At 43.0% G+C, this 72,089-nt stretch overlaps 1 protein-coding gene across 1 annotated transcript; it reads right to left on the reverse strand.

Moving 5' to 3' along the window:
* Positions 1–19,436: 19,436 nt before the first annotated feature.
* On the reverse strand, positions 19,437–27,898 carry LOC141257237 (actin, alpha cardiac muscle 2). Its single transcript, XM_073671534.1, has 7 exons — positions 27,738–27,898; positions 25,223–25,363; positions 22,266–22,590; positions 21,155–21,316; positions 20,435–20,626; positions 20,157–20,338; positions 19,437–19,835 (listed from the first exon to the last, which is right to left on the reverse strand). The coding sequence occupies exons 2-7, from the start codon at positions 25,349–25,351 to the stop codon at positions 19,692–19,694; spliced, it is 1,134 nt and encodes a 377-aa protein (XP_073527635.1). The 5' UTR covers positions 25,352–25,363; positions 27,738–27,898; the 3' UTR covers positions 19,437–19,691.
* Positions 27,899–72,089: the final 44,191 nt, after the last annotated feature.

The raw sequence follows: 72,089 nt of genomic DNA on the forward strand, positions 1-72,089 counted from the left end.
GCTGGAGTTTGCCAAAACTTACCTGAGAAAGCCTAAAACGTTTTGGAAGAATGTTCTCTGGTCAGATGAGAAAAAGTAGAGCTTTTTTAGGAAAAGAGTGTACAGGAAAAAAAAAGAGGCATTCAAAGAAAAGAACACGGTCCCTACAGTCAAACATGGCAGAGGTTCCCTGATGTTTTGGGGTTGCTTTGCTGCCTCTGGCACTGGGCTGCTTGACCGTGTGCATGGCATTATGAAGTCTGAAGACTACCAACAAATTTTGCAGCATAATGTAGGGCCCAGTGTGAGAAAGCTGGGTCTCCCTCAGAGGTCATGGGTCTTCCAGCAGGACAATGACCCAAAACACACTTCCAAAAGCACTATAAAATGGTTTGAGAGAAAGCACTGGAGACTTCTAAGGTGGCCAGCAATGAGTCCAGACCTGAATCCCATAGAACACTTGTGGAGAGATCTCAAAATGGCAGTTTGGAGAAGGCACTCTTCAAATATCAGGGATCTGGAGCAGTTTGCCAAAGAAGAATGGTCTACAATTCCAGCAGAGCATTGTAAGAAACTCATTGATGGTTACCGGAAGCGGTTGTTCGCAGTTATTTTGGCTAAAGGTTGTGCAACCAAGTATTAGGCTGAGGGTGCCAATACTTTTGTCTGGCCCATTTTTGGAGTTTTGTGTGAAATGATCAATGATTTGATTTTTGCTTCATTCTCTTTTGTGTTTTTTCCTTGCAAGCAAATTAAATGAAGATAATAATACTAAATAATTTGTGATTGCAATCATTTTCAGGAAGAAACTGAGTATTATCTGACAGAATTGCAGGGGTGCCAATACTTTTGGCCACCACGGTAGGTGCGTCTTATGGTCCGAAAAAATATGGTATTTTCTGCAGAAGTAGAAATATAAAAAAAAATATTGCTTAGAGCAAAATAAAATCTAATGTAGTACAAAGATCACTTTCCTTTGTTTCATCTTCAACATCTCTAATCAAGAGATCCTATCGCTATGGCACTAATAAATGTCTCTGTTGTAAAATGATCATTCATGGATGTAAGTTTCCCTCTGCTGTCACAGGAGAATTATTTTCCATCAACCAAATAGTTAACTGCAATACCGATTATACAATCTATTTATTAAAATGTGATTGTAATTTACAATATGTAGGTCGCTCGACCCAAATGATCCAAAAGAGGATGAATAGCCACAGACACAACATTAAGAAAGGCTTGATCTGCCATAGCCTGTCCAGACTTTTTCTTTTAGAACATAAACGTGATCCCACTAGTTTAAGACTTATTATATTAGAACAAATATCAGAAAATATATCTAATAGGTTCCAAAGACTAATGCATAGGGAATCCTAGTGGATCTTTAAAGGGAATCTGTCACCCCATGGGAGATATCATACCTGTACGGCCCATAGTAGAGGTCTGAATGCAGAGAAATGTAGTTTTATCCTCTTGGTTTTTCACAGGCTTGGCGTCTCCTGGACGCCAAGCTATCCCCACCGATCAGCTTAATATTCCACCAATTCCCCGCCTATGTACACGTTTACCATATTCCCCTCTCCCCGCATGTCACAGGGCCCTGGAAGTGCCTTCATTTCATCTCGCCATCCTGAATGTTATGAGCCATACTATGTATATATATATATATATATATATATATATATATATATATATATATATATAGAAAGGTGCATTTGTGTATATATACAGTACAGACCAAAAGTTTGGACACATCTTCTCATTTAAAGATTTTTCTGTATTTTCATGACTATTAAAATTGTACATTCACACTGAAGGCATCAAAACTATGAATTAACACATGTGGAATTATATACTTAACAAAAAAGTGTGAAACAACTGAAAATATGTCTTATATTCTAGGTTCTTCAAAGTAGCCACCTTTTGCTTTGATGACTGCTTTGCACACTCTTGGCATTCTCTTGATGACCTTCAAGAGGTAGTCACCGGAAATGGTTTTCACTTCACAGATGTGCCCTGTCAGGTTTAATAAGTGGAATTTCTTGCCTTATAAATGGGGTTGGGACCATCAGTTGTGTTGTGCAGAAGTCTGATGGATACACAGTGGATAGTCCTACTGAATAGACTGTTAGAATTTGTATTATGGCAAGAAAAAAGCAGCTAAGTAAAGAAAAACGAGTGGCCATCATATTGTATTGTAGAGAATGACGTTGGAGACGAGAATCTACAATCCTCGAAATCTGGAACACCAGATTGCCATCAACCATTACTGGGGGCGGTGGCAGAGGTGAGGGCTAAAGAGGTTCTACATACCTTTTGAGTAAGGACCTGTGGAACACATTGTGGACCTTAAGGGCCGGAGGAAGTTCAAGACGAAACACTGCTGGGTTAATGACGGTGGTTATTTTATATGGACAAATAAACCTAGGTCCCAGCTTCCAAGAAGGAACTTTTATTCTTATATTCCTGGTAGACAACCACACAAAGTCATTGACATTCAGGTCCAGACTTGGCAAGCGTTTTCTGTCAGCCATACGTATATACCTGTCTCCCTGCCATACCAAGGAGAGCGACGAAGCAAACCGTTCCTCCTCAGGAACTCCTGAAGCTCCACCCTCACTGAAGGTACCAAACTGTGGATGATAACTGTATGCACCAAAGAACGGTGACCTGCCAGTGGATTCATGACGATGATTATTGATGGCAAATTCTGACAGCATTAAGTAGGATGTCCAATCTTCCTGATTTTTGGAGACAAAACACCTGAGGTATGTCTCCAAGTTCTGATGAATATAGCCGGTGACTCCCTCTCAGACACACCAGGTATATATACACCCAGGCCAGAGAGCTAATTAGCAAGAGAGAGGTAGCCGCTCGGTCCTAAAGACAACCTCTTATCTAAGAAGCTCAACAAATCCTATAACGAGAAGGAAATACCACAAATTTTAATAAATAAATCCAAGATACCTCAAATACAGAATACCAACCACAAAAGAAAGGTATAAAGGAACAACACAATACCAATTGTAATTCATATATTTAATTTTATTCAGTTTAAACACCAAAAAAACAGACAACAAGAAGGATTAAAAATGTATTAAAACATAATTAAAATACAGCTCGGGAGGGGTGGAAGAAAGAGGATGCTCACAATAAATGTAACATATAAATCTCCTCTATAGATCTGTGTATAATCATACAATGACCCAATTGATTCCCAATAATTATTAACAGTAATTAAATGTACATAATTAATTCTAATAGCAGCAATAAATGATAAATAAATATATATTTTATATAAAAAACAAAAAACAAAAAAAAACACCACAATTTAATAAAGAAGATCAATATATATAAATTCAAATAAAGTGCCTGTGCAATAAATCTATATATATATAAAAATAAATTATCAGGTGTATTGTGCTGCTAAAAGGAATAGGAATCCTTGAAAGTATTTAGGCTGTCAGCATAGAAATCATGATCATATCCCAAAGTGGGTGGTCACAGCTATAATTAAATACCCCAGGGCGATCATAATAATAATTAGAGACATACCCCAGCCCCCTCACACCACTCCAACGCCGTTTCGCTCCTTGCTTCATCAGGGAGTGTGGTGTGAGGGGGAATGATGCCATATATATACACAGGGCATACAGCTGTTGGCCATACATGATTACAGGCGTCTTGCTATCGGGCGCCGCCAGTCTCGATGAGCCTCCGCAGACACTTCCGGGGCGGCGGGTCCGGAGCGCATCACTGAAGGGCGTGTTGCCATTCATGATGCACTCACGTCCACAGCCACCCGGGAGGTCCGCCGGGCGCATGCTCACTGCGGCGCACAACGCCTGTAGCGGCCATGTTAGAAAATGGCAAAAAGCCATATCTGCGCCCACAAGCACCATCACTTCTAAGGTAAATGGGGAAAATGAATAGGCTCATGTACACATGTATCAAAGTAATTATTTCAGAAAACAAGTGAATCAAAGGTTCAGTGAAAACCTAAAATAAAAAAACAAAACCAAAACAAAACAAGTGTATGATACATGTTTGGAAAAAAAATTTAGATGTCAAAAGGATATATCTATACCGTGTGTAAGAAGAAAATAAATAAATAAATAAATATGTAAAATAGGAAAAAATGAAAATAAAAGTGATAATTAATTAAAAAAAATAAAACAATGGAATGTATGTGAATGAAGTGCATAATACAATTATACAATAAAGTATTTAAAAATATGAGATGAAATAACTGAAAATATGTCTTATATTCTAGGTTCTTCAAAGTAACCACCTTTTGCTTTGATGACTGCTTTGCACACTCTTGGCATTCTCTTGATGAGCTTCAAGAGGTAGTCACCAGAAATGGTTTTCACTTCACAGGTGTGCCCTGTCAGGTTTAATAAGTGGGATTTCTTGCCTTATAAATGGGGTTGGGACCATCAGTTGTGTTGTGCAGAAGTCTGGTGGATACACAGCTGATAGTCCTACTGAATAGACTGTTAGAATTTGTACTATGGCATGAAAAAAGCAACTAAGTAAAGAAAAACGAGTGGCCATCATTATTTTAAAAAATGAAGGTCAGTCAGTCCGAAAAATTGGAAAAACTTTGAAAGTGTCCCCAAGTGCAGTTGCAAAAACCATCAAGCGCTACAAAGAAACTGGCTCACATGAGGACCGCCCCAGGAAAAGAAGATCAAGAGTCACCTCTGCTTCTGAGGATAAGTTTATCTGAGTCACCAGCCTCAGAAATCGCAGGTTAACAGCAGCTCAGATTAGAGACCAGGTCAATGCCACACAGAGTTCTAGCAGCAGACACATCTCTACAACTGTTAAGAGGAGACTTTGTGCAGCAGGCCTTCATGGTAAAATAGCTGCTAGGAAACCACTGCTAAGGACAGGCAACAAGCAGAAGAGACTTGTTTGGGTTAAAGAACACAAGGAATGGACATTAGACCAGTGGAAACCTGTGCTTTGGTCTGATGAGTCCAAATTTGAGATCTTTGGTTCCAACCACCGTGTCTTTGTGCGACGCAGAAAAGGTGAACGGATGGACTCTACATGCCTGGTTCCCACCGTGAATCATGGAGGAGGAGGTGTGATGGTGTGGGGTGCTTTGCTGGTGACACTGTTGGGGATTTATTCAAAATTTAAGGCATACTGAACCAGCATGGCTACCACAGCATCTTGCAGCGGCATGCTATTCCATCCGGTTTGCGTTTAGTTGGACCATCATTTATTTTTCAACAGGATAATGACCCCAAACACACCTCAAGGCTCTGTAAGGGCTATTTGACCAAGACGGAGCGTGATGGGGTGCTACGTCAGATGACCTGGCCTCCACAGTCACCAGACCTGAACCCAATCGAGATGGTTTGGGGTGAGCTGAACCGCAGAGTGAAGGCAAATGGGCCAACAAGTGCTAAGCATCTCTGGGAACTCCTTCAAGATTGTTGGAAGACCATTTCTGGTGACTACCTCTTGAAGCTCATCAAGAGAATGCCAAGAGTGTGCAAAGCAGTCATGAAAGCAAAAGGTGGCTACTTTGAAGAACCTAGAATATAAGACATATTTTCAGTTGTTTCACACTTTTTTGTTAAGTATATAATTCCACATGTGTTAATTCATAGTTTTGATGCCTTCAGTGTGAATGTACAATTTTCATAGTCAGGAAAATACAGAAAAATCTTTAAATGAGAAGGTGCGTCCAAACTTTTGGTCTGTGCTATATATGGGGTGTTAGTGTTCCATTATTGCAGTTACTAGGCAGTCGAAGAGGAAATTCTGCACATCCATCCACAGGTAATATAAAAAAGTTGTTTTATTTTAGATCTATTAAAAAATAACAAAAACCCATACGGGGAGGGGGGGGGTGACGCGTTTCGAGCAGTGAACCACTCTTAATCATAGCTGAATTTAAAAAAAAATCACATTGACACACATTAAATAGATTGAAAGAAATGTTAGACAGCAATCATCAAGATATTGGAAATACATGAAGAGAAAAAAAAAAGTTTATTTTCTTCTTTTCCACCTCCCTTCCCCTTTTCCCCTCTCTTTTCCCTGCTGGGGAATAAAGCTCCAAGAGCAGATACGCGAGTGGACAAGAAAAATTATGTTACTTGAAATGTACAAATATACATATATTCTGCATGTACATGTAAATATAATATCCTTAAACGTCCAGCAGAAATAATTAAAGATAGCATCGTAACTCAGAACTAATAAATATAAAAAAGGTAATTCATCCCATTTGGAAATTTTGTGTCCAGGGTGAGTATCCAAAAGGCTTCACGTTTAGTCATTTCTATTTGCCAGTTACCACTCCTACTGGGGCAGACAACTATATCAAGCTCATAAAAATTAAGACTGAAGATATTACCGTTATGAATATTCACAAAATGTTTGACTGCCCCTGAGTACGAACGTATTTTGTTTCTTGTGTTAGTTAGATGTTCTGATATCTGTATTTTTAATTTTCTTGCGGTACTGTCAAGCAAGGTGTGGGAAAGACTAAATGCAACAAGGAGGGAAGAGGGGGAGGAAGCAGAAACACTAGGGAAAGGGGGAGTGGAGACCCCTAGGCAGATGTTACGGACTATGAGAATCAGAAGATCTTTCGGTGGCAATACCATGACTCCACCAACAAATGAAAAAGATCATTATCACGGAGCAGCTCTATGATCTCGCTACCATCTACGTCAGATATCTCTAATGCGGAATCTAACAGTTCAGTTAAAGACAGCCCTCGTACAAGATATGCCGAAAAAACAAACAAAAATAAGGAACAGAGAAGAGATCGCAATAAGGTAATTAATCTTTCCACACATATCTTGACTAATATTCAATTACAGATTTTGGAGAAAGGCTTATCATTCTTACCCTCTCGGTCTTTGGATCCCTTTATAGCCATAAAAGATGTCCATCTTTTTGTTCGCAAGATGATATTAAGGAAATTACACTCAAAACCAACAAATGAGGAGGTGTTTACCACCAAGGAAGAACAGGAGGCATTGGCAATTTTAGAATCTCTAAGTGAAGATAATTCTACCCCAAATGAGGTGAGTAACTTCCCCACACATCTGTATTGTAAATGCAAGAAATTTCCACCCATTAGCCTATGTCCTGCGGTAGATATTTTCACTAAACTTGTCTCCGCTGACATTGAAAATCTGGCTCTTGAGCCAGATAAATTGAATAAGAATCTTAACATGAGCGAACAGTTGGCTTTAAAGGAATTGCAGAGCTGGCAGGATGTTGTATATAAGCTAGCCGATAAAGGCGGCAATGTTGTCATCTGGCCAAAGGAGGCCTATGAGAAACAAGCTCACAAACTACTCAATGACACAAGTTGTTACCGTAAGCTATCCAGTAACCCCACCATTTCCTTCCAGTTGGAATTGGTTGAAATCCTAGAAAAAGGATTTGAGCAGGGAATAATACCAAAGAGAATTGTGGATAGAATTAAAGAATTGCACCCTCGTACATCAACCTTCTACATTATCCCTAAGGTTCATAAAAGCTTACTTGATCCCCCTGGTAGACCCATAGTATCGAGTATCGGGAGCTTGTGTGAACTCATATGTGTCACTATTGAATTCTTCCTCAAGCCACTTGTATCAACTTTACCATCCTACATCAAGGACACAACTGCAGCTCTACACCGTCTTGATAATGTACATTTGGCACCAAACATGACTATGGTAGTTGCCGATGTAGAATCATTGTACACTTCGATAAAGCATGAGGATGGCTTGAGAGCAGTCTCCTTTGTCCTGAAGTCCAGTAACATAGAACCTGAACTAACTGAATTGCTATTAATTTTGTTAGAGTTCATCCTCACGCACAAATATTTCACATTCGATAAACAAATTTTTCTCCAAACCCAGGGAACCGCGATGGGTGCAGCATGTGCACCCAGTTACGCAAATTTGTATTCCTGGAAAGTGGGAAAGAGACATCTTTATGGTGGACACAATACCTGGCATTGAGAAGATCCAACAATGGATGAGGTTTATAGATGACGTTTGGTTCATCTGGGAGGGCACGAATTCAGAACTTGAGTGCCTGATGAACAAACTAAACCTAAATAACATCAATGTCAGACTTTCTTATAGAGTAGGAAGAACTCTGGACTTTTTGGACATCAATATTACCACATTGCCCAATGGTGACTTGCACACGGATGTTTTTAGGAAACCCACGTCAACGAATTCCTTATTGCATGCGAGCTCTTCACATCCAGCATCAACTATCAAAGGTATTCCAGTAGGGCAATTTTTGAGATTGAGGCGCATTTGTTCAGACGATCTATCCTTTGAGAGGCAAGCGGAGGATTTAAAAGGGTGCTTCAAAGAGAGGGGATATAATCGCCATCAGATTCAGGGAGGATATTTCAGGGCAAAATGGACATCTCGTAATGATGTCCTGTATAATACTAAACCAAGCCACTCCACTGATATCACAAATTCAATTCGGTTGATAACAACTTTTAATGATCAGTGGACGGGTCTAAGGAAAATTATACAAAAACACTGGAGTGTTCTCCGGGTTGACCCTGTTCTCAGAAAATGTTTGCCAGAACACCCCTCCATTACAGCACGTAGATCCAAAAACTTGAAAGATTTCCTTGTCCACAGCCAGTATGAAGGGAAACATCAGAATACGAACACCTGGCTTAGCACAACTGGATTCTACCCCTGTAATCACTGCAAAGCATGAACCAACATGGTAGAGGCTAAGGACTTCAGAAATTCGGCCAATACAAGGACCTATGTGATAAGACATCACCTTACATGCTCCTCTAAAGGGGTAATTTATTTTGCTGAGTGCCCTTGCAAAAAAATATACATCGGACTAACCACTAGGGAATTAAGAATAAGAACTCGAGAGCTTGTAAGGAATATTGAAAAAAGCAAAACTATCGAAGATGTAACAACTTAAGACCTTACCTAAACATTTTTATTTATATCATCAAAGTGATGCCAATTTACTTAAAGTCAAAGCCATAGACCAAGTTTCTATGGGCCCAAGGGGTGGGAATCTTGGGAGGATGGTAGCTCAAACCGAGAGCAAATGGATCTTTAGGCTCAAAACAGTGGCACCTATCGGTCTTAATGAGAATTTTGGTTTCAGTGCCTTCTTATAATCTGTCCTCAGGACATGGCTAGCTGTGGTTTTATGGGTGGGTGGGGAAGTGTTTTTATTGTTATCATGTCTTTTTATTGTGTTTTAACTTATATTTCTTTTATACTAGATTGTGTTTTATGTGTGGCTATAACTTTCCTCCCGATATGTCATATACCATCCGTGCCACTGATGGGATACCTAGCTACTTTGGACCTTCGAGGGGAAGAGACCTTTAAAGTAATTATTCATCTGTGGGATTTTTCTCCTTTTACATATGGATGACGTCCGTTTGATGGTTGCGGTTGGCGCTGTATGATGGATGAGCACTTGCACTTTAAGAAAACTACGGACTAAATCTATAAATTTCCACATTACTAACAGGGACCTTCGGACTTTTTGATATATTTTTCCTACGTACGGCCTGAAGGCCTTGGCAGAGATTCCCTACTTGGACATTTGTGCAATATTTCCATATTTACACTGTGTTCCAAATTATTATGCAAATAATATTTTCTCAGATTTTCCCAAATTACCTATATGAATTGCAGTCATTGTAATTTTCCAGTCAAATAACTATTAGAGTACAATTGAAAGGTTTTTGTACAAACTGCGTATGATAACAGTATATTTTTAAAAAAATAAAAAACTCAAACTGCACTCAAAATGCATGTTCCAAATTATTATGCACAGCAGAGTTTTCAACCTTTTCATTTTAATAAAGAATAAAAAAATTGTCATTTTTGAAATTATAAGCATTAGCAGGTTATTACAAACTGAAATCAAACAGTTTTCAACTCAAAACTTTATTCTAGGTGATGTTACATTTGCTCATAGGACCGCTTGTTTGAAAGGAGCTTCTTAACTCTCTCGTCCATTGAATTTGTCAGGTTTTGGATGGTTTCTCCTTTAATTGTTTTGCATGAGAACAGAATACCCTCCCAGAGTTGTTGCTTAGATGTGAACTGCCTCCCGCCATCATAGACACTCCTTTTGATGATGCTCCAGAGGTTCTCAATGGGGTTGAGGTCAGGGGAGCATGGGTGCCACACCATAAGTTTGTCCCCTTTTATGCCCATAGCAGCCAGAGATGCAGATGTGTTATGTGCAGCATGAGACGGGGCATTACCCCAAGAGACGTGTCTTTTTTGACTGAGGGTTGATGAAGGTTTTTTTTAGGAGATATATGGAATTTATCAGTGCCATAACTTCTCTATTTGTTTTATTATTTTAAATATATGTTTAAAAATCATATTTTAATTTCTGCACTTAGCACTTTTAATTCACTATAATGCTTACTATGGTTTTTAAAACCGTATTTATTATCATCATGCTAAATGCACTTTTGTCAGACTATGTTTCACAATATGCATAATTCACACACCAATACACAATATAGTTTCAGCCACTACAGTTTATTCACATTAGGTATGTCACTGAATAATAGCTTTTATATTCTGTGGTTACCTTCAAAATAACTCCATTGTAACACTCACCGTATGGAGCTGACTTAGTAGTATGGCTGGGGTGACAGCTAGATGCCAAAAGAATGGTATTACCGGAAATATCCTTTCTGTGTAGCGATGTGTGAACTATACCAGCCACAGGATCACCTTAGGGAAATATATAGAGGAAAGGAGTACAGTCACCCGGAAGACATTGTGTAAATCTCAAATTAAGGTGATTACAATTGAGAAATGAGGGCACAGTTGATATGTCGCCAGACCATACAATAAGGATGTTGTCGACATATCGTCCGTACCAAACCAAGTTGGCAAAGAATGGATTTGAATGGTTAAAAATGAATTTTTCCTCCCTCCAGGAAACGGGGATGCCAAGAAATGCCTGCCTATATGCTTAATTTAAATATTCCCCCCTCTCCTGCACGTTACAGGGCCCTGTGACGTGCAGTCTAGAGCTGAACATCCCACACATGCGCAATGCGACTATAGCTGAAGGCGCTTTTCTGTTCTCCCTGCGCTATTTTACTTATCTGCTCTAGTGCGCAGGCTCCGGGGAGTCACTGTGACTTCCGCTCCAGTGACCTCCGGCGTGCGCAACAATGAGGCTTTTCCCCACTTCCTACTGGCATCCTGCTATCCAGTAGGAAGTGGGGACCAAACCTCATTATTGCACACGCCGGAGGTCACTGGAGCGGAATTCACAGTGACTCCCCGGAGCCTGCGCACTAGTTAAATGCAGGGAAAAAAAAAAAAGCGCCCTCAGCTATAGGCGCATTGCACATGCGCGGGATGTGCAGTCCTACACTGCACGTCACAGAGCCCTGTGACGTGCAGGAGCGGGCAGGGGGGTAATATTAAAATTAAGCTTATAGGCCGGCATTTCTGGGCATCCCCCGGACGCCAAGCCTAGAAAAACGGATTAAATAAAAAGAGATTTCTCTGCAATCAGACCTCTAATATGGAAAATACAGGTTAGTATAGATTTACATTTCAATCACCTGTAAGTCCATATTAGAGGTCTGATACCTCCAAAGGGGTGACAGATTCCCTTTAACAGTTAGAAGGCATGCAAACCTGTTATCCTGAATAGAGTAAAACAGGTTGAAATTCTGACTAGAAACAAAATTGAGTCCCTTAGCCAGAACCTCAACTTGTGTATCAGAAAGAATGATGGGTGACAAAATGAACACACTGCTAGGGTGCTTAATTAGCGTGGAAACCTTTTCCAAGTCTCTCGCATCGGATTTCTCCTTTAGCCTCCCACAGCTAATGTCACTGACAGCTGAATACTGCATCCGCCGTGTTGGTTTATTTCAAGCGGATATCTCTATTAGCAACGTTGGTGAGCTTCCCACCTCCTTTTTTGTTTTCTCAAATATTGCAGTTACTATTCTACTCCCTTTGTCATTGTGGCTTCTTGCAGCCAGCACCTATAGTATCTCAATAATAGCTACAAGACTAAATAGCCTCCTATTTTAGACCTGCTGCTGAAAATTAAAATTACACACAGTAACTAATATAATGTCGTAATGCCCCCATACAGATTTAAAAGCACTATGCTATTAAGCTATCTTAGGTTCTATACCTGCCATAAACTACAGCAATAGCAAACATATAAATAGCAAAGCACATCACAGTCAATAACTGAAAGGATGATGCAAAAGGTGCAGTTCTAGCTTAGTGTGTAAAACTTAAGAAAATGCTATTTGCTTATTGAACATATGTGTCCATAGTTTTTTCAATATTCAGAAAATGAGACATGTAAAATAATATCTGCCATGAAAAAAGGTAAAATTAGTGTTCAGATAATTAATGAGATACATCTGACGACTCAGTACAAGTCTTAAAGAACTACTTTGTTTTTGTTCTGTCTTTTTTGTCTATTTTTTATTCCATTCTGTCATTTTTCCGCATATACTGTCTGTTGTAGATTGTGAGCCCTTGTGGGCAGGGTCCTCTCTCTTCCTGTACCAGTCGCTGACTTGTATTGTTCAAAATTATTGTAATTGTTTGTGCTATGTATACCCCTATCACATGTAAAGCGCCATGGGATAAATGGCGCTATAATAATAAATAATTATAATAATATACACATACATGCTTCTCACTAAATTAGAATATCATCAAAAAGTTAATTTATTTCAGTTCTTCAATACAAAAGTGAAACTCCTATATTATATATAGTCATTACAAACAGAGCGATCTATTACAAGTGTTTATTTCTGTTCATGTTGATGATTATGGCTTACAGCCAATGAAAACACAAAAAACATTATCTCAGTAAATTAGAATAATTAACAAAAAACACCTACAAAGGCTTATTGCGCGTCTAAAAAGGTCCCTTAGTCTATTTCAGTAGGCTCCATAATCATGGGGAAGACTGCTGACTTGACAGATGTCCACAAGGAGGGTAAGCCACAAAAGGTCATTGCTAAAGAAGCTGACTGTTCAGAGTGCTGTATTCAAGCATATTAATGGAAAGTTGAGTGGAAGGAAAAAGTGTGGTAGGAAAAAGGTGCATAAGCAACCAGGATAACCTCAGCCTTGAAAGGATTGTTTCAAGAGCCACCACACACAGACATATCCAGGACATGGGCTACAAGTGTAGCATTCCTAAGACTTTCCCTTATCCAATATGGCGGACGCTATTTCACAGCTATTCATACGCATGCGCGAGGATTGGACAAAACTCGCGAGTTTGTAATGTAATATGGCTACCGCTAGATATTATAGTGCATACGCGAAACTTTTGAGATCTCGCACTGTTTAGACTGATAGGATTGGTGTGATGCATGTGGTCATGTGCAGTTGTGCAGTTCCGGACGCCGGACTGCGATAATACATATGACAAGGTTATTTACCTGAAATCAATATATGGGTGAGTCCAGCCTTCATCTTAAAATTATGCACAAGTATGTTAATTACACTTGTTATTGCACAAAGCACTTTATTCACGGTCACACTGTATATCACATTAAATGATTAGTATAAATGAGAATATCTTCTTATATTATGCAAAGAGATCATTGTATTTTAATGGGTTTTTTTGTATTATCACTGTATTTTATAATAATTCATTAATTGATGTATAATTGTATATTTGCATATGTATGGATTTATATACCTGACACTTGCTATTGCACATTGCTTGAGAAAGGTTGTTCTCAGCCGAAACGTTGCCAGCTACATCTGATGGGCTAATAAAGTCCCTTTTTTTTCCTTCACTGAAATTGCCTTTTTCTCTTTTGAAATATATACCATTCAGACTCATGGGATTTTTGTCTGGAAGGCCTTGCACCCAACCTCATAATTTTTTGGTGCTGTTCCATTCTGTTTTAAACTATATATATATATATATATATATATATATATATATATATATATATATATATATATATATATATATATATATATATATATATATCTATATATATATTTGTATATATATATATATACACACACACACACAGTGCATTGTGAAAGTAGTTGGCCCCCTTGAACTTTTCTACCTTTTGCCACATTTCTGGCTTCAAACATAAAAATATAAAATTCTAAATTTTTTGGGAAGAATCAACAGCAAGTGGGACACAATCATGAAGCCGTACGAAATTTATTGGATATTTTAAACTTACTTTTTTAACAAATTAAAAACTGAAAAGTGGGGCGTGCAATATTATTCGGCCCCCTTGAGTTAATACTTTGCAGCGACACCTTTTGCTGCGATTACAGCTGCAAGTTGCTTGGGGTATGTCTCTATAAGTTTTGCACATCGAGAGGCTGAAATTCTTGCCCATTCTTCTTTGCAAAACAGCTCGAGCTCAGTGAGGTTGGATGGAGGGCGTTTGTGAACAGCAGTTTTCAGCTCTTTCCACAGATTCTCGATTGGATTCAGGTCTGGACTTTGACCATTCTAACACCTGGCCATTCTAACACCTGGATACGTTTATTTTTGAACCATTCCATTGTAGATTTTGCTTTATGTTTGGGATCATTGTCTTGTTGGAAGATAAATCTCCGTCCCAGTCTCAGGTCTTTTGCAGACTCCAACAGGTTTTCTTCCAGAATGGTCCTGTATTTGGCTCCGTCCATCTTCCCATCAATTTTAACCATCTTCCCTGTCCCTGCTGAAGAAAAGCAGGCCCAAACCATGATGCTGCCATCACCATGTTTGACAGTGGGGATGGTGTTTTGAGGGTGATGAGCTGTGTTGCTTTTACGCCTAACATATCGTTTTGCATTGTGACCAAAAAGTTTGATTTTGGTTTCATCTGACCAGAGCACCTTATTCCACATGTTTGGTGTGTCTCCCAGGTGGCTTGTGGCAAACTTCAAATGAGACTTTTTATGGATATCTTTGAGAAATGGCTTCTTGCCACTCTTCCATAAAGGCCAGATTTGTGCAATGTACTGACTGATTGATGTCCTATAGACAGACTCTACCACCCCAGCTGTAGATCTCTGCAGTTCATCCAGAGTGATCATGGGCCTTTTGGCTGCATCTCTGATAAGTCTTCTCCTTATTCGAGATGAAAGTTTAGAGGGACGGCCGGGTCTTGGTAGATTTGCAGTGGTCTGATACACCTTCCATTTCAATATGATCGCTTACATCATATATATATATACACTGCTCAAAAAAATAAAGGGAATACTCAAATAACACATCCTAGATCTGAATGAATGAAATATTCTCATTGAATACTTTGTTCTGTACAAAGTTGAATGTGCTGACAACAAAATCACACAAAAATCATCAATGGAAATCAAATTTATTAACCAATGGAGGCCTGGATTTGGAGTCACCCCCAAAATTAAAGTGGAAAAACACACTACAGGCTGATCCAACTTTGATGTAATGTCCTTAAAACAAGTCAAAATGAGGCTCAGTATTGTGTGTGCCCTCCACGTGCCAGTATGACCTCCCTACAACGCCTGGACATGCTCCTGATGAGGTTGCGGATGGTCTCCTGTGGGATCTCCTTCCAGACCTGGACTAACGCATCCGCCAACTCCTGGACAGTCTGTAGTGCAACGTGACGTTGGTGGATGGAGCGAGACATGATGCCCCAGATGTGCTCAATCGGATTCCGGTCTGGGGAACGGGCGGGCCAGTTCATAGCTTCAATGCCTTCATCTTGCAGGAACTGCTGACACACTCCAGCCACATGGGGTCTGGCACTGTCCTGCATTAAGAGGAACCCAGGGCCAACCGCACCAGCATATGGTCTCACAAGGAGTCTGAGGATCTCATCTCGGTACCTAATGGCAGTCAGGCTACCTCTGGCAAGCACATGGAGGGTTGTGCGGCCCTCCAAAGAAATGCCACCCCACACCATTACTGACCCACTGCCCAACCGGTCATGCTGAAGGATGTTGCAGGCAGCAGATCGCTCTCCACGGCGTCTCCAGACTCTGTCACATGTGCTCAGTGTGAACCTGCTTTCATCTGTGAAGAGCACAGTGCGCCAGTGCGACTTTGCCAATCCTGGTGTTCTGTGGCAAATGTCAAGCGTCCTGCACGGTGTTGGGCTGTGAGCACAACCCCCATCTGTGGATGTCGGGCCCTCATACCACCCTCGTGGAGTCGGTTTCTAACCGTTTGTGCAGACACATGCACATTTGTGGCCTGCTGGAGGTCATTTTGCAGGGCTCTGGCAGTGCTCATCCTGTTCCTCCTTCCACAAAGGCGGAGGTAGCAGTCCTGCTGCTGAGTTGTTGCCCTCCTACACGTCTCCTGGTGTACTGACCTGTCTCCTGGTAGCGGCTCCAGCCTCTGGACACTACGCTGACAGACACAGCAAACCTTCTTGCCACAGCTCGCATTGATGTGCCATCCTGGATGAGCTGCACTACCTGAGTAACTTCTGTGGGTTGTAAAGTCCGTCTCATGCTACCTCGAGTGTGAAAGCACAACCAGCATTCAAAAGTGACCAAAACATCAGCCAGAAAGCATTGGTACTGAGATGTGATCTGTGGTCCCCACCTGCAGAACCACTCCTTTATTGAGGGTGTCTTGATAATTGCCAATAATTTCCATCTAATGTCTATTCCATTTGCACAACAGCATGTGAAATTGATTGTCAATTAGTGTTGCTTCCTAAGTGAACAGTTTAATTTCACAGAAGTTTGATTTACTTGGAGTTATATTCTGTCGTTTAAGTGTTCCCTTTATTTTTTTGAGCAGTGTGTATATATATATATATTATATTTATATATATATATATACACACACACACACACACACACACACATACACAGTTGAAACCAGAGGTTTACATACACTATATAAAAAGACATAAATGCATGTTTTTCTCAATATCTGACATGAAATCAGAATCAGAACCGTTTTAGGTCAATTAGGATTACCATAATTTTCAATATTTGCCAAATGCCAGAATAAGTGAGTAATTGTTACTTACTGCAAAGTCAAAAGTTTACATACATTTCATTAGTATTTGGTACCATTGCCTTAAACTGAATGACTTGGGTCAAACGTTTGGGATATCATTCCACAAACTTCTCACAATAGTTGGTCGGAATTTGGGCCCATTCCTCCTGACAAAACTAATTGACCTAAAATGGGAAAGGTTTATTCTGATTTCATGTCAGATATTCAGAAAGACATGCATATGTGTCTTTTTACATAGTGTATGTAAACTTCGGGTTTCAACTGTGTATATATATATATATATTCAGTTAGCATTACCTTATGTAGATATGCCTTACAAATTTGTGGTATATACTCGTGTATAAGCCGACTTTTTCACCACATTTTTTATACTGAAAAAGCCCCCCTCGGCTTATATTCGATTATATACTTACATTATGGTATATTCCGGCTGTGGAAGGTGGGGGGGGGCGTTGCGGCGGCAGAGGAGCAGTGCACAGGTAGTAGCCAGCTGCTGCAGCTACCATGTGTGCCCGCTGCTCATTTTCTTTAATAGCACATGCTGTATCAGTCGCAGCCACAGTCTTCCTACTGCGGCTCAGCGATCCTCTTCTGTGCCGGCTTTTAAGAGAGTATGACTATTCACTCTTCTCCCATGGGCATGGAGAAGAGTGAATATTCATTATCTTTAGTAGGGGCACACAGGATCGCTGAGCCTCAGCAGGAGCAGCGGCCGCTGGAGACACAGCGCGCTATTAAAGAAAATGAATATTCACTGCTCTCCAAGCCCATAGTCCCGGTGTTGAGAGGATTGACTATCCCCACAGCTCACCTCGGCATCTGAGGGCGCATGACAGTGATTTCATGCGCTGCTCAGATGCTTAGATCAGTTGCTGGCAGAACAGGACACAGCGCTGGAGCAGAGGGGAGGAAGGTGAGTAGAAGTGTTTATTTTTTTATGTGTGCAGTGATGGGGGGGGGGGCATGCTTACCAGGATGAGGATGGGGGGCCATGGATACCAGGACGGGGGTCTATGCATACCAGGATTGGGGATGATGGGTCCATGCATACCAGGACAGGGGTCCATGCATACCAGGTTTGAGGATGTGGGTGTCCTGCATTCCAGGATAGGGGGGCCATGCGTACCAGGATTGGGAATGAGGGGGCCATGTATATCAAGATTGGGGAAAAGGGGGCCATGCTTACCAGGATGGGGAAATTTACCAGTAGCTGCTGCATTTCCCACTTTAGGCTTATACTCGAGTCAATAAGTTTTCCCAGTTTTTTGTGGTAAAATTAGGTGCCTCGGCTTATATTCGGGTCGGCTTATACTCGAGTATATACAGTAATTCTTTTCTGTTAGATCATGTGGCCACAAGGTTACATGAGTTTATACTCTCTGAAAAGAGTCACTATTTCAGTTACCAGAACTTCATACTGTATATAATGAAATTGCATGGAATCTACCACACACTTTTTCCACCAGCATTTAGACTGGTAAAGGAGGAGAAAAACAAATATCATAGTTGATGAAGATGATTACACAGCTAATGTGATGCAGTAATAATATAGGAGATCACGGTTCAACCTCCTCACAGTGAGCAGCTCATTAATCTATTAGCTCATTTAATAGACTACAGAAGACAGGACAATCACACCGTTACCACATCAGGCAGAAATGGTACTGTCTGTAGCTGCAAACACATCAGGGATTGATAACAAAGCATATAGGAAAAAGAAGCAGAGTAAAATCTGAATTCAAGATGGAGCATGAAAGAGGAGAAAACAGGGGTTTACATAAGACCCGTCATATTTTTTGCTCTTATTTTATTCCTGCTGCTCCATTGAGTAACATATTTTCTTAAATATGCCACAGTGTTCTTGAGATATGTGCTATTTAATAAAGTGATCATTTTTATGATTGTTACCAATGGCGTGGAGCTAACAGGATTTCCTGGGAGCATGTAGTTAGGCTTCTCTATATTATTATCTGCTAACCACCACCCCTCTTGATAAAGATCATAAAAATAGCACTGACTAATAGGGCCCATTTCTCTTGAACCCTATGGCAAATTTGAAAAACAAACAAACAATAGAACATCCAATATTCAGGGGGGGTAGTGGAAATGAAATAAGGGCAAAAGCTGTTCACTTTTGACCTGCTGAAAGGTTTTCTTTAAAAGGAAGCAAGTGCAATATATATTTTAGATGAGCAAAGTACTTCTTTAAAATGTCACTTAAAATATTTTGAAATCGGTTGTGAATTGAGACACTGTAGCAAGAGCAAGAAGTTAGGAAATCACCAGGATACAGCTTTTCAGCCTATGCTTTTTTGTGTAATTCTTATCAGCACCATAATGAAGAATGATTGATGTTTGCGATCTATATAACTTTATTTATCAAACAACTCCTTTTAGTCTCTGCCACCATTCTCCACCTGTATTGACCCTTAAATAACAAATGTTAAATAATAAAATAATGCAGGTAGGCCATGACTCATTTATTGTTTCTTGACATTTCTCTTTGTTTCCATTAGTTCAATGTTTTTGAAGTTACAAAACATTTTAAAATAAATTACAATTTATGTACACTTTACATACTTTTGAGTCACAATAAGTATGAGGAAAATATGAAAGATGTTGTAATTTGTACAGTAATGTTAGAACACTATCTGCAGCCAAGAGCAAAGACCATTGTCAACCTGAGACAGCAGATTATAACAAGGATCAAGAAAACACATTTAGAAGCATTTGCGGTGGACAATGGATGGACCAGCTTCATCATATTCCTGTTTTGTGATCCACATCTGCTGGAAGGTGGACAGAGAAGCCAAGATGGAACCACCAATCCAAACAGAGTATTTACGCTCAGGTGGTGCAATGATCTGTAAGAGATAAGAAATTCATTAGGACTTTTGAACTCAGATACAAATAATTTACTCCTCTAACTTTCATTTTATTATGAAAACTACAGATGTACTATGTGGAGGATAATATTCAGTAAATGGCTTCCATGGAGGTAATAAAATCATTAGAATATTTTAAACAGTAAGACATATGTAAAAAGTGGGTGAATTTGTATTTTTATAATGCTCTGAGAGAAGAAGTAATAAACATAAATAAATAATAAAGTAATAAAGATTAAAAAAACAGACATATGAATTGCATATTACATTAAATATTTGTGTACCGTATATCAACATTACCTTGATTTTCATAGTGCTGGGAGCCAGAGCAGTGATCTCTTTTTGCATGCGGTCAGCAATACCTGGGTACATGGTGGTACCACCAGACATAACATTGTTGGCATACAAGTCCTTTCTGATGTCAATATCGCATTTCATGATGCTGTTGTAGGTTGTCTCATGAATACCAGCAGACTCCATACCTAGAATGTTCATAATGTAAAAGTTAGTCAGTGTTTTTTTTTTTTTGTCAGGGAGCAATACGTCAAAATACAGAACAACAAATGCGGAATGCATACCAATAAAGGATGGCTGGAAGAGAGTCTCTGGGCAGCGGAACCGTTCATTACCAATGGTGATAACCTGTCCATCAGGCAATTCATAGCTCTTCTCCAGAGATGAGGAGGAAGCAGCCGTGGCCATCTCATTTTCAAAGTCAAGAGCTACATAGCACAACTTTTCCTTGATGTCACGGACAATTTCACGTTCGGCTGTTATGTGGAATATTGAATTTAGTAAAATACATACTGGCAAATATTGTGCATATACAAACAAAACCTATTTAATTACACTAAGCACTGCAATACAATTACAAAATATTATGTAAAAAAAAGATCCGCTGAATGGGGTCCTAAAAGAGAACCAATAGAAGTATTAGATCAAATGATCTTCTGTGTGCATTACTTGACAACATAGGATTAGTATAACTAAAAAAAAAGCACTCCACCTACTTCATAGTTTCAAAATAATATAATATATTTATCATAAAGGTAAATTTTGCTTGAGGAAGCTGTGCATAACTAGTTCTAATAATAGAAGGATGGCTTGAGTCCACCAAAAGAAGAGTCAACCTTATAGATTTGCTCTCTGTTTTGGTTAATAGGAGAGGTAGCTAGGTTGGGGACACTACTTTATGACATTCTGATGCCCTCATACGGCATATAGGCCGGGGGTGTCTTTATGAGACAACCCATTTAAGTAACACGTAAATAGGAAAGGATTGCTCTACTAATGCTTACCAGTAGTGACAAAGGAGTAGCCACGCTCTGTGAGGATCTTCATAAGGTAGTCAGTCAGGTCACGACCAGCCAAGTCAAGACGCATAATTGCGTGTGGCAAGGCATAACCTTCATAAATTGGGACGTTGTGTGTTACACCATCGCCAGAGTCCAGTACAATACCTGCAAGCAAATAACATTCAAATATATCAGTCCATAATACAGTCTCTCTCCACACTATGCTAAAGAATATGCTACTCAGGGCAAGGATAATTTAAGAACTTAAAGGGGTTTTCCAACGAACAAAAGTTCATTTTAATAATTGTCTGTGTCTGACCGTGTAAAGAACATACCACATCTCCTGGGCAGGGGAGGCAGCAAAAGAGTATACAGTCATTACAGCACGGCATTGCGGAGGAGTCATTTTCTGGGGTAAAATATTGTTTAAAAACAGGCAGCGAAATGTTTTACCTCAGAAAATGACTCCTCCGCGATGCCGTGCTGTAATGTCTGTATACTCTTTTGCTGCCTCCCCTGCCCAGGAGATGTGGTATGTTCCGTACACAGTTAGACACAGACAATTATTAAAATGAACTTTTGTTTGTGGGAAAACCCCTTTAATATGCCATGTGGAAGACCTACCATTTTTACTGATTCAGTCTGACCAGAATATGTGGCAAAATGGGTCCATAAAATGGCATTCAACCCAAGCACCATGTATTTTGATGTATTTATTCCAGAATACTGTATTGAATATAACTATGTGTATGCTTTTACCTTTAAGGCTGCGTTCACATGCAACTGTCATGGCACAGCTTTAAAAAGCAGCAGCAATGAGCCATTGTGGTCTTTCCACTGTTTCCCTGCACATTTACTTAATCTTGAAGGGAAACAGCTGTTTCACCTACAAGACCACATGGCTGATCGTAATAGCAGCATGGTTTTTCAGGTAAAAGAACTGTAACCCTGCAAGATTAAGTGATTATACAGAGAAACAGTGGAAAGACTGCAGCCACCCAGTGCTGCTGTGGTTTAAAGCTGCAGAATGACCACTCTATGTGAATGCAATGCCAGTAAGATAATTACTTCTCATTACGTTATCAATTACTTTTTTTAGTAGATGGACTCTTACCAGTGGTACGGCCAGAGGCATACAGAGACAACACTGCCTGGATTGCAACATACATTGCTGGGACATTGAAGGTCTCAAACATGATTTGGGTCATCTTCTCACGGTTGGCTTTGGGGTTCAATGGAGCCTCAGTAAGCAGAGTAGGATGCTCTTCTGGGGCAACACGCAATTCATTGTAGAAGGTGTGATGCCAGATCTTCTCCATGTCATCCCAGTTAGTGATGATACCATGTTCAATTGGATACTTCAGAGTGAGGATACCTCTCTTGCTCTGGGCCTCATCACCAACATAGGAATCTTTTTGACCCATGCCAACCATAACACCCTGAAAAGGAGAAATGTAAAAAGTATTGAATGTAGCTTATGAGAAAAGTGTGAATGTGTGAGGGATACTCTCGGAAGTACATTCCTACTAGTCATTACTTTAGCCAGTGGTGATAAAAATAATACTTATTTTTGCTCCAAAAGTAAAATGCGGCAATTGTATAATTTATAAGAATACATTTAACTGCAACCTTCACAGTTCTGTCAAATGGAGCAGTTCCATGGGAAGGAACTGTGAAGGCTGCAGTCCATCAACTGCAATGTCACAATATGATTGGGGAACACAGTACTCGGAGCAGAGGAGATATGCTGGCCCGGAAGGTAAGTATCCTTTTTTTATTTTACTAGGCATATTAGGGCCATTGAAAAAGGGTTGTTCAGTAGTGTTAAATACACTGCTCAAAAAAATAAAGGGAACACTTAAACCAACAGAATATAACCCCAAGTAAATCAAACTTATGTGAAATCAAACTGTCCACTTTGGTTGTCAATCAGTGTTGCTTCCTATTTCACATGCTGTTGTGCAAATGGAATAGACATTAGATGGAAATTATTGTCAATTATCAAGACACCCTCAATAAAGGAGTGGTTCTGCAGGTGGGGACCACAGACCACATCTCAGTACCAATGCTTTCTGGCTGATGTTTTGGTCACTTTTGAATGTTGGTTGTGCTTTCACACTCGAGGTAGCATGAGACGGACTTTACAACCCACAGAAGTTGCTCAGGTAGTGCAGCTCATCCAGGATGGCACATCAATGCAAGCTGTGGCAAGAAAGTTTGCTGTGTCTGTCAGCGTAGTGTCCAGAGGCTGAAGGCGCTACCAGGAGACAGGCCAGTACACCAGGAGACGTGGAGGGGGCCGTAGGAGGGCAACAATCCAGCAGCAGGACCGCTACCTCCGCCTTTGTGCAAGGAGGAACAGGAGGAGCACTGCCAGAGCCCTGGAAAATGACCTCCAGCAGGCCACAAATGTGTATGTCTGCACAAACGGTTAGAAACCGACTCCGTGAGGGTGGTATGAGGGCCTGACATTCACAGATGGGGGTTGTACTCACAGCCCAACACCATGCAGGAAGCTTGGCATTTGCCACAGAACACCAGGATTGGCAAAGTCGCCACTGGCGCCCTGTGCTCTTCACAGATGAAAGCAGGTTCACATTGAGCACATGTCACAGACGTCAGAGTCTGGAGACGCTGTGGAGAGCGATCTGCTGCCTGCAACATCCTTCAGCATGACCGGTTTGGCAGTGGGTCAGTAATGGTGTGGGATAGCATTTCTTTGGAGGGCCGCACACCCCTCCATGTGCTCGCCAGAGGTAGCCTGACTGCCATTAGGTACCGAGATGAGATCCTCAGACCCCTTGTGAGACCATATGCTGGTGTGGTTGGCCCAGAGTTCCTCCTAATGCAGGACAATGCCAGACCTCATGTGGCTGGAGTGTGTCAGCAGTTCCTGCAAGATGAAGGCATTGAAGCTATGGACTGGCCCGCCCGTTCCCCAGACCTGAATCCGATTGAGCACATCTGGGACATCATGTCTCGCTCCATCCACCAACGTCACGTTGCACCACAGACTGTCCAGGAGTTGGCGGATGCTTTAGTTCAGGTCTGGGAGGAGATCCCACAGGAGACCATCCGCAACCTCATCAGGAGCATGTCCAGGCGTTGTAGGGAGGTCATACAGGCACGTGGAGGCCACACACAATACTCAGCCTCATTGTGACTTGTTTTAAGGACATTACATCAAAGTTGGATCAGCCTGTAGTGTGTTTTTCCACTTTAATTTTGGGGGTAACTCCAAATCCAGGCCTCCATTGGTTAATAAATTTGATTTCCAATGATGATTTTTGTGTGATTTTGTTGTCAGCACATTCAACTTTGTACAGAACAAAGTATTCAATGAGGATATTTCATTCATTCAGATCTAGGATGTGTTATTTCAGTGTTCCCTTTATTTTTTTGAGCAGTGTATATTACACATATCTTTACATAATTGTATTACTACTACATAATACTGTACAATAAATATTACATTAAAGTATAAAAGTCAAGTATTTTCCTGCCCCCTGATGAAGTACCGAAACACGTGTCGGGGCCTCCCTGACACTGTTGGTCATCTTCTACTTTTACTAAGTATGTTCTATTTAGCTTAACCTATGTGATATTGGCTTTATTGTGTGTTGGAATATATGACCTTTGGTCGTTTACACTGACCTTACTTAGGTCATATGATTAATGTTACTGTGATTTTTTTAGCACACATGTTATTGTTACCAATGAATTGTACTGGTTGAGCTATGGGACTTCACATGTTGTAGGCTTGGTTTAAAATCGATACCAACTGTGTCTCCATCTACCCTCTGTTGCTACATCTACCTATGTTATGTCTTGTATTATATGGAGTTTATACAATGTGTGTCTTTTTGAATACAATTAATAAATTATGAAGCCTGTTTAGTCATCACATTGTGTCCTAATTATGTTATATTCTGGGGTGGTAAAAACACTTATGGCTGTCCTTGTTCTGCTAATTGATATTTAGTGTTATACCCCTTTTTAATCATGAGGTCTTGTTTTCCATTGTCATTTTGTTGTATCAAATATTTTCATGTCAAATATATTTATGTATACCTGGTGACGGGGGCGTCCAACAATAGATGGAAATACTGCTCTGGGGGCATCGTCTCCAGCGAATCCAGCTTTCACAAGCCCGGAGCCATTGTCGCACACAAGTGCGGTAGTCTCTTCATCGTCACACATGATGGTAGCTTTCTTAAAAAGGACACAAAATATATACCATTATTTTAAAAGATTGCACTTAATTTCCTGCAATGACAATACACTAAACATGTTCGTACTATAAACGTCCATCAATGATATTCATTGGCAATGAATAAACCAATAAATTTATATGTGACCAGATATGTAAACACATATTAATGATATTTGGAACTATCACCTCTACTATTTCATGACACCAGAAAGAAAAACCCTTCCAATATATAGCCAGTTCTTAAAACTATAGGGAGGGGAATTAATTGAACAGTTTATGCCAGAAAATGTACTTGTGTAAGCATTTTTATTTTTTTGTTGTTGTTTTTATGCCAGCCTTGACTCTTTTCTAAAAAGTACGTACAACTTAACAAGGAGTGCAGCCTGACACTACAATTTACGCTAAAACAGGTTTGTGCATATGACGTCTCTTAGACGTGTGTGAAGCTGGCGAGATTTTGGGGAGGAAGACTCTTTAAGGCACACCAGCGACTTTTTTGCAATCTTTTCGGTCGTTTTTATATGCCATCACTTGCCACCAGCTTTTTCTAACGTGTATTGACTATATTAGTGAGCAGCTTGCAAGCAGAAGTTATGCATCATCATCCTTGCATCATTATTTCTTTTTAAAGTTACTCTGATTAAAATCTTTGAAAATGATAATATTTAAGTAAGGCCAGGTGCACACCACCATATTTTCTGTCCGAGTGTGATCTGACAAAATATCAGACTGCACACTAACCAATGTTGTTCTATGAGGCTTCGCACATGTCTGAATTTTTTTCTCAGACTGAGCTGGTCCAAGGGAGGAAAAAAAAAAATATATATATATATATATATATATATATATATATATATATATATAATAATAATAAAAAAAAAAATTATATATATATATATATATATATATATATATATATATATATATGGATAGATATCTCTCTCTCTATATTATATGTATATAAATATATCAGCTTGCCCTTGTTTTATCTGATATTCGGATCACACTCGGCCATGCTAATCAATGAGTGCGTGAAAATCATCGGACTGCACTCAGATGACATTGGAGTGTGGTCAGATTTTTGCGCATTGACACATTACACTTGTTCTCTCATCTGAGCGAATTGGGTCATATTATGCTGCACAAATTCTGATCAGAGTGAAATAGAATATAGCTAGCATACTGTGTGGCAATATTTTATTTGTAGCCATTTGTATTTATACATGCACCAAAAAATATCACTATAACATACAGTAGCAGGTTAATAAATGGTTAGAGTACTGCATGCTACCTGAGGAGTCTTAGGGTATGTGCATATGATCAGTAACCGCTGCGGATTGGGTGCAGCGCTCTTGCACTGCGTGCAATCCATAGCGGCCAGCTGTTACAGCATAGTGGATGGGATTTGTAGAAATCTCATGCCCACTATGCGTCTCCGTGTTACTGCGGACCACCCGCAGACATGCAGAGTCCTTCCAGACCACAGCATGGCAATTTCTCTTGCCAAGACGCTAGCAATGTATAGGATGCAGTGAATCCGCAGTGTTCAATGAACACATGCGGATTCACCTGTGTGCAGCGCTATGGACGCAGCATAAAGTGTACTGCGTTAAAAGCGCTGCCAATGCCGACCGTGTGCACAAACCCTTAGGCTTTTTTTATTTTATTTTTAAAGCATTTTTCCAATCATGAAAAAGGTCACAAAATGTTTGGAAAAAAATGCATTAAAAAAGACTGCTGCGGTAGCAGAACTGGAGAGCAGCCTGTGTGACTGCGGACTGCTCTGAGGACGCTATTACACTGCCTCACCATATATTAACCTGCCGCTGTATGTTACATGGATATGGTTTTGGACATTTATGAATAAAAGATTGCTACAAATAATACAATATTGGCAAGCAATGTGTTAACTATATTCTGATTCACTATCTTTAAAAAAAATACAAATTTTATGTTAAGCAAATAATGAAATTAATTTCCCTCATGTAGTAATTCCTAGACAAAAGACAGCTTGTCCGCCCTAAACGCATAGGACTTTGTGATGAGGAGAGCTTATGGGACCACAGGAAGCCCATCAGCGCCTCTTCCTCCCAGGACTAGAAACTGAGGGATTTATGTTCAGCTCAGTTCTAACCTGAAGCGGTAGCAGGCTTCCTTTACCTGACAGTTACAATTATTACTGCCCTGCTGTGACACAATAGTACTGGATATGGCTCTAGTAACTCAGTAACTGCTTTATCCGTTTTCTTCCTGTAGCCAGTTTCTGTATACGGTAAATGGCGCTGCACTTTCCCCGCCCACTCCCTCAGGTACAGGAGCCGGCGCCCGTCTCACTCCCTCCCCCTAGCGGCTCAGCCGCGCAGTCCCGCTCACCTCAGGCTCCGGTCTATCACAGGCAGTGCAGGGATGCTATGGCAGCTTTCGGCTTGCTCAGGCTGTAGTCCAGTCTAAAGCTTATTTATATATAACCCATGCACCGCTCTCAGCCCAGCCTTCCACTCCGTGATCTCTCCCCTTCTGTCTAGCCATATTAGGCTTCTGGGCAACAACCTTGCCCCCCTTGGGCTTCCAGACTGGTCGCAGAGTGCCCATACATGGCCAGTCTGGCCGGGCACCAGGTAAACGGAGGCTGGCGCCGTAAAAGGATTCACTTGGGTACTATGCAGTGGCCGTCCCTGCTGCCAGCTCCACGGCTGAAAGAGCAGAGGAAGAGGCGGACACATGGCATGTGAAGCATGACCTGATAATCCCCCTTCACTAGCACTACAGGGTGGGAGGCTCAGACAAAGATTTAGGGGGGACAACTGTGAAGGGGGCGAGTAGGTCAGTCAGTGTTGCTGCACAGCATCACATCCAGCACCAAGGGGCAAAGAATTACCTCACTGTACCTGTGTTCACATTGATGAGGGGTTCAGACAACTGTCTGTGGGGCAAACATGGCTGACAAGCAGAGGAAAAAGCCATGAAGTCTCCAAGATGTAGTCTGAGGGGCTCTCGAAGACCAAGTTCCCACAATACGTATTTGGTGCGTTTTTGAAGTGGCAGATTTTCAGCAGCATTTCTACACAGATTACTTGTGTTTTTTATTTGCGTCTTTTACATGTGTTTTTATTCTTTTTTGCTTCTGTTTTTATCTTTTGGTATGTCACATTTTAAGTAAAACTGCTTTACTTTCTATACTTCATTATGTCGTTTTTATAAAACTTTTTTGATAGTCATGTCTGGATTACATGTGTTTTTACCTGCAGATTTTCCTCATCTCATTGATTGGATATGTATTTTGGGCAACAAGAATATGCAACATGAAATACTCACTGTGGGAACTTAGCCTAAGGCTGAGTTCACACAATGCGTTTTTAATGCGTTTCCGTGGCGTTTTTGCAGTTGCGTAAACGCCATGGAAACGCATGAAAAACACATGGTAGAAGGGCAGCAATGTTCCCCAATAGAAATCCGCATGTGCTGTGCCCATGATGCGGATTTTTCCGCAGCGTAAACGCTGCGCTCAAAAATCCGCAGCATGTCAATTAATTTTGCGTAAACGCGGCGTTTTCGCCGCCATTGACTTGCATTAGAATGCGCCAATTCCGCAAGACTGCATTTGTACTTGCGCTATTGGCGCGTTCTAATGTGCGGATGGTACCCGGGTGTAGATGAGAGGAGAGTCTCCTCCACACCCAGGTACCATTAAAAAAGCTGTAAAACAAGAATAAAATAAAAAATAAATGTATACTTACCTTCTGTCGGCCCGCGCTGCACTCCTGCTTGGTTCCCGGCACTTTGCAGTGAGTTGAAGGACCTGCGCTGACGTCAAAGTCATGTGACGGGTCACGTGACGCTGACGTCGGCAGGTCTTTCAATTCAAAGTTGCCGGCGAGGGAGAACGGAGTGAGCAGGACAGCGCGGGCCATCGGAGGGTAAAGTATACATTTATTTTTTATTTTAACCACTCTCTCGGTTCCCATATATAAATCCATGCCGGTTGCATGGATTTATATAGTGTGACCTAGTTGTCAAGCACTTTCCAGGTGATGCTAAAATCGCCTGGAAAGCGCTTGTCAATCCACATGCGGAAACGCATGTGAATCCGCATGTATTCCGCAGGAAAAACGCATGCACAATCCGCATGCTTTTTTTCTGCCAGGGAGATGCAGAAATTTGTTTGCAATCTTTGTGGTAAAAATACAATAATTTTTATAACCTTCAGTCTGAGGCCATGGCTTGTTCAGACGAGTGTATTAGACCTCCTTTAGATGTCATCAGTGGTTTTTGTGAATAAAACCATAAATATACAAATCGCAATGCTTCTCCTGTACATGCTATTAATCACATACCACGCACCAATTTCATCCCTGTGCTGTCAATGATTTTCATAGACCCCTCATTTTGTATTAGTAAATTTGACCCGTGATGTGGCAGATACATGGAACGCAAAAAAAGTGATGAATATGTGTCCTATCCTTGAAAAACACTGAGCTCAGTGAGTGACAGGACACGGCTCGCTGCAGGAGTCATTCTCCCTCGGCGTGATTGGTCGCATGGAGTACAGCTGGGGACACTTAGGACAGGTGAGTATATGGATTTTTTTAAATTTTATTCTTATTTTTACAGGTGGAGACACTGGGAGCAGGCTACTACTCATCATTATACCCTGCTGGTACTGATCACAGCGTCGACAGGGGACTATGATGAGGGCAACGTTCAGCACCCAGCATTTGGGAACAGCGCTAATTGTACACTGATTCCCAAGCGCCGATACGTGTCACATGGATAGGATCCGTATGCGGAACGTGTTTACACTGACCCATTGACTTGAATAGGTTGTGTGATCCGTGCTGCTGGCCAAAAATGGACATGTCTCCATGTGGATCACACGGTCCGTGGAAACACACGTACACGTCACGTCAGTGTCTCTGGTACATTGGTACATGTAGAAACTGTCATCACACATACCAGAGATACTGACGTGTGAAAGAGGCTTAAGGATGTTTGTTAATGTGTGGGATAGAAATTGTATAGCTGTGTGACGGTATTACAGAAATGATTACATCGGCCAACATGTGCCTGCTATTATGTAGCCTAAACAAGTGTTTCTAAAACCAAAAAAATTTCAAAAAAACAATCAAAACAAAGAAATACTCGCCCGAGCATCATGGTGCTCGACAAGCTCGGCGAGTATCTCCAGGTTGCTCAGGCGGGAACTCGGGTCCCCTCCCTGCATGTTTGGCGCTCTTTAGAGAGCCAATGAACATGAAGGGATTGCCTGCCATGCACTGTAATGCCGTAGCCATGTTGGTTGTGGCATTACAGTGATTGGCTGGCCGCACAGCGTCATCAGGTCTATATCAGACCTGGCGCTGCCATGCTCGTCACAGTCACTCTGGATCAGACAGTGTAGGGAGAGGTGCTGCTGTGTCAGGGAGAGATTTACGGTAATCATGTATTAGGTAGTGTAGGGAGAAAAGCCGTACATTACACATATCTATCTTAACAAACAGTTCTTTTGAGGACTAACTAATCCATCTGCAGAGATATCAGGCAGGCAGTGTATATAGGCAGGCAGGCAGGGTATATAACAGACTGCAGTGCACATAGGACAAGAGGCTCCATTCCAGTTCTGCCTTCTGCTGCTGTTATATTCCTAGAAATAGGCACAGGTCTCAGGTGTCAGGAATCATTTTTTTTTGCATCTTAATCCTCATAATTTGCTTAAAACGCAATCCAGAGAACACAGTTTTTCTGCACCATTTGCTTGTTGGCACTGCAGAATACAGCCAGGTCCTTTCCATATTACAGTGCTAAAAATTAAGCTATTTAAAACTGTGTTTTCTCCGTCACACAGATCACATATACGTTTTCAGAAAATACTGCCATTTCTGACCTCCATTAAAAATTTCTTTCAGTATGTCAGCAAAGTTTTTGACACTGGTTTGCTGTTCAAAACAGTTACCTACAGGCCAGGTATTTAAAACTGTGTTTTCTCCGTCACACGGATTACATATACGTTTTCACAAAATACTGCCATTTCTGGCCTCCATTAAAAAAAATTTCAGTGTGTCAGTGAAGCAATTCACAGCAGTTTGCTGTTCAAACTACTTACCTACAGGCCAGGTATTTAAAACAGTGTTTTCTCCGTCACACGGCTCACATATACGTTGTCCGAAAATACTGCCATTTCTGGCCCATCTCTGGCCTCCATTAAAATTTTCTTTCAGTGTGTCAGCAAAGTTTTTGACACTGGTTTGCTGTTCAGAACACTTACCTACAGGCCAGGTATTTAAAACTGTTTTCTCTGTCACACAGATTACATATACAGTACAGACCAAAAGTTTGGACACACCTTCTCATTTAAAGATTTTTCTGTACTTTCATGACTATGAAAATTGTACATTCACACTGAAGGCATCAAAACTATGAATTAATACATGTGGAATTATATACTTAACAAAAAAGTGTGAAACAACTGAAAATATGTCTTATATTCTGGGTTCTTCAAAGTAGCCACCTTTTGCTTTGATGACTGCTTTTGCATTCTCTTGATGAGCTTCAAGAGGTAGTCACCGGAAATGGTTTTCACTTCACAGGTGTGCCCTGTCAGGTTTAATAAGTGGGATTTCTTGCCTTATAAATGGGGTTGGGACCATCAGTTGTGTTGTGCAGAAGTCTGGTGGATACACAGCTGATAGTCCTACTGAATAGACTGTTAGAATTTGTATTGTGGCAAGAAAAAAGCAGCTAAGTAAAGAAAAACGAGTGGCCATCATTACTTTAAGGTCAGTCAGTGCGAAAAATTGGGAAAACTTTGAAAGTGTCCCCAAGTGCAGTTGCAAAAACCATCAAGCGCTACAAAGAAACTGGCTCACGTGAGGACTGCCCCAGGAAAGGAAGACCAAGAGTCACCTCTGCTTCTGAGGATAAGTTTATCCGAGTCACCAGCCTCAGAAATCGCAGGTTAACGGCAGCTCAGATTAGAGACCAGGTCAATGCAACACAGAGTTCTAGCAGCAGACACATCTCTTCAACATCTGTTAAGAGGAAACTTTGTGCAGCAGGCCTTCATGGTAAAATAGCTGCTAGGAAACCACTGCTAAGGACAGGCAACAAGCAGAAGAGACTTGTTTGGGCTAAAAAACACAAGGAATGGACATTAGACCAGTGGAAATCTGTGCTTTGTCTGATGAGTCCAAATTTAAGATCTTTGGTTCCAACCATAATGTCTTTGTGCGACGCAGAAAAGGTGAACGGATGGACTCTACATGCCTGGTTCCCACCGTGAAGCATGGAGGAGGAGGTGTGATGGTGTGGGGGTGCTTTGCTGGTGACACTGTTGGGGATTTATTCAAAATTGAAGGCATACTGAACCAGCATGGCTACCGCAGCATCTTGCAGCGGCATGCTATTCCATCCGGCTTGTGTTTAGTTGGACCATCATTTATTTTTCAACAAGACAATGACCCCAAACACACCTCCAGGCTGTGTAAGGGCTATTTGACCATGAAGGAGAGTGATGGGGTGCTACGCCAGATGACCTGGTCTCCACAGTCACCGGACCTGAACCCAATCGAGATGGTTTGGGGTGAGCTGGACCGCTGAGTGAAGGCAAAAGGGCCAACAAGTGCTAAGCATCTCTGGGAACTCCTTCAAGATTGTTGGAAGACCATTTCCGGTTACTACCTCTTGAAGCTCATCAAGAGAATGCCAAGAGTGTGTAAAGCAGTCATCAAAGCAAAAGGTGGCTACTTTGAAGAACCTAGAATATAAAACATATTTTCAGTTGTTTCACACTTTTTTGTTAAGTATATAATTCCACATGTGTTAATTCATAGTTTTGATGCCTTCAGTGTGAATGTACAATTTTCATGGTCATGAAAATACAGAAAAATCTTTAAATGAGAAGGTGTTTCCAAACTTTTGGTCTGTACTGTACGTTTTCACAAAATACTGCCATTTCTGGCCTCCATTAAAAAAAATTTCAGTGTGTCAGTGAAGCAATTCACAGCAGTTTGCTGTTCAAACTACTTACCTACAGGCCAGGTATTTAAAACTGTGTTTTCTCCATCACACGGCTCACATATAAGTTCGCTCCAAACTCAGTCATTTGTAGTGAGCGTGGAAGATACTGTCCTCCATTTAAAATGGGCAAGGCACGTGGCAAGGGACGGGGAACTGGACGTGATGGTAATGGTGCATGCAGAGGCCGAGGACAAGGCCGTGGGCAAGCCGAAATTGTGCCACAACAAACACCCACATCTTCTCGCCTGACCTTCCTGTCCCAATTTCTATGGGACCGCAGCACACCACTATTGAACCCAGAGCAGTGTCAAAAGGTTGTTGGTTGGATAGCGGATAATGCTTCCAGTCACTTAGCCACCACCACCCTGTCTCCCACATGGTCAAGTCTCAGTGGCCGTGAGTCTGGACCGCATATTCCTCACCCTGATCCTCCTTCCTCCCACCATGCCGAGTACCCAGAGACAACTGATCCCAAGCTTGGACACTTTTCCATTTATAGATTCGTGCCTCTTGCCCGGTCCACTTAAAGCGGGGCAAGAGGAGATCGCATGTAGCGATGCCCAAATATTTGAGCAGCCACTGTCACACGAAGGCGACGGTGGGAAAGTGTCACAAGAAGTGGACGATGATGAGACACAATTACCAGAAATTCAGGAGGAGGACCAGGGTGCGGAAGTGGAAGACGAGGTGGTGGACGATATAGTAACTGACCCAACCTGGCAGGAGGACATGCAGAGCGAGGACAGCAGCACACACAGGGAGGGAGGCAGAGCACCCCAACAGGCAGGAAGAAGCAGTGTGGTGGCCGCAGACAGAAGGCAGGCAACCGTTCCCCGTAACACCAACACGAAGGAAATTGCCAGTACAACTGTTAGGTCTTCCCGAGTCTGGTTGTTTTTTAAAGACGTTGCTGATAACCCCAAAAAGGCCATTGGCACCACCTGCCAGGCCATCATCAGCAGGGGTGGCAAAACGACCAGCCTGACCACCACCAGCATGATCAGGCACATGGCAGCAAAGCACCCGACTTTGTGGGCCGAACCCCAGGGTCCAGGAACAGTGTCTGTGGGTGGCACCATTGCTTCTTCCGCTGTTGTGGATGCAAACCAATCCCCTGTCCATGGTGCATGCGAAGATGCCTCCTGCCCTGCACCTGTTTCACACTCTCAAGTAGCAACATCAGGAAGCACGTCCATGTCCTTGTCCCAGCGCAGCGTTCAGTTGTCCATACCCCAGTCCTTGGAACGCAAGCGCAAATATGCAGCCAACGCCCCACAGGCCACACCACTAAATTCTCACATTTCACGACTGCTTGCACTCGAAATGTTGCCTTTTAGGCTCGTGGAGACGGAAGCATTCCGCAACCTGATGGCGGCGGCCGTCCCTCGATACTCGGTCCCCAGCCGCCACTATTTCTCCCGGTGTGCCATCCCCGCATTACACAAGCACGTGTCCCAAAACATTAGCCGTGCTCTCAACAACGCAGTTACCGGTATAGTCCACCTAACCACGAACACGTGGACAAGTGCTTGTGGGCAGGGACGGTACATCTCACTGACTGCACACTGGGTTAACATAGTGGAAGCCAGGACCCAGTTGAACCTTGGGACGTAACGTGTCCTCCCGACGCCAAGGATTGCCGGCCCTAGGTCAATCAGGGTTTCCCCCACGGTCTACAGCTCCTGCACCTCATCCTCCTCAGCCTCCTCCTCTTCAGCCTCCATCTCCGAAATGACCACATCAGTCACAAGCTGGAAGCACTGCAGCAATGCCTCGGCCAAGCGGCAACATGCTGTGCTGAAGCTAATATGCTTAGGTGAAAAACCGCACAATGCTGAAGAGTTATGGACAGCTCTGAAAGAGCAGGCAGATCTGTGGCTCACACCGCTGAACCTACAGCCAGGCATGGTCGTGTGTGACAATGGCCGGAACCTGGTGGCGGCTCTGAGGTGAGGCAAGCTCACACACGTACCATGCCTGGCCCATGTGCTTAACCTCGTGGTTCAGCGGTTTCTCAAATCCTACCCGGAGCTGCCAGATCCACTTGATAAAGTACGCCGCCTGTGTGCCCATTTTAGAAAGTCAGCTAAAGCTTCTGTCGCCCTTGCAGTGTTCCAGCAGCGTTTGCAGCTTCCGGCTCACAGAATGGTGTGTGATGTCCCCATGCGTTGGAACTCTACACTGCAGATGTTGGGAAGGATTTGTGAGCAGAAGAGGGTTGTTGTTGTGTACCAGCATCAACAAGGCCATCGGTATTCAGTTCAGACTCCACACATAAGACCTCAGGAGTGGACATGGATGTCAGACATATGTACCATCCTCCAAAACTTTGAGGACTCTACCAAGATGGTAAGTGGCGATGACGCCATAATTAGCGTCACCATCCTGCTTCTCTGCCTTCTGAAACGCTCTCTGCTCACAATCAAAGAGGATGCATTGCAGGTGGAGCACGATGAGATGGAGCAAGGAACCATACAGGGTGATTACACACAGCCCAGCCTCATCTCATCCCAACATGGATTGGGTGACAATGAGGAGGAGGAAGGACAGGAGCTAGTTTCATGCACTATAGACGGTACTACCTGCACAGCTGTCATACCGTCTGTTCAGCGTGGATGGCCAGAAGACCGGAGGAAGAGGAGAGCATGGTCAGTCATCCTCTTGGTGAGCAGTGTGCAAATTGAAGTGGTCAGTGGGGCGCTAGAAACTGGATAATGCGCTGGAAAAGGATAAAACAAACCTCTTTATTGAAGTTCTAATGCCCACAACGCGTTTCTGCAGTGGTCTGCAGCCTTCATCAGGTGGAGTTATGGGAAAATGGCAGAAACAGGCACTTTTATACATAAAGCAAAGGAACTCAATGGGAGGTACCAAGGGAGAATTTGGTACTTAACCCCTTAATCACAATTAAAAAAAGACAATTACAATTTAATAACAAAGGGGACTTAAAAAAGCATTACGGGTCAATAACTACACATTATAAACTTACTATGAAGATACAAAATGCAGACAAGACATTAATGGCAATGCTTTAAAAATACATACATATAAAAATGCATATATAAATGAGGGTAAATAAGCATATTACATAAAAATTGGTGAGGCATATCCTAAGTATACACCTCAACCAGATTTATCTCCAAAAAAATGTATATATATTAATATTAATAATTCATCTGCACACATTATCAATCGCTAAATTCAAACCTTCCGGATATAATGTACCCAATTTAAAAATCCAAAAATTCTCTATCAGCGCCAGTAGCTGTTTAACCTGGGTTTTGCGGTCTGCATAACCCACTCAGGTGAGCAGACCACTGTATCTGCACGCATATTCTACTTCCATACAGGTTCACACAAGCACTGCGCTTTTCCACCCCACCCCCTTTTTGTCTTTCATCCTCTTGGTGAGGACACAGAAGTCTTGCCTGTTAGTAGTCTGGCACGCATGGCTGAGTTTATGTTACGCTGCCTTTCCCATGACCCTCGCGTTCTCAAAATTTTGGGTGACAGCCATTACTGGTTGGTGACACTTCTAGACCCACGCTACAAGGAGAACTTTATATCTCTTATTCCTGAGGCAGACAGGTCTACAAAAATGGGGCTGTACCAGAAGGCCCTTGTTGCGGAACTATTAAAAAAATTCCCATCTGAAAACGCTGGCGGCAGAGGGCACACTTCGTTGGACAACCAAGGAGTACAGGCGAGAGAGACACAACTTCAATCCAGCAGAGGCAGGGGAACACTGTCAAAGTTCTGGGAGAGTTTTCTCAGACCCTCCCATCGGACAGGCCCTGAGGCGCTGGGTACTCTCACAAGGAGTGCAAAGTTTGGGAAGATGCTGAGGGAGTACCTTGCCGACCGTACCAATGTCCTCTGTAATTCCGCTGTGCCTTATAATTATTGGGTATCCAAGCTAGATATGTGGAATGAACTGGCTCTCTATGCCTTGGAGGTCCTGGCCTGCCCTGCCGCCAGCGTTTTATCATCGGGTATTTAGTGCCGCTGGTGGAATTATAACTGATAAGCGCATCCGCCTGTCAACTGAAAATGCTGACAGGCTGACTCTTATAAAAATGAACAAGGGCTGGATTTGGTCATACTTCTCAACACCACTGAATGATAGCAGCGTAACATAAGCTCCAGTTTTTCTTTTCTTGAGAGGTGTATTCTCATGCACCTTTTCACACCCACACATGGGTATACGCTTGCTGATTTTGGCTATTTGCTCTTGTCGTCCTCCTTCTCCTCATCCTCCACCACCATATCACCAGGGTGACCGTGGTCCGTGATGCAACACCCACCTAATTTTTTTAAAGGGTGTTTATGATGCCCGTAAAAAATTTTTTTGATACAGTATGTTCATGTATACCCCTCAGGGGTAAATGTTTGTCAGCCCATACACTTAGTGCATGGGCATTACAAGAATAGGAGGCCCGCTCCTTTCTAATGGGAACATTTTTTTATGAGGCCCTCCTCCACGTCTCTTCCAAGGGGCATTAAAGTGCCTCCAAATTTTTGGCAGCCCTTGCATTCACTGCATAGGCCAACACTATGGGAGACTCTCTCCTTTCTAATGGGAATTTGTCGTTACTGTGGCCCTGCTCTATGTCTCTTTAAATTCTTAGTGGGGTTTTTCCTAAAATTGGTCAGCAGTTGGACTCACTGCATACCCTATAACTGTAAAGCAGACCCTCTCCTTTCTAATGGGAACATGTCCTACCTTGTTACTGTGGCCCTGCTCCGTGTGTCTTTAAATTCTTAGTGGGGTTTTTCCTAAAATTAGTCAGCCGTTGGATTCACTGCATACCCTATAACTGTATAGCTGACCCTCTCCTTTCTAATGGGAACATGTCCTACCTTGTTACTGTGGCCCTGCTCCATGTGTCTTTAAATTCTTAGTGGGGTTTTTCTGAACATTAGTCAGCCGTTGGACTCACTGCATACCCTATAACTGTATAGCAGACCTTCTCCTTTCTAATGGGAACATTACGTACCTTGTTACTGTGGCCCTGCTCCGTGTGTCTTTAAATTCTTAGTGGGGTTTTTCCTAAAATTAGTCAGCCGTTGGACTCACTGCATACCCTATAACTGTCTAGCAGACCCTCTCCTTTCTAATGGAAACATGTCGTACCTTGTTACTGTGGCCCTGCTCCGTGTGTCTTTAAATTCTTAGTGGGGTTTTTCCTAAAATTAGTCAGCCGTTGGACTCACTGCATATCCTATAACTGTATAGCAGACCCTCTCCTTTCTAATGGGAACATGTCGTACCTTGTTACTGTGGCCCTGCTCCGTGTGTCTTTAAATTCTTAGCGGGGTTTTTCCCATATTTTGCCAGCCCTTGCAGTCACAGCATGGGCATTACCACTATAGGAGACCCGCTCCTTTATAATGGGAACATTTTTTTTACTGAGACCCTCCTCTATGTCTCTTTAAAGGGGTATTGGGTTGCGTCCAAATTTTTGGCAGCCCTTGCTGTCACTGGATATGCAATAACAGTATAGGAGACCCACTTGTTAATAATGGGAACAACAAAGCATAGCCAGCTGATGGCTCTCTAACAATAGCTAGGGCCGACTGCTGGCCTTTTAAGAATAGTAAGGGCCGTCTGATGTCCCTATAAAAATAGGCTTTATGACTTTCCGAGTCCCTCCATCATAAATAAAACAGGAAGTGTCTGATTATGTGTCACACACCACATTGCCAGCTAAGGTTGTAAAATGTTAAAATGACATTTCCAGGTGAATGCATTTGTCTTAAAAAACAAACAAACAATAGGATCTTTTTTTAGTATAAAAAACAGCGTCACCAATTTAACAACAATGTAATCACATTGTTCAGGTCATGCACCTCCTCCTCCATCTCCGAAATGACCACATCAGTCACAAGATGACAGCACTGCAGCACTGCCTTGGCCAAGCGGCAACAGGCTGTGCTGAAGATAACATGCCGAATGCTTAATTGACAAACCGCCCAGTTGAAAGCTGTAACACAGCAGCCTGATCTGTGGCTCTCACCGCTGAATATACAGCCAGGCATGGTCGTGTGTGACAATGGGTGGAACCTGGTGATGGAGAAATGACACCCGGGGTAGATACGGTTTCCCTCTATGCCAGTCCTTTCACCGAGCTAAAGAATATGACTGTGGTGAAATATAACTCCCATTGAGAAGCTGTTTCAGATTGAAAAACATTGTGCTCACCAGAGGATTTGATTCTGAGGCCTAACCTTTCTCCCCCGCTCAAGAGCCCCATAGCAGCTGCAAAGTTAGCGCTATCATGAACTCTCCAGAGGTAGAAGCCAAGGCACACCAGAGGATTCTCTGGTGGGACCGTCCAACCCTGCCGAGAAGCAGTCCTGGCTAAGAAAAGTGTGTGGAAAGGTTCCCGGACACTCTATGGCTGCTTTTTTACTGAGGTGGAAACCCACACAAACACGGGGAGAACATACAAAGTCCTTGCAGATGTTGTCCTTGCTGGGATTTGAACCCAGGATCCCAGCGCTGCAAATCTTCAGTGCTAACCACTGATCCAATGTGCTGCCGTTCATGCTCTAATATCTAACAGGCTGGAGAAACTTGCACCTGCTGCCACTCTATCTTCAGCTCCTTTGTGAGAAAATGTATTTGGGCAGCCACTCAGTCTACCAAATAAAATTCCTGAGAAGGAAATTGGGGATGGCTTCGCTACTGGTACTGGGGGCAGTGCTAATACCATGGCGTCGTACCATAGTTTGCTGGAAATATTCCAGGCTGGTAGGAGGCAAGCAAATTCCCACAGAAAAGTACCAGCAGTAATGTTCAGGGACCCGCGCTTGTAGAAGACAGAGACAACACCGGGAGAAAATGTGACGGCTGGGGACCGAGTATGGACACGAGGTATGAGGCATGTGGTTGTGAAAAGCTTCCGCCTCCACGAGCCTAAAAGGCCACATTGCAAGTGCAAGCAGCTTTACAGGACTTCCTGTCAGAAATGACATGCAGGCTAGATAAGGTTTCCCTCTATGCCAGTCCTTTCACCGAGCTAAATACAACTGTCAGCAAAAAAAGTTGTGGACTGGCTCCGTACCGTTCCTGGCCACATTCACCTGTCCACGTGTTTGTGGTTAGGCGGTCCTTCCCAGTAAGTGCACTGGGGAGGGCACGGGTAATGCTGTGGGACCCGTGCTTGTGGAAGGCAGAGGCGATACCGGGAAATATAGTGGCGGCTGGGGACCGAGTATGGACACCCAGCCGCCGCCGGCATGAGGTTGTGAAAAGCTTCCGCCTCCACGAGCTTAAAAGGCCATATTTCAAGTGCAAAAAGCTGCCCAGAAATCTGGCAGTTTAGTGTTGCGGCCTGTGGGTGGGTGGCTGGCTGCATACTTGCACTTGCATTCCAAGTAACAGAAAACTAAGCAGATGGTGGCCTCTATCATCATCATGGCCTCACCTCGGCACTATGAACTCTCCTGAAGGAGAAGCCAGGGCCCGCCGAAGGAGTCTCCGGTTCTCTGGTGGGCCCGTCCAACCCTGCCGAAAAGCAGCCCTGGCTAAAAAAAGTGGGGGGGAACGTTCCCGGACACTCTATCGCTGCTTTTTTAATGTGGATCGGCCATGCTTATGCATGTTATTTCTCAAACCACATTACAGATCAGGCCATTGTCCAACTCTGTATTCAAGAAATTAAAAGCGCAAAGAAAGATGTGTGTGTGTGTGTGTCAAAGCACCACCGACAAGGGCGAGTTGATGTTGGACGGGCTGCCATTGCTTCTGCAACAAGCTGCATTACAGGACTTCCTGTGAGAAATGACATGCAGGCTAGATAAGGTTTCACTCTATGCCAGTCCTTTCACCGAGCTAAATACAACTGTCAGCAAAAAAAGTTGTGGACTGGCTCCGTACCGTCCCTGGCCACATTCACCTGTCCACGTGTTTGTGGTTAGGCGGTCCTTCCCAGTAAGTGCACTGGGGTGGGCACGGGTAATCTTGTGGGACCCGTGCTTGTGGAAGGCAGAGGCGATACCAGGAAATATAAATGACCGAGTATGGACACCCGGCCGCCGCCGGCTTGAGGTTGTGAAAAGCTTCTGCTTCCACGAGCTTAATAGGCCACATTTCAAGTGCAAGCAGCTGTCAAAAATTTGGCAGTATAGTATTGCAGCCTGTGGGTGGGTGGGTGGCTGGCTGCCTGCATACTTGCGCTTGCATTCCAGAGGTCTTCCCCATGCTGTTTCCATGTCTTTTCAGCACTGTATGCATGTGTCTGATGATGTGTCACACATCACATGGCCAGATAAGGTTGTAAAATGTTACAATTACAGTTCCTGGTCAATGCATTTGTCTTGGTTGAAAGCAATGCAAAAGTGCAAAAACGCATCAAAAACGCAACGTGTGAACATAGCCCAAGGTGTGGAGGAGTATTTTTGGTTTTGGTTATTTATTTTGCCTTCTATACAAGTCATTACCCTGGAAAGGATGTTCCTTAACATATTTCCCAGGAAAATCCATTTTGGTTTCGTTTTTGTATGTTTTATTGTGAGTCCGTAAAAGTGGCGTAATACTCTTGTTGAGGGAGGGCAGCAATGACCCTTCACGGTTGACCAAGTGAGTGTCAAATTATTATGTTACAAGGTTGATTGCAATCAGGAAACCAGATGGAGACAAAGCTCTGTATGGGAGGATTCAAGAATCTCTAACCCCGTTTATTTCTACTTAGCATTATATATTGTTTTGAGTATATCAATAGCCAGTCACCTACAGCCATACTACAGGCTTAAACCAATGTTAGTACAATTATTATGGAAACACACATATGATCATATTATCGTTAGTTCGGTGCATGATGGAAAGTTACAAGGTTACACATCCCGGCTCAGACTAGTTAGATAACAGGAGCAGGGTGTCTCAGAATGTTCTTGAGAGAAAAAGTTCTTGTGAGAAAATTGCATGTGAAGCAGTATAAAAGAACGAAAGAATGTATATAGTAATAATAACATGATTTTAGGAGCAAGCTGCAAAAATGGAGTAGCTATAGCATAAATATCAATATGTCCTTTAAACTCTGACAACGTTGTTAACAGCAGTGACCTGGGGAGTCAGAAATGCTTCCAGGGGTCTTCCCCACGCTGTTCCCATGTCATTTGAGCCCTGTTCCCATCAATTTGGGCAATTTTTAGGCCCTCTGCCGACCGCTGGGGGGAGCCGCCTGAAAAATGCTCGAGTTTCCCATAGACTTACATTGGGCTCGTTACTCGGGTCGAGCACCCGAGTATTCCAATTTGCTCGACCCGAGCAATGAGTACCCGAGCATTTTAGTGCTCGCTCATCATTACTGACTAGGGAGGCCTTTTGGATTAGGGTGATGGCACATTCTGTATGTGTCCAAATGTCCACCCACCATGATGCTCAATTGCCATATAATGTAACGTGATCTCTCCTTTAGGATAGGCTCAGCACATTAACCACACATTAACCTATTTGTCAATGTACATCAACAATTTTACACAAAGACTGATGGTCTATATAAAAAAAATAGCAGCATGCACATTTTTTACAGACCAGACTAATGCATGTAAATAGTAGGCAACTTATGAAGCGAGTGAACGTAGAACGGTCAAAGGCTGCATTCACACACTGAATTTTCTAAGCTGTGGTTGCTTGTTTTCATTGGAGTCATAAAGATCACCCACATAAGTCTATAGATATCTTAAAATGATTGACAGCATACATTGCCATTCTTGAGCTTTCTGTTTTTGACATTGCAAAAGGTAGAAGTGTTGCATTTTTTGAATTAGTGATGGGCGAGCGTGCTCAACACTACTCAATCGAGCATCGGGGTGCTCGATTGAGTATCGAGCAGTGGCAAATATTGCGTGGTGCTCGAGTGCTTGGGTTCCCGTAAAAAACTCATTTGAAGTATCTGAGCCGGGCGGAGAGACAGAATAATGCTTGAGTTTGCCATTCACTTTCTGTCATGCAAGGTGTGGGAAAGACTTAGTGCAACACAGAGGGAAAGGGAGCCCAAACTCTAGGGAAAGGGAGGGGAGAAGTGGAGACCTCCTAGGTTGATCTAGCGTCACCCTGTCTCCCCTAACGTCCCTGTATTGGCCCTTCACCAATCGCCGTACGCGTGCCTCGCCCTGTCTTTCCCTGGCGTATGGCTAAGGCTAGGGAATTGAGGAGATGATCACTAGTCGATCTCCACTAAACACTATAGACAACAAAGGTGAACAAACGGGGAAATTGATTAGCTTAGTTTTAGACAACTCCAGACAAATGTGCACAGGTCCTCAAGCTCCAGAGAGGATGAAGTACTGCTCTTGCTAAAGCCTTCACAAGCAGTAATGAATATCACTGGCACCTTTCTCGGAAACACAGCAGGTATTTATACACCCAAGGCAAGGGTGTTAATTAGCCAGAGGGAGTTAGTTGCTGTTAGAACCTTGCTGTTAGGTTTTTTTTCCTTTGCTGGTCACATGACCTTGTTGGCCTATTTAATCCTGCTCCGCCCTTCTGGCTTTGCTGGACTTCATTGTATATCTTTTTTCTAGCTAGCCTGTGCTCTGTATCTAACTCTGTTAGTTTGCTTGGTCTACGGACCTCTATGTTCTATCTATTTTGTTTGTTCGTCTGTCTGCTACTATTTCTGTTAGGAGGTGTCCCATATTCCTCCCAGTCCTTAGTACTTGTAGGGATTCCCTCCCCAAATCTATAGGTCTCCGTACAGACTAGATTAGGACTTTAGCAGGTCTGATCGCAGGATCAGGTTCCCTGTTACATCGTAGGGATTCAGTTGAGTCTTATAGTAGGGACAGATCTCCTCTCTTTCCTTAGCTTTGGTAGCAGAACATAACAGTAAGTCCAGCCAGTAAATTCTCTAAGGAAAGATTTTTTTTTGTTCCATCATGGTGTCGGTTCAGGATTTGGCTAAACACCTGCAGGGACTCTCTCTGGAAGTGGCCGAGCTCCGTCAGCACGTGAGTAACTGTCCTGGAGCACATTTCTTGGAGCCTAAGGTATGTTTGCCGGATTTATTTTTTGGTGAACATCGAGAATTTTTTTCATTTAAAAATGCTTGCTTATTGTATTTTCGTTTGAGACCCAAGTCCTCTGGGGATGAATCCCAGCGCGTAGGGTTCATAATGTCACTTTTGCGCAAAGAGCCTCAGGAGTGGGCCTTTTCTTTGCAACCTAGTGATACATGCTTCAGATCAGTGGATAGTTTTTTTTCTGCTTTAGGACTATTATATGATGATCCTGACCGTGTCGCATCAGCTGAGACTGAGTTGAGACGTTTAAAACAAGGATCAGGTAATATGGAAAAATATTGTACACATTTTCGTCGTTGGTCCACTCAAACAGGGTGGAACGATTCTGCTCTGAAAAGTCTATTTCTTGCTGGGCTCAGTGAAAAGGTTAAAGACCTGCTAATTGCTTATCCTACACCTGAGGATTTGCAACAGGCTATGCAATTAGCTATACGGGTGGATAGGAGACTGCGTGCAAGGGTTAATGAGAGCAAATCCTCTGCTATGTCAGTTTCTGGTTATGATAATGTGTGTACTAACAGTGGTGAACCGATGGAGATTGGATCGGTGGCACCTCGCTCTCAAGAAAAACACCGTCGTTTTTCAGAAGGCTTGTGTTTCTATTGCGGGAAATCTGGTCATTTGATTAAAGGCTGTGAGCTTCGTATGAAGAAAGAAAAAAAAATGGTCAGTCACGCCCGTATTGCCTGTTTAAATTCCAAGGGTATATTTTTAGCTGCTTCCACGATTGCTCAGGAAAAATTAATGGAATTTCGGGTGTTTGTTGATTGCGGGTCTACACTGAATGTTATTGATGGGGGATTCGTGGAAAAACTCAATTTAAAACCTGAACCTTTATCATCCCCCATTGCTGTGGTTTCTGTGGATGGCTCCCCTTTGAAGAATATTACTCTCAAGGTCAGTGAATTTCCTCTCACTATTAATGGTGTTCACCATGAGAAATTGGATTTGGTAGTGTTGAATAACTTGCCTTCTCCAGTAATATTGGGATTGCCCTGGTTAAAATTTCACAATCCTGTACTGGATTGGTCTACCAGTGAAATTAAATCCTGGAGCCATAAATGTTATGACAAGTGTTGTAACGGGCGTATTGCAGCTTTGGATAGGGGAGAATTACCTGTTCCTATTCAGGATTTTTGGAGAGTTTTTTCTGAGAAAGAATCGCAGGTTTTGCCTCCCCATAGAGACTATGATTGTTCTATTGAATTTGTCCCTGGAGCGACTCTTCCTAAAAGTCGTTTATTTAACCTTACTATTCCTGAGAGGAAGGCTTTGGAGGAATACATACAGACAAGTTTGGCCGCCGGTCACATTAGGCCCTCTAAGTCTCCTGTGGCGGTTGGATTTTTTTTTGTAAAAAAAAAGGACGGCGGTTTACGTCCTTGTCTGGATTTTCGTGAGATTAACAAAATTACGGTACGCAATCCTTACCCACTGCCATTGATTCCTGATCTGTTTAACCAGTTATTGGGGGCCAAGTGGTTCTCTAAAATTGACCTTAAGGGGGCATACAATCTGTTGCGCATGAAGGAGGGTGACGAATGGAAGACTGCTTTTAACACTCCTGTGGGTCATTTTGAGAATCTGGTTATGCCTTTTGGTCTTACTAATGCTCCTGCATTTTTTCAGAATCTGATTAATGACATCCTTAGACCTTTGATCGGTAAAAATGTGGTTGTGTATTTGGATGACATTTTGATTTATTCGCCAGATCTGGAGTCTCATTGGCGGAGCGTACGTGAGGTATTACAGTTATTAATGGACAATTCGCTTTTTGCTAAGCTGGAGAAATGTGAGTTCGCTGTACAGAGAATTAGTTTTTTGGGCTACATTATCTCCAGCAAAGGTTTTGAGATGGATCCGGTTAAGGTTCAGGCTGTGCAGGAATGGCCTAGGCCTATTGGTTTGAAATCGATACAGAGGTTTTTGGGTTTCGCCAATTACTATAGAAAATTCATAAAAAATTTTTCTAGTATTGTCAAACCTCTGACTGATCTCACTAGGAAAGGTGCTGATGCGGTTCAGTGGTCTTCTGAGGCCATTGAAGCTTTTGTGTATCTCAAGGAGAGGTTCACCTCTGCTCCCATCCTTATGCAGCCTGATGTTACTAGGCCGTTTTTGGTTGAGGTTGATGCTTCCTCTGTGGGGGTTGGCGCAGTATTGTCTCAGGATAACGGGGATGGATTACATCCCTGTGCATTTTTTTCAAAAAAATTTTCGGAGACTGAATTGAATTACGATATTGGTAATAGGGAATTATTGGCTATTAAACTCGCATTTGAACACTGGCGCCACTTCTTGGAAGGTGCGGAATTTCCCGTTCAGGTTCTTACGGATCATAAAAATCTGATATATCTTGACGCTGCCAAGCGCCTGAATGCCCGTCAGGCTAGGTGGGCACTGTTTTTCTCGCGGTTTAATTTCTCCGTTACTTACATCCCTGGTACTAAGAATGTTAAGGCGGATGCCTTGTCTCGCAGTTTTTCTCCCATAGTCGGTGCTGAGAAAGAGGAAAACATTTTACAAGAAGGTGTTGTGATAGCTGCTTTAGACTCCGTTTTGGAAGATGAGATTCTTAAAGCTCAGGAGAATGCCCCATCTAACACTCCTCATGGGAGGTTGTTTGTGCCTGGGACCTTTAGGAGAGATTTGTTTGTTGAGTGTCACGAATCTCGGTTGGCAGGTCATCCCGGAATCTCTGAGACCAAGAGACTGGTGGGTCGCAGTTTTTGGTGGCCTGGATGGCAGAAGGAAGTCATTAAGTGGGTGCGCCAATGTACTATATGTGCTAGATCTAAGTCCTCACATACTCCTGCTGCGGGGTTGCTTTGTCCTTTGGAGGTCCCCAGTGCTCCTTGGACACATTTGGCTATGGACTTTATAACTGACCTTCCCTCCTCTGAGGGTTTTACTGTCATCTGGGTGGTCGTGGACCGTTTTAGCAAAATGTGTCACTTGGTTCCCTTCGTCAAACTGCCCTGCGCTAAAACTCTCGCTAAGGCCTTTGTCAAGGAAATTGTCAGACTTCATGGCGTTCCTACTGACATTGTTTCTGATAGGGGTCCTCAGTTCGTGGCTCGTTTTTGGCGTGCCTTTTGTGACAGGTTGGGAATTCATTTGTCGTTTTCGTCCGGATATCATCCTGAATCTAATGGCCAGACAGAAAGGAAAAACCAGGATGTTGAGCAGTTCTTGCGTTGTTTTGTGGCAGACAATCAAGAGGGGTGGTCTGAGTTTCTGCCACTTGCCGAATTTGCTCTGAACAATCATACATCTTCTTCTGCTGGTTGTTCGCCTTTTTTTTGTTGTTCTGGGAGACATCCGTCGTTTGGGTCGTTCTCCAAGTTGGGATCTGCCGTGCCTGAGGAGGAGAATTTTTCCGGTGATTTGGAAAGAGTTTGGACGGATGTGCGTGGTAATCTTCAGGAGGCCAACAGAAAATCTAAAGACTACTTTGATAGGAAACGACAGGAGGTTTTGTTCGCTGTTGGTGACATGGTTTGGTTGTCCTCTAGGAATCTGCGGTTGAGGATTCCTTCTAAGAAATTGGGTCCCAAGTTTGTAGGGCCCTTTAAGGTGCTTCAGGTTGTCAACCAATCTGCTGTTAGGTTGGAGGTTCCTACCTCCTGGAGAATTAATCCGGTCTTTCATGTCTCTCTGTTAAAAAAAGCTGTTGTGTCGGATGGTGACGCCTCTGCCTCTGTTCCTCCGGTGGTGGAGGACGGGGAATATGAAATTTCTCGCATCCTTGACTCTAGACGGTATAGAGGTAGTTTGCAGTATCTTGTGGCCTGGAAAGGTTTCGGACCCGAGGATAACTCTTGGGTGAGGTCAGATGATGTTTCCGCGTCCAGACTTATCAGAGCGTTTCACAGGAGATTTCCTGATAAGCCTGGTCCTAGGGGATCCGGAGGATCCTCTTAGAAGGGGGGGTACTGTTAGAACCTTGCTGTTAGGTTTTTTTTCCTTTGCTGGTCACATGACCTTGTTGGCCTATTTAATCCTGCTCCGCCCTTCTGGCTTTGCTGGACTTCATTGTATATCTTTTTTCTAGCTAGCCTGTGCTCTGTATCTAACTCTGTTAGTTTGCTTGGTCTACGGACCTCTATGTTCTATCTATTTTGTTTGTTCGTCTGTCTGCTACTATTTCTGTTAGGAGGTGTCCCATATTCCTCCCAGTCCTTAGTACTTGTAGGGATTCCCTCCCCAAATCTATAGGTCTCCGTACAGACTAGATTAGGACTTTAGCAGGTCTGATCGCAGGATCAGGTTCCCTGTTACATCGTAGGGATTCAGTTGAGTCTTATAGTAGGGACAGATCTCCTCTCTTTCCTTAGCTTTGGTAGCAGAACATAACAGTTGCTAGGTCCTTGAGACAGCCTCAAAGAAAATGTATGTAATGCCAAACGTAGAGATCTCCTGCAACCAACTGTAGGGCGACTGTATGTCACTTGACACACCCGTGACAGTACCCCCCATCTACAAGTGGCTTCCGGACCGGGTTTCTCAGGATAAGAGGTGTGGAATGAGCGAACCAATCTGGGAGTGTTCACCTCTGACGCTGAAACCCACATCCTCTCCTCTGGACCATAGCTTTTCCAGTGCACCAAGTATTGTAGAGAACGACGTTGGAGAAGAGAATCTACAATCCTGGAAATTTGAAACTCCAGATTACCATCAACTGGGGGCGGTGGTAGAAGGTGAGGGCTCAAGAGGTTCCACATACTTTTTGAGTAAGGACCTATGTGTTAGAACCTTGCTGTTAGGTTTTTTTTCCTTTGCTGGTCACATGACCTTGTTGGCCTATTTTATCCTGCTCCGCCCTTCTGGCTTTGCTGGACTTCATTGTATATCTACTTTCTAGCTAGCCTGTGCTCTGTATCTAGCTCTGTTAGTTTGCTTGGTCTACGGACCTCTATGTTCTATCTATTTTGTTTGTTCGTCTGTCTGCTACTATTTCTGTTAGGAGGTGTCCCATATTCCTCCCAGTCCTTAGTACTTGTAGGGATTCCCTCCCCACATCTATAGGTCTCCGTACAGACTAGATTAGGACTTTAGCAGGTCTGATCGCAGGATCAGGTTCCCTGTTACATCGTAGGGATTCAGCTGAGTCCTATAGTAGGGACAGATCTCCTCTCTTTCCTTAGCTTTGGTAGCAGAACATAACAGTAAGTCCAGCCTGCAAATTCTCTAAGGAAAGATTTTTTTTTTTTTTTTTTTTTTGTTCCATCATGGTGTCGGTTCAGGATTTGGCTAAACACCTGCAGGGACTCTCTCTGGAAGTGGCCGAGCTCCGTCAGCACGTGAGTAACTGTCCTGGAGCATATTTCTTGGAGCCTAAGGTATGTTTGCCGGATTTATTTTTTGGTGAACATCGAGAATTTTTTTCATTTAAAAATGCTTGCTTATTGCATTTTCGTTTGAGACCCAAGTCCTCTGGGGATGAATCCCAGCGCGTAGGGTTCATAATGTCACTTTTGCGCAAAGAGCCTCAGGAGTGGGCCTTTTCTTTGCAACCTAGTGATACATGCTTCAGATCAGTGGATAGTTTTTTTTCTGCTTTAGGATTATTATATGATGATCCTGACCGTGTGGCATCAGCTGAGACTGAGTTGAGACGTTTAAAACAAGGATCAGGTAATGTGGAAAAATATTGTACTCATTTTCGTCGTTGGTCCACTCAAACAGGGTGGAACGATTCTGCTCTGAAAAGTCTATTTCTTGCTGGGCTCAGTGAAAGGGTTAAAGACCTGCTAATTGCTTATCCTACACCTGAGGATTTGCAACAGGCTATGCAATTAGCTATACGGGTGGATAGAAGACTGCGTGCTAGGGTTAATGAGAGCAAATCCTCTGCTATGTCAGTTTCTGGTTATGATAATGTGTGTACTAACAGTGGTGAACCGATGGAGATTGGATCGGTGGCACCTCGCTCTCAAGAAAAAGACCGTCGTTTTTCGGAAGGCTTGTGTTTCTATTGCGGAAAATCTGGTCATTTGATTAAAGGCTGTGAGCTTCGTATGAAGAAAGAAAAAAAAATGGTCAGTCACGCCCGTATTGCCTGTTTAAATTCCAAGGGTATATTTTTAGCTGCTTCCACGATTGCTCAGGAAAAATTAATGGAATTTCGGGTGTTTGTTGATTGCGGGTCTACACTGAATGTAATTGATGGGGGATTCGTGGAAAAACTCAATTTAAAACCTGAACCTTTATCATCCCCCATTGCTGTGGTTTCTGTGGATGGCTCCCCTTTGAAGAATATTACTCTCAAGGTCAGTGAATTTCCTCTCACTATTAATGGTGTTCACCATGAGAAATTGGATTTGGTAGTGTTGAATAACTTGCCTTCTCCAGTAATATTGGGATTGCCCTGGTTAAAATTTCACAATCCTGTACTGGATTGGTCTACCAGTGAAATTAAATCCTGGAGCCATAAATGTTATGACAAGTGTTGTAACGGGCGTATTGCAGCTTTGGATAGGGGAGAATTGCCTGTTCCTATTCAGGATTTTTGGAGAGTTTTTTCTGAGAAAGAATCGCAGGTTTTGCCTCCCCATAGAGACTATGATTGTTCTATTGAATTTGTCCCTGGAGCGACTCTTCCTAAAAGTCGTTTATTTAACCTTACTATTCCTGAGAGGAAGGCTTTGGAGGAATACATACAGACAAGTTTGGCCGCCGGTCACATTAGGCCCTCTAAGTCTCCTGTGGCGGTTGGATTTTTTTTTGTAAAAAAAAAGGACGGCGGTTTACGTCCTTGTCTGGATTTTCGTGAGATTAACAAAATTACGGTACGCAATCCTTACCCACTGCCATTGATTCCTGATCTGTTTAACCAGTTATTGGGGGCCAAGTGGTTCTCTAAAATTGACCTTAAGGGGGCATACAATCTGTTGCGCATGAAGGAGGGTGATGAATGGAAGACTGCTTTTAACACTCCTGTGGGTCATTTTGAGAATCTGGTTATGCCTTTTGGTCTTACTAATGCTCCTGCATTTTTTCAGAATCTGATTAATGACATCCTTAGACCTTTGATCGGTAAAAATGTGGTTGTGTATTTGGATGACATTTTGATTTATTCGCCAGATCTGGAGTCTCATTGGCGGAGCGTGCGTGAGGTATTACAGTTATTAATGGACAATTCGCTTTTTGCTAAGCTGGAGAAATGTGAGTTCGCTGTACAGAGAATTAGTTTTTTGGGCTACATTATCTCCAGCAAAGGTTTTGAGATGGATCCGGTTAAGGTTCAGGCTGTGCAGGAATGGCCTAGGCCTATTGGTTTGAAATCGATACAGAGGTTTTTGGGTTTCGCCAATTACTATAGAAAATTCATAAAAATTTTTTCTAGTATTGTCAAACCTCTGACTGATCTCACCAGGAAAGGTGCTGATGCGGTTCAGTGGTCTTCTGAGGCCATTGAAGCTTTTGTGTATCTCAAGGAGAGGTTCACCTCTGCTCCCATCCTTATGCAGCCTGATGTTACTAGGCCGTTTTTGGTTGAGGTTGATGCTTCCTCTGTGGGGGTTGGCGCAGTATTGTCTCAGGATAACGGGGATGGATTACATCCCTGTGCCTTTTTTTCAAAAAAATTTTCGGAGACTGAATTGAATTACGATATTGGTAATCGGGAATTATTGGCTATTAAACTCGCATTTGAACACTGGCGCCACTTCTTGGAAGGTGCGGAATTTCCCGTTCAGGTTCTTACGGATCATAAAAATCTGATATATCTTGATGCTGCCAAGCGCCTGAATGCCCGTCAGGCTAGGTGGGCACTGTTTTTCTCGCGGTTTAATTTCTCCGTTACTTACATCCCTGGTACTAAGAATGTTAAGGCGGATGCCTTGTCTCGCAGTTTTTCTCCCATAGTCGGTGCTGAGAAAGAGGAAAACATTTTACAAGAAGGTGTTGTGATAGCTGCTTTAGACTCCGTTTTGGAAGATGAGATTCTTAAAGCTCAGGAGAATGCCCCATCTAACACTCCTCATGGGAGGTTGTTTGTGCCTGGGACCTTTAGGAGAGATTTGTTTGTTGAGTGTCACGAATCTCGGTTGGCAGGTCATCCCGGAATCTCTGAGACCAAGAGACTGGTGGGTCGCAGTTTTTGGTGGCCTGGATGGCAGAAGGAAGTCATTAAGTGGGTGCGCCAATGTACTATATGTGCTAGATCTAAGTCCTCACATACTCCTGCTGCGGGGTTACTTTGTCCTTTGGAGGTCCCCAGTGCTCCTTGGACACATTTGGCTATGGACTTTATAACTGACTTTCCCCCCTCTGAGGGTTTTACTGTCATCTGGGTGGTCGTGGACCGTTTTAGCAAGATGTGTCACTTGGTTACCTTCGTCAAACTGCCCTGCGCTAAAACTCTCGCTAAGGCCTTTGTCAAGGAAATTGTCAGACTTCATGGCGTTCCTACTGACATTGTTTCTGATAGGGGTCCTCAGTTCGTGGCTCGTTTTTGGCGTGCCTTTTGTGACAGGTTGGGAATTCATTTGTCGTTTTCGTCCGGATATCATCCTGAATCTAATGGCCAGACAGAAAGGAAAAACCAGGATGTTGAGCAGTTCTTGCGTTGTTTTGTGGCAGACAATCAAGAGGGGTGGTCTGAGTTTCTGCCACTTGCCGAATTTGCTCTGAACAATCATACATCTTCTTCTGCTGGTTGTTCGCCTTTTTTTTGTTGTTCTGGGAGACATCCGTCGTTTGGGTCGTTCTCCAAGTTGGGATCTGCCGTGCCTGAGGAGGAGAATTTTTCCGGTGATTTGGAGAGAGTTTGGACGGATGTGCGTGGTAATCTTCAGGAGGCCAACAGAAAATCTAAAGACTACTTTGATAGGAAACGACAGGAGGTTTTGTTTGCTGTTGGTGACATGGTTTGGTTGTCCTCTAGGAATCTGCGGTTGAGGATTCCTTCTAAGAAATTGGGTCCCAAGTTTGTAGGGCCCTTTAAGGTGCTTCAGGTTGTCAACCAATCTGCTGTTAGGTTGGAGGTTCCTACCTCCTGGAGAATTAATCCGGTCTTTCATGTCTCTCTGTTAAAAAAAGCTGTTGTGTCGGATGGTGACGCCTCTGCCTCTGTTCCTCCGGTGGTGGAGGACGGGGAATATGAAATTTCTCGCATCCTTGACTCTAGACGGTATAGAGGTAGTTTGCAGTATCTTGTGGCCTGGAAAGGTTTTGGACCCGAGGATAACTCTTGGGTGAGGTCAGATGATGTTTCCGCGTCCAGACTTATCAGAGCGTTTCACAGGAGATTTCCTGATAAGCCTGGTCCTAGGGGATCCGGAGGATCCTCTTAGAAGGGGGGGTACTGTTAGAACCTTGCTGTTAGGTTTTTTTTCCTTTGCTGGTCACATGACCTTGTTGGCCTATTTTATCCTGCTCCGCCCTTCTGGCTTTGCTGGACTTCATTGTATATCTACTTTCTAGCTAGCCTGTGCTCTGTATCTAGCTCTGTTAGTTTGCTTGGTCTACGGACCTCTATGTTCTATCTATTTTGTTTGTTCGTCTGTCTGCTACTATTTCTGTTAGGAGGTGTCCCATATTCCTCCCAGTCCTTAGTACTTGTAGGGATTCCCTCCCCACATCTATAGGTCTCCGTACAGACTAGATTAGGACTTTAGCAGGTCTGATCGCAGGATCAGGTTCCCTGTTACATCGTAGGGATTCAGCTGAGTCCTATAGTAGGGACAGATCTCCTCTCTTTCCTTAGCTTTGGTAGCAGAACATAACACTATGGAACACCTTGTGGACCTTAAGGGCAAGACGAAACGCTGCTGGGTTAATGACGGCGGTTATTTTATAGGGACCAATAAACCTACGTCCCAGCTTCCAAGAAGGAACTTTTAATCTTATATTCCTGGTAGACAACCACACAAAGTCATTCACATTCAGGTCCGGACCTGGAAAGCGTTTTCTGTTAGCCATACGTTTATACCTGTCTCCCATGAACTTTAAATTACTCAGAACACCCTGCCATACCGAGTAGAGCTACGAAGCAAACCCTTCCTCCTCAGGAACTCCTGAGGCTCCTCCCCCACTAGGTACCAAACTGAGTGATAACCGTATGCACCAAAGAACTGTGACCTGCCAGTGGATTCTTGATGATGGTTATTAATGGCAAATTCTGCCAGCGGTAAGTAGGATGCCCAATCCTCCTGATTTTCGGAAACGAAACACCTGAGGTAGGTCTCCAAATTATGATTGACTTGTTCAGTATGACCATTCGACTGAGGGTGGGAGGCAAATGAAAAGGACAGCTGCACCCAAAGTCGAGAACAGAATGCCTTTCAGAACTTGGAAACAAAGTGAGTCCCCTGATCTGACATAAAATCAGAGAGAACCCTGTGAAGCTTCACAATCTCATTTATGAACACCTGAGCAGTGTCTTGGCATTTGAAAGTGCAGGCAATGTGACGACATGAACCATTTTACTACCACCAAAACCACTGATTTGCTTGCAGAAACCGGTAGGTCAGTAATAAAATCCATGGACAAGTGTGCCCATGGCCTACTAGGGATAGGTAGCAGAAGAAGAGTACCAGACGGACGGGTATGCGAAACCGTAGAACGCGCGCAAATGCTACAAGCTGCTACTGTTCAATTGCATCCCGATGCAACCCCGGCCACCATAAACGACAAGAGAGGAGGTCTGCGGTTGCCTTACCACCTGGATGCCCAGGAAGCACAGAGTTATGATGTTCCTTAATTACTTTGCGGCACAGATTAGATGGTACAAATAACCTTCCTGAAGGGCAGGAGGCAAGGGCGTCCCCCTGAGCCTCCAACACCTCACTCTCCAGTTCAGGATACAGTGCTGAAATGACTACCCCTTTCTGTAATATCGGGGCAGGATTCTCATGGTCACCACCACCAGGGAAGCTCCAAGACAAAGCATCAGCCTTGACATTTTTGACTCCTGGACGAAAAGTGACAATAAAATTGAACCTAGTAAGAAACAGGGACCATCTGGCTTGCCTAGGGTTGAGACGTTTAGCTGACTGGAGATATGACAGGTTCTTATGGTCAGTAATAACAGTAATAGGATGGACAGCCCCCTCCAACCAATATCGCCATTCCTCGAAGGAAGAAAAAGCCTAGAGGGAAACATCCGACCATTTAGAAAAGTCAGACCCCTTCTTAGTAATGTCAGTAAGGGGTTTCACAATAACAGAGTAATTTTGGATGAATTTCCGGTAAAAATTAGTAAAGCCTAGAAAATGTTGTAGAGCCTTCAGTTTCTCAGGATGTTCCCAATCAAGAACTGCACAGATCTTGTCCGGATCCATCCGAAAACCCGAAGATGACAACAAGTACCCCAATAACTGCACCTCCTGAACAGCAAAAATACATTTTTCCGGTTTGGCATAAAGTTGGTTATCCCTTAATATCTGGAGCACGTGCTTAACATGCCCCCGATGAGTCTCAAAATCAGGTGAGTAAACCAAAATATCGTCCAGATCGACCACCACAAACCTCCCCACCAAATTATGGAAAATATAATTTATGAAATGCTGGAATACCGCAGGTGCATTGGTCAAACCAAAAGGCATAACCAGACTCTCAAAATGTCCTTCCGGGGTATTGAACGCTGTTTTCCATTCGTCCCCTTCTCTGATTCTAACCAGGTTGTAGGCTCCCCTTAAATCCAACTTGAAAAATACCTTAGCTCCTACAACCTGGCTGAACAAATCAGGAATCAGAGGAAGATGGTATGGATCTCAGATGGTAATTTGATTTAATTCCCGGAAATCTAAACAGGCACGTAAACCACCATCTTTTTTCTTCACAAAGCACCACCCTACCGCCACAGGCGAAGATGAGGGTCTGATATGTTCCTTTTCCAGACTTTCCGCAATTAAATCTTTCATGGCTTGTCTCTCAGGAGAAGAAAGATTATACAGTATGGATTTTGGTAGTTTAGCTCCGGGGGTCAGGTTAATAGGACAGTCATAAGCTCGATGAGGAGGCAAATCCTGACACCTCTCAGAAAAAACGTCCTTAAAACCAGGCAGAAAAACAGGTAATATTTCTGTAGAGATAGTAGCAAGGGAAATATCTAAACAGTTCTCATGGCAGTAATCTCCCCATTCAATCATCTGGCTTGCGAATCCACCAACAGATTATGTTTAACAAGCCAAGGAACAACAAGCCTGACCTCACCCTAAGTTTTACATTATGTACAATCTGAGTAAATGCTTTCTGTGCAAGTGGCGCCGAGTCAATGGCAAGGATGGAAATAGGTTCAGCAAAAGCACAGCAAGCAAGACCATGAGTTTTCACAAACTCCATTCAACTCAACCCCAGACCGCTCCCACGGCAGAGGTACACAACCCCGACAAGAAGGCCCCAGAGAAGGTGGTCTCACCCATGTATCCCGAAGGCGTCTATCAATACGCATGGCCAACAACATGGCAAGCCCCCAAGAACTGAGGGGTTTCATATACTGCAAGGCATCTTTCAACCTTTCAGTAAGCCCCTCACAAAATTGACTTCTAAGGGCTATTTTCTACATCAGTAATGCTATTCAAATTTCATATATTTCATGTTCACATACTTAGCGTTACAGTGTGCTGCTTTGTTTTTTATTTGTATATGGAGGTAGCTGCTCCTAGTTAGCACCTGTTCACACCTACAGTATTTCTTGTTTTGGAAGTGCCAGCCACTTTTTTTTGTTTCTATGCATTAGCTTTGACTGAGCACTCCGCCTCTATGCCACAGGTGATTTTAATTGCAGCAGGATTTTATTATCCCACACACAAGCAGACATAGTCACTTAATGAGGAGTTCACATTGATAGGGTCCTGGTATTTTGAGAGACGCCTTACCGTAGCTACCAGGTCCACATGAATTGACCAATTTATGCGCTAAGATTTCTCATTTATTTCTATTTTCTACAGCAGTAATGCTATTCAAATTTCATATATTTCATGTTCACATACTTAGCGTTATAGTGTGCTGCTTTGTTTTTTATAGGTTAATAGGACAGTCATAAGTACGATGAGGAGGCAAATCCTGACACCACCTCTCAGAAAAAACATCCTTAAAACCAGACAGAAAAGCAGGTAATATTTCTGTAGAGACAGTATCGAGGAAAATAGCTAAACAGTTCTCATGGCAGTAATCTCACCATTCAATTTCCCCGGCTTTCCAATCCACCAATGGATTATGTTTAACAAGCCAAGGAGTAACCAAAACACTCGGTGTGGGAGGATTGTCCAGGACATAGCAAGGGATTATTTCACAATGAACTGACCCCACCCTCAGTTTTACATTATGTACAATCTAAGTAAATGCTTTCTGTGGCAGTGGCACGGAATCAATGGCAAAGATGGAAATAGGTTCAGCAAAAGCACAGCAAGCAACACCATGAGTTTTCACAAACTCAGCATCAACCATTCTGACTCCGGCTCCACTGTCAACAAACAGAAATTTTCTCGGTTTTGCTCTCTAGCACCACCTCGGCTGATAGGACAAATATGGAACAGCAGGTTGGTAACAAATGAACCCCTTGTTTATCCAACTCTAGACTACCAAGAGTTAATCGAGTCTCCTTTTGTTTTGGAATTGAAGGACCTGTCCCAACAAAATGTCCCTTTTTCCCACAAAAAAAAACATACACCTTTTTCCTGCAAATCTCCGGATAGATGTATGATGTAGAGACACCCCCTAACTGCATGCGTTCCTCCACCTCACCAGTACTGGCTCAACCCCAGACCGCTCCCACGGCAGAGGTACACAACCCTGACAAAAAGGCCTCGGAGAAGGTGGTCTCACCCGTCTATCCCGAAGGTGTTTATCAAGACGCTTGGCCAACGACATGGCAGCCTTCAAGGACTGAGGGGTCATATATTCTGCCAAGGCATCTTTCAGCCTTTCAGTAAGCCAATACAAAATTGACTTCTAAGGGCTGAGTCATTCTATTTGTAATTCGTCGCCCATCTACGGAATTCCGAACTGTAAGTTTCCACTGACCGATTCCCTGCTGAAAACGAAGTAGCCTAGACTCAGCCAAGGCGACTCGGTCAGGGTCATCATAGATGAGGGCCAGAGCTCCGAAAAAACCCTCCACAAACTGGAGACAAACCGAGTCCTGCGGTAACAAAAAACGCTCATGACTGAGGATCTCCCTGCAATAGAGAAATCACAATACCAACCCATTGCTCCTCATTACTGTGTGGACAGATTACCAGCAGATCTACCACAACCCTTACATCTCCCTTAATTTATCTATCCTTTGCCTGCAATAAGTTTTGTAGTGTTATACATTTTGAATGTATATTTAAAAAAGATATATTTTTAGGGATTTTAGCTTGGTAATTGATTTAGGGCCCCTTACCTCTACATGTTTTTTTTTTCTGGTTGTTTTTCTCATTGCTATATAATAGTAAGTGCCACATAATAATATTCGAGTGGGGCAGGAGGTGCACAGCCTGGCCGCCTAATGCGGTGGTTTGAGGTGTCTCCGTCGTCAGCTGCATAGCTGCATTCTGCCCCCCCCCCAGGCTTGGAGTTGGCCGTACTCAGAGCTGGCTGTCAAGCTGACAGCCAACTCAGAGAGGCTGCAGTGCGCTGGCTCCCAGTGTTCAATTGTACTAGCGTCTTTTAGACACGAGTACATATGAAGCTCTGACCTCCGGGTCAGGCCGATGTCAGCAGCGTGATCAGGTGAAGTGATCATGCTGCTAACATCACTCACCAGCGCTGCAGAGGCGCAAAAGATTTTAAGTACTCCTGTGGACCTGAAGACACAGAATAAATAGAATGTAAGGACACAATTTGGAGGCGGTGAAATAGGATTTAAGTACACAGTTTGGGCCCTATACCTCTATACATTCTATTACATCTATCCCCACCCCCCATTTAAGGCCATGGCGGGGGAATTTAAGGACAGTTTGGGGGTGGGGGTAGATGTAGTAGGATTTAAAGACACAGTTTAGGGGTGGGGGCCCCCGGGGCAGGGTTGATGGAAGGGATGCAGGTGAGAGATGGCCCGGTCGGGTCAGGGGGAATGATGGACACGCACACAGGGGATTCGCTTCAGTACGTTTACTGGTGTAACGGCAGGTATGGTCCAGGGTACCTAATAGGAAGGGTGCACTTCTGGACTCTCCCCAGTGAGCGGGTTGTAGGCCTCCTGGTCCGTTTCTTCCTCTCTCTAAAGCTTCTGGCCAGCCTGGAGCTTGGCCTAGCTTCTATGTTGTTTCACTCTCTCACCTGACTGCTTGGTAATAGAACTTTTATCTGGCAACCACTATCCCTGGACTCTGGGGCCTTCGTGGTTCCTAGTTCTGCAAAATGATGATAGCTTCAGGTTAACCAGGGGTCTGGAATCCTCCTGGTATGCCGGTTGTCGCTACTGGGTGTAGAGGACCCTGTAGGCGCGGACCCGGTGTCCGGATTGTGTCCTGGTGTGAGCTTCAGATGCTCCTCTGACCCCTTAAGTCCTTTCTCCTTGCCTCCGGCCACACTCGGGGCCCTCAACACACAGCAGCTCACGTGCTGCTTTTTCACCGATCTACAGTGTCAGCACACTCTCCCTCAGACTCTGACTGCCTAACTCCACCCTCCAGTATATATATCCCTAACAGGGCTCCCTCTGGTGGTATGAGGTGGAAGGGTGGAGTTGTTCGTAATGTAATGAGGGAGTCTTGTGGAGGAGTCCATCCATGCACCCTTTTGGGTCCTGTGGTACCTGTGGGTAGCAGGGTGCCACAAAGATGAAAAAAAAGAGAACGACTCCAGAGACAACTTCAACTATAAGGTACCTGGATGTAAGTGTTAATTCTGATATTTGTATTAATGTTAGGAACAATAAGGGAGTTGTCCAAGTTTGTGATGAGTCTGCAGTCATTCTATGTGACTGCAGTCTTTTGAATTCTCACAGTGTGCACTGCATGCTGTCAGGATTCTCTTGTGCCGGCGATTTGTATACATGCAGTCATGTGCCGACTAGGCATGCGTGGCCTCACTCAATGAAAATGAATTGAGCGAGGCCGGACACGTCTAGTCAGAATGTGGCCAGAAGTATGTAAATCTCATACTTGTGCTGACATGACCGTCCATGCCACCTGCAAGGAAGAATCGTAAAAATGTGTAGTGCATGTGCTATGAGAATTCAGAAGCTTACAGTCACATAGAGTGACTGCAGACTGTCATCTTAAACCCGGACAAGCCCTTTAATTATTAAATGAAGCCCTGTAGTCAATCCTAACAGCGTGTAATATACTCACTGTCAGCATTCAGCTCTGCTTGCTGGTTCCATCAGTCACCACAAGGCCTCTTCACTCATATGTGATTTCCATACTCACATGACAATGAGCTTTTCTATCTGCTTCTTTCAGTTTTTCACTGAGCATTGAGAGAAATAAGAAGAGCAGCTTGTCAGCACATGACTAAGTGTGCAAATCGCATATGTGCTTGGGGAAGAGGGGGTGGGGGGGCAAACTGAATTCTTGCTCCAGGTGCCAGAAAGCATAGCTACACCTCTCGGTATGTCCTGGCGATCTTGCGAGAACAGGAACAGTCCCCGCATGATCGCTGCCGGGAGTTTAGCTTACATGACAGCTGAGACCTGGCTCTCACAGCCAGGAGCGTTGCCCGCACCACCCCAGCTGTTAAACCCCCTAAATGCTGCGATCGATCTCAATCAATATCGCAACATTTAGGAGGCTGGGATCGGGCTTTGGTATCTCTGAAAACGTCATTTTGTACTGCAAAAAAACAAGCCACTATATAGCTCCATCAGAGGAAAAATAAAAAAAGTTACAGCTCTCAGAATACAGAGATCCAAAAATAATTCTTTTTTTCTATAAAATAGTTTTTATTGTGTAAAAGTGTCATGTCAGGAATTCCAACACAGGGACGACACCGTGGAGATCACGCAATATCTCGCCGTTGCCGTCATGCTGTCCGTATTTTGTCCAGAGTCACGAGCACGCAATCCAGACTACTCGCTGTGTAGGTATCGGTAAGCGACCAGTGACCGTACGGTCACTGTCAGCTGTTAGAATCTCTGTTGTTTTACTATTGGCCATCTTGTTGTTGTTTGCTGGCTTCTAGTCTTCTCCTCTGGTGCTGGGATTCTTGGTCACATGATCTCTGCAGTCTTTATTACCCAGCACCTGGCCCTCATTCCCTGCTGGACATCAGTGTTGTTTTGCTCGTGCTCTGGCTAAGTAGCCTGGTTTAGTTCTTCTTGCTTTTGACTATTGTTATCCTGGGACTTCTTGTTCCACCAGTTTTGTTTCCTTTAATTTTCGTTTCTGCAACTAACTTTTCTGTTAGGAGGTCTCCTGCTTTTGTTCCCAGTCCTTAGATCTTTTAGGGACCCCTTTCCCTTTCCTACAGGTCTTCATTTAAGTTCAGTGCATGAGTTTCGGTGGGGCTATTCATAAGGAACAGGGCATCCACTCCAGCGTAGGGTAAAGCTGGGTCTCAGTGCAGAGACAGCTTTTCCCTCCTATTCCTTAGTTCTAAGTTGCAGAACATAACATCAGCTTCACGATAGCCCAATTATTATTATTCTCTGCCACCACCGTCCGAGTTTGGTGGCAGACTGGCCGGACGCCTGCGTTTTGGTAGCGTATATGGCTTTGGGGAAGGGAACAATTACAGGACAAAAGAAACAGAACTATTAAATTTTATATTTAATCCAGAAGGGAGGCAGTGTTTAGGAAAAAATATATACAAGATGTTACAAAGGAGACATTAAGATACATAAGCAGTTACATAAAATAAACAGGATAAAAGAAGAAAAACTTACACTATATGATCGCGGAGATGATTCAATATAGGTGGAGGAGGGGCTCTCCAGTTTGATTATGCTGTTATCGAACAGGACCTGTTGCTTATAATTCTTATACCCCCCTGGCAATGAGTGCTCCTCTAATGTTCATGGGTTCTCTCATACCTAAGGGGAGATTTACCCACACGCCCCTTGTGGTGACATCATGTGGGCTGGTCTCCAGCCTGTATATTTTTATTAAAAATGCTAACTTCTGCAATAACTTATTGCTCATTGATCGCAGAAGCTTGCAAATGATGCCATTTTTCACTTATGATTTTATCTTCATTTAGAGACCACACATCGTATAGCTGCAGTCTGCTATTCTGGTGTTTTTGCACTACAGCTCAAGGTAGCGTTTTTCAGTGCCGGAAGAATATCCCTATCATTCCCTAGTTGATTCTATCTCTAAAGATATAGGTCCCGTTATTGTCGGACGCATGGACTTTGCAATATTTCGTATTTCGTTTCAGAGTCAGCGTGTCTGCAAATTTTCCTTGAAGACTCGGGAAGCAGCCTCACGGTTAGACGCAAATTAGTGCAAGCCTGCGCTTTAATTACCTCCTGCGTCTTTCAGGGACAAGATGTTTGCTTCCTAACTAAGTTATAACACTCCTTGGCTGACATTTGTTTTTGTAAGCTATTTCTCAGGTGTGTGTTAATTGGGGCTTTTGTGCTGAGCAAACGGGGAATAAGGGAGGGGGTGAACATCTATGTCAGGCAAATGTGGAAGAATATTTTCCTGATATTAATATTTCCCTGACATCGCAAAACATAAAAAATTCTGTAAATGTTGTACCGCTGTAATCGTACTGACTCGAAGAATAAAGCTGCCTTTTCAATTTTATCACTCATGGAACGTCATAAAAAGACAAAACAAAATAACAATTCCTGAACTGCTGTTTTTTGTTCATTCTGCCTCCTAAAAAATCTGAAGATAAAGCGATCAAAAAATGTTATGTGACCAAAAATAGTACCAATAAAAACAGAATTATGTCAGCAAAAATATGGAAAAATTATAGCTCTCAGATATGGCAATGCAAAACTTGGTTTTGGAAAAAAAGCATCTTTTACTGTGACAGCAGCCAAATAACTGTATAAATTTGATATCTCTGTAATCGCACCAACACGAAGAATAATGTCGTCTAATCACTTATACCGCACGAGGAATGGCATAAAAATAAGTAAAACCTATTCTTGACCTACTATTGATTTGTTCATTATGGCTCCCAAAAGATCGCAGTAAGGCTCGGTGGGGATTTATCTTTCACTCTACGCTGAGCACTTACACTGGGGTTTCCGTGTAAACCTCTGAAATATGTGATTCAGACAGAAACCTCGACGAAAGATTCCAAAGAATGAGGCAGATGGAGGAACTGTGGACGCAGTCTGGTCTATGACCTGGCGGTGTCCGTCTAGTACCACTCCTGCCCACATATAGCCAAGATAGCCAACATGTGCTCAAGCTCCTACAAAAAATCAAATGGTGCGATAACTTCATTCTAGGCACTCTGGACATCTCTTCTCTATATACCGTGATTCAACATGACGCAGGCTGTGATGCCGCTACACACTTCCTCCTGAAACAGAACAAACTACCAAAAGAACAAATCATGTATATTAAGGAATGCATTAAATTTATACTCACACACAACTATTTTAAACATGACAAACTCTTCTATACACAACAGTGGGGCACAGCAATGGGCACGAGATTCGCACCAAGTTATGCCAATCTGTATGTTGGCAAATGGGAGGAGTCTGTTATCCATCCAGGGGGAACACTCAGACCCAATCTAATAATGTGGCACAGATTCATTGATGACATTTTGTCCATCTGGTCGGGCGACCAAGAATCCCTCGACTCCTTCATTAAGGAGATCAATACCAATGAATTTTTCTTGGAATTCACCGCCAACACTAGTAAAAAACAGGTTAACTTCTTAGACCTCAATATTCCCATCCAGGATCAAAAAATCCAAACAAAAACGTATATTAAACCAACAGATGCGAATAGTTTTATATCTTTGGACAGCTGCGACCTCCCCAGCTGGTTATTAAACATCCCACGTAGCCAGTATACGCGACTGCATAGGAACTGCTCCAATACTGAGGATTTCAATGAAGAAGCCTCACAACTAACGCAGAAATTCCTAGAAAAAGGATACAATATGCAATTCCTACAGAAAGTGAAAAATCAAATCCAAGCCATGCCCAGAGACAACCTTTTTAAGAACCCCCCCAAAAAAACTGACTCCACTAACCTAAACACACAACTTAATATCCCAATTATAACAAAATACAACTCCAACACACAACTACTAAGAAAAATTATCACCAAACACTGGCATATCCTCCACAACGACAAACTGATAGGTGATCTGATCCCACCAAAACCAAGATTCATTTACAAGAAAGCCAAAAACCTGGGAAATCTCATTGCTCCCACAGTTCGCAACCCCCATATGAATGAAAAATCCTCACTTATTGAGAAAACTGTTGGCTTTTTCCTTGCAACAAATGCGCAGCATGTAAAAAGCTACACACCAGAAAACAAAAAAACATTAAAGAAGATAATATCACCCACACTATCTCAAACCTCATCACCTGCAATATGGAAGGTGTCATATACAGCCTCAGATGTCCGTGCAACAAATTATATATAGGCAGGACTAAACCCCCTATGCACATACGTATAAATGAACATCTACGCAATATTTCAAAAAAATTTGACGGACATCCATTATCCATACACTACGCAGAAAAACATGAAGGCTCTATAAAGGACACCACGGTTACAGGACTACAGAAGGTTCACAAACAATGGCGCAAAGGGGATTACTTAAAACAAATGTCTAGGATTGAAAGTAAGTGGATATTCAATCTAGACACATTGAAGCCAAACGGACTCAACTCTGAGATTGAGCTTTTTGCCTTTAATGACGATTAACCCCTTCACTGACCACACTATGCCCAAACATTAAGCTGACTCCGCCCCCACCAATTTTATGCAGGAACGCGCATATATAGGTGACCAACTTACAGCCACTGACCATCCCTGAGGAAAAGAACCGCTGTTTCTCGAAAAGCGTTGGTTTGTTGGTCCCTGTAAGCCTCCGTACCGGTACAGGTCACGTGCGCCTTCACGTGCTCTGACGTCACGCAGGTCCTACTGCGCTAGCACGAGACGCCTGCCACAGGTCCTTCCCGCCTTTCGCAGACTGCCGACGGAAGACGCTGAGCGCAAGGGAGCACAGCTGGTCTCCGGCCGGGACCCTGTCACACTCCCTGCGCCTCTCTTATCTCCCCCCCCTCTCTCTGACCCCTCTCCCCTCCTCCATTGCTCTCCTCACCTCCGCTGCCAACGGAGACCCCTAGGAGTTTACCATCAGGGCGCTAATCACTCCCTGTCAGTGGGACTCATCCTGACAGACAACGAACTGTAAGTCACGGAGCTCTGCTCCCATGAGTACTATACTATAGAGTGCACGCACTGCTTATATAAGAGACTGTACACCAGCAAAACGCTTCCTATGCAAATACTTTTACCTAGGGTACAGCACCACCTGTAAGCACCCTTCTGACTGTGACCACCATTACTAGTGAGCCAAAAGGACCAGAAGACTCTAAGTGCCCTAAACCCTAGCACACACACTGCCTCCCTGATTATGGCTACTACATTGGTGAGTCTCTAAGTGCCCTAAACCCTAGCACACACACTGCCTCCCTGATTATGGCTACTACATTGGTGAGTCCAAAAGGAAAAAGTATATCCTCAAGCATCAAAACTCAAGAGGTAACATTAAATTATCCCACTGGCATTCTCTATGACCCATACCATTTGCCTTTCCACGTTATATATTAATTACACTTCCACCAGTACTGTTTAGGCAACCCCGGCGCAGAAGCCGCCTATAATCCAGGACCGGCAAAACATCCATCTACACTGCCGAAACCCTCACGCACATCCTGGGAATCTAATAAAGTCCTCTTACAGGTAAAACCAATACACCCCACCACCTGTGACACCCCACTTCCAAACTCTAACGTACATTTTGCATTTATCAACAGCTACCCCTATCTCTGGTGTCCAAAGAGGGCACAAACATTACCCGTCTAGACTTACTCTGTTTATCTTCACCGTGAATCCCACCTGGACCGATAACAGGAAAGTTACCTTCCTCCCCATAAAGAGGACACCCAACTCATCACTATAGGAGCCGTAGGTTCAAAACCCCTTATAACTCTTATTCTCTTCTTCACCCAGAACCTCTACCAGAAAGGACAACCCATTTTTAATTGCATTTTTTTTTAATTTTCTTACAACATCCTGAAGTGCTAATTTTATATGATATTTTATGTGACATTAATTTAAAATAAAAAACTTTTTTAAAACTGAACTTTGTATCAGAACATCCTACTCTACCCTTTACCCCCCTTCCAACCTCACCTATTACGGCCTAACTATACCAGCGCAGTATTACTTCCATTTCGTTTGTACATTGGATCCTTTCCAATTTCGTCCACCCGTGGTAGGTGGACTATCCTTTGCGGCAGGTAATCCAGGCCCACCTACCAGCGCCAACACACCACACTAGTGACATTTGAGTTCTGTGTTTTATTTTATTAACTTTTGTAAGAAAAAAAAATATTTTTATACAAATAAAGATTTTTGGTCTAAATATATTCTGCTTGTTGGGCTTTTCCTACTGCCGGTATTAATGTTTTTTATAGAAGTCTGAAGTCTGCATAGCATCTTCATGCCTGTATTGCTCTGCAACTCATTGGTATATATCTCTCATTCATCTGCTGTGTTTTAACCCTTCTGAAGTCTGCATTGCATATTCATTCCTGTATTGCTCTGTAACTCATTGGTATATATCTCTCATTCATCTGCTGTGTTTTAACCCTTCTGAAGTCTGCATTGCATCTTCATTCCTGTATTGCTCTGTAACTCATTGGTATATATCTCTCATTCATCTGCTGTGTTTTAACCCTTCTGAAGTTAGCATTGCATCTTCATTCCTGTATTGCTCTGTAACTCATTGGTATATATGTATCCTGCCATAGAGCAAAAACTGTGAAAACATTCCTTGAAAGAAGACACATAAGGTCAAAGTCATGGCCTGCAAATAGTCCAAATCTCAGTCCAATTGAAAATCTTTGGTGGAAGTTGAAGAAAATGGTCCATGACAAGGCTCCAACCTGTAAAGCTGATCTGGCAACAGCAATCAGAGAAAGTTGGAGCCAGATTGATGAAGAGTACTGTTTGTCACTCATTAAGTCCTTGCCTCAGAGACTGCAAGCTGTTATTAAAGCCAGAGGTGGTGCAACAAAATACTAGTGATGTATTGGAGTGTTCTTTTGTGTGTTTGTTTTTCATGATTCCATAATTTTTTCTTCAGAATTGAGTGATTCCATAATTTTTTCCCTCGGCTTGGTCTGAAAAAAATTACCCTTACTGAGTACCACATTTTTCATCTTGATTTCTTTTAGTGTTTCTTAAAGCCCTAAAGTTGCCATTTGAAATGACTTTAATTTTGTGCCATGTCTGTGATCTGTTTTTTTTTCAACAACATTAAACAACTGAATGAACATCCTCTGAGCCCGGTTGTTCCATAATTTTTGCCAGGGGTTGTATCTCTCATTCATCTGCTGTGTTTTAACCCTTCTGAAGTCTGCATTGCATCTTCATGCCTGTATTGCGCTGTAACTCATTGGTATATATCTCTCATTCATCTGCTGTGTTTTAACCCTTCTCAAGTTTGCATTGCACCTTTATGCCTGTATTGCTCTGCAACTCATTGGTATATATATCTCATTAATCTACATTTTTTTAAGCCATGATGCTTTAAGGTCATCACACTTCCTTGACCAAGTTTATGATCCATGTTGAGTTGCCAGTCTGTTTTTGTTTCTGCAGTTTTATTGTCTCCTGCTGTCTTAGGCTAGCTGATTGATTGCTAACGAGTTAAATCTGTGTTAGAGCTAAGCACATACTTCCCTATATATTGAGAAAAAGCTAAGGGACAGCATTTATGCAGGGTGCATTTATGCATATTTTTTCGAAGTCAGAGAGAAGTTAGAAATGGCAGCTGGGCAGGAGACAGGTAAGACATGCAAGACAATTAAACTTGCTTCTAGGTCAACTGTTTTGCAAACAGTGTTCACTATTTGTATTTGTGCCATTTATGTTCTGGCTGCTACAATCATTCACATTCACCGTTCCCCAACAAACTCGGCACATTTCATCCATATTTACCCCTGTCTCCTCTCTTCTACTATGTACAGCTCTCATGCTCTCTTCACAATGTTATACCGCACAGACCCATTCATTTCCACCATACAACACAAGAAAAGCTCTCACAAATCACTGAACCATCTGCTCACTCTCTCCATTTTCCTTCTCTTAGTCGCAGGTGATATTTCTTCTAATCCAGGACCTTCTTGTAATAATAACACTAACTCTTTCCCTGCTTCATTCAGAAACCCTGCTAACCTCATTAATATTCCTTGCATGCCTTCTGTCTCTTTTAATTGAGCCCTTTGGAATATGCGGTCAGCATGTAATAAACTCTCCTACGTTCATGACTTCTTCCTCTCAAATTCCCTTAACCTTCTGGCTCTTACTGAAACATGGATCCAGCAGTCGGACATTGCTGCTGCTCTCTCATATGGTGGCCTACACTTCTCTCATACCCCGAGACCTGACAACAGATCAGGTGGAGGTGTTGGTCTCCTCCTTTCAACAAAATGTACTTTTCAGGTTATCCCCCCCAGTACTCTGTCCTTATCTTGCCTTCTTTTGAGGCCCACACTGCCAGACTCTACCGCCACTTCTCCCTGCGAGTGGCGGTTGTGTATCGCCCTTCGGGACCCTCCCGTCAGTTTCTAGATCACTTTGCCACTTGGCTTCCAAACTTTCTATCCTGTGACATCTCCACTCTCATCATGTGGGACTTTAAGATCCCAATTGGCGATCACCTCTTACCATCTGCCGCTCATCTTTTATTGCTAACTTCCTCCTTCGGCCTTTCACAGCTTTCTAGTTCTCCTACACATGAAGATGGAAATACTCTTGACCTGATCTTCGCACGGCTCTATTCAATACATGACTTTACTAACACTCCTCTTATGCTCTCTGACCACAACCTTCTTTTATTCTCTGTCAAGAACGGTCACCCTACTCAAGACACCATCACTTTCCACACTTATAGAAATATACGTGCCAATAACATCCAGAAACTCATGAAAATGTTGCAATCGTCATTTGCCCCAATCTCTTCCCTCTTATGTCTTGACTGAAGCACTGAAGCATTATAATGAAACATTCCAATGCGCACTGGATGAAGCCGCACCTCCTTCACGAAGAACAACTCGGCACAGACGGCAATAACCCTGGCACACGCTGCAAACACGTTTTCTCCAGGTGTGCCGAATGGCTGTGGGGAAAATCTAATCTGGCCAAAGATTTCCACCATTATAAATTTATGCTTAAAACGTATAACTCCGCCATTCATCTCTCCAAACAAACCTATTTTAACAACGTCATCATCTCACTGTCCAATAATCCCAATGCCTCTTTGACACTTTTCACTCTCTTCTTAATCAAACAGCACAGGCTCCAACCACCAGCCTCAGTGCTGATGATCTGGCCAATTATTTCAAAGAAAAAATTGACCATATCTGATGGGAAATTTTATCCCAAGCCCCAAATGTTATGCATGCTCCTCCCTCCCATATTGTATCTTGCTCACTTTCTGATTTTGAACCAGTCATGGAAGAAGAAGTGAACAGGCTACTTGCATCTACTCGCCCTACCACCTGCACCAGTGACCGTATTACCTCACATCTCCTTCAGTCCCTTTCTCCAACTGTCACCACTCACCTAACTAAAATATTCAACCTCTCCCTTTCATCTGGTATTTTTCCCTCCTCTTTTAAACACGCCAGCATACATCCATTACCTAAATAAACCATCCCTTGACCAGAACTGTACGGCTAACTACAGACCTGTTTCCAATCTGCCATTCATCTCTAAACCCCTGGAACACTTGGTCCACTCCCGTCTAATCTGCTATCTCTCAGATAACTATTCTTGACCCTTTACAATCTGGTTTCCGCTCTTTACATTCTACTGAAACTGCACTCATTAAAGTCTCTAATGATCTACTAACAGCTAAATCTAATGGTCACTACTCCCGGCTGATTGTCTTAGATCTCTCTGCAGCATTCGACACTATGGACCAAGGACGTATTGTATCCTGGTTCTCCTCCTACCTCTCTGACCGCTCCTACATTGTGTCTTTTGCTGGCTCCTCTTTCTTTCCCCTTCCCCTTAGTCGGGGTTCCTCAAGGATCAGTACTAGGCCCCCTTCTTTTCTCCTTATACACTGCTCCTATTGGACAAACAATCAGCAGATTCGGTTTTCAGTACCACCGATATGCTGATGACACCCAATTATACACATCATCTCCGGACATCACCCCTGCATTATTACAAAATACCAGTGATTGCCTTTCCGCTGTCTCTAACACTATGTCCTCCCTCTATCTAAAATTGAATCTGTCAAAAACTGAACTACTCTTATTTCCTCGATCCACTAACCTACCTATGCCTGATATTGCCATTTCCGTTAGTAGCTCTACCATTACTCCCCAGCAACATGCCTGCTGTCTTGGAGTCATATTTGATTCAGATCTTTCCTTTACTCCTCACATCAAATAATTCATGTCATGTCATCTACACTAGTGTTGAGCGAACATGCTCGACACTGCTCAGTACTCGCCCGAGCATCACGCTACTCGGGATGTTCGGCGAGCACCGAGCATTTCCGGGTTACTCGGGCGGGAGCTCGGATCTCCGCCCTGCATGTTTGGCGCTCTTTACAGAGCCAATGAACATACAGGGATTGCCAGCCAGTCACTGTAATGCTGCAGCCATGTTGGTTGTGGGCATTACAGTGATTGGCTGGCCGCACAGCGTCACCTCGAGTATTTAAAACCGGGCGCCGCCATCTTGGACACAGTCGCTCCGGATTAGACAGTGTAGGGACAGCGCTGCTGATTTAGGGAGAGATATAAACTGCAAAATAGTTAGTGTAGGGTCTGTAAAGGCTGCCAGAACAAACAGTCCTTTTCAGGACTAATATCCATCCCAGATACCAGGCAGGCTGTATAGGAGACACAGTGGTTATACCAGCAAACGCTGCATTACAGTCCTGTGTGCTCCTGTTGCTGAAATTGCTGGACTTAGCACCAGGTGTCGGGGGCCAGGAAAAATCCTTTTTTTTTCATCTAAATCCTCCTTTTTTTTTCCTCCTTCACACTGTACAAATACCCGTCTTATTAACCTTTTGGTGTGTCCCCCCCCCCCCCAAAAAAAAGCGTGTCTCTGATTTTTCAGACACAAATATAACTGTTGAAAATAGTCTGGTGTAGGCTAGAGAAACAGAAGTGTTGTTTTGCACTTCCACGGTTCAAACCTCTGTATTATCCATTTTGGGCCATTTGTATCTAAAAAAAAAAAAACAGTTTGAGTGTGTCGCTCACTGTTCAGCCGCAAATCTATATATTTAAAAAAGTCTGGTATACCCCAGTAAACAATAACTGTGGTTTTGCCATCCCACGGTAAAAAATCTCTATTATTCAGCTTTTGGTAGTTTTTTCTGTAAAGAAAAACAGTAGTGTCTCTTGACTGTTGTGACACAAAAATATATCTGTTGAAAATAGTCTTGTGTAGGCCCGACATCCCAGTGTGGTTTCGCAGTTCCACGGGTCAAATCGCTGTACTATCCAGTTTTGGGCCTTTGGTATCTAAAAAAAAGCAGTTTGAGTGTGTCGCTCACTGTTCAGCCGCAAATATCTCTATTTAAAAAAGTGTGGTATACCCCAGTAAA

The sequence above is a fragment of the Phyllobates terribilis genome, unplaced genomic scaffold (genome assembly GCF_046119375.1).
Source record: "Phyllobates terribilis strain yellow unplaced genomic scaffold, ASM4611937v1 Scaffold_3__8_contigs__length_932513732, whole genome shotgun sequence".
NCBI lineage: Eukaryota > Metazoa > Chordata > Amphibia > Anura > Dendrobatidae > Phyllobates > Phyllobates terribilis.

Bases quoted from the DNA above. Each gene is read 5' to 3' on its own strand.
- LOC141257237 (XM_073671534.1), bottom strand. From the start codon at position 25,351: ATGTGTGACGATGAAGAGACTACCGCACTTGTGTGCGACAATGGCTCC. The intron at 22,591-25,222 runs GTATACATAAAT...TCTCCTTTTCAG, and splicing joins TTGGACGCCCCCGTCACCAG to GGTGTTATGGTTGGCATGGG. The intron at 20,339-20,434 runs GTATGCATTCCG...TGAACATTCTAG, and splicing joins CTTCCAGCCATCCTTTATTG to GTATGGAGTCTGCTGGTATT.